This window comes from Pteronotus mesoamericanus, unplaced genomic scaffold (assembly GCF_021234165.1).
Source record: "Pteronotus mesoamericanus isolate MK-2021 breed Mesoamerican mustached bat unplaced genomic scaffold, CSHL_Meso_final contig_502, whole genome shotgun sequence".
NCBI classification, from domain to species: domain Eukaryota; kingdom Metazoa; phylum Chordata; class Mammalia; order Chiroptera; family Mormoopidae; genus Pteronotus; species Pteronotus mesoamericanus.
The window spans coordinates 3,001,072-3,073,160 of record NW_026555187.1 but is presented as its reverse complement, the minus strand read 5'-3'; the positions used below and the strand labels follow the sequence as shown (position 1 = coordinate 3,073,160).

Below are 72,089 nucleotides of genomic sequence, written 5' to 3'. Positions count from 1 at the left end.
AATCAGTTGCCTCCTGCAACCTAGGTACATGCCCTGACCAGGGATCAAACCCACAACCTTCTGGTGTATGGAACAACACTCCAACCAACTGAGCCACCCAGCCAGGGCAAAAGCTTTTTAGTTTGATGTAGTCCCATTTGTTTATTCTTTTTCTTTTATTTCCCTTGCCTGACAAGACACATCAGAAAAATATTGCTATCAGAAATGTCTGAGATTTTATTGCCTGTGTTTCCTTCTGTAATTTTTATGGTTTTGAGTCTAACAATTAAGTCTTTAATCCATTTTGAGTTTGTTCTTCTGTGTGGTGTAAAAAGGTGGTTTAGCTTTGGGGTTTTTTGTTTGTTTGTTCATTCTTTGTTTCTCTTTTGGGTTTTTTTCTCCCAACACCATTTCCCCACCACCATTTATTGAATAGACTATCTTTATCCATTTTATATTCTTGCATCCTTTGTCGAATAGTAATTGACCATATAGGTGTGCGTTTATTTCTGGGCTCTCTACTCTGTTCCATTGATATATATCTCTGGGGTTTTTTTTAAAGATTTTATTTATTTATTTTTAGAGATAGGGGAAGGGAGGGAGAACGAGAGAGAGAGAAACATCGATGTGTGGTTGCCTATCTTGCACCCCTTACTGGGGACCTTCCCCGCAACCCAGACACGTGCCTTGACTGGGAATCAAACCAGCAACCCTTTGGTTTGCATGCTGGCACTCAATCCACTGAGCCACACCAGCCAGGAGTATATCTCTGTTTTATGCCAATACCATGCTGTTTTGATTACTGTTGCCTTGTAGTATAGTTTGATATCAGGTAGTGTGAATTCCTCCAACTTTGTTCTTCTCAAAATTGCTGTAGCTATTTAAGGTCTTTTGTGGTTCCATATAAGTTTTAGGAACATTTTTTCTACTTCTGTGAAATACACCACTGGCATCTTCATAGGAATTGCATTTAATCCGTAGATTTCTCTGGGTAGTATGGACATTTTAGTGATGTTAATTCTTTCTATCCATGAACATGGTATATGCTCTCACTTATTTGTATCTTCTATAATTTCTCTCTTCTGTGTCTTATAATATTCTGAGTACAGGTCTTTTACATGCTTGGTGCTTGGCTAAATTTATTCCTATATATTTAATTTTTTTGATGTAATTGTAAATGGGAATGTTTTCTTAGTTTCCCTTTCTGATAGTTCATTATTGGTGTATAGAAATGCATTAATTTTGGATGACTTTCATTTTTTATTCTGTCAGATTGCTATGGCTAGGACTTCCAGTACTATATTAAATAAGAGCAATGAAAATGGATATCCCTGTCTTGTTCCTGGTTTAAAGGAAATGCTTTTTGGTTTCTCATTTGTCCACTGAGACTGATGTTAACTCTGTGTTTGTCATATATGGCCTTTATCACATTGAAATATGTTCCCTCTAGTCCCACTTTGCTGAGAGTTTTTATCATAAATAAGTGCTGGATTTTATCAAATTTTTTTGCGTCTATTGATATGAACATGTGATTTTTATTCTTCATTTTGCTTATGCGGTATGTCACAGGTATTGATTTGTGAATATTGTACCAACCTTGCATCCCAAGAATAAATCCCACTTTGTTCATGTTCATCAGGTATATTGGCCTAGAATTTTTTTCTTTGTAGTGTGTTTATCTGGTTTTGAAATTAGGATATCTGTTATACTAGTTGTAATCTGTCCATTCAGATTCTCTAATTATTCATGATTTGGTTTTAGAAGATTGTATGTTTCTCAAAATTTGTTCATTTCATCCAGATTGTCCAATTTTTTGGCGTGTAGTTGTTTATAATATTTTCTAACGATCCCTTGTATTTCTGTGGAGTTGCTACTTCTCTTTCATTTCTGATTTCATTTATTTTGGTCCTCTCCTTTTTTCTTGATAAGTCTCTTTAAAGGTTTGTCAGTCTTGTTTATTTTTTCAAAGAATAAGCTCTTGGTTTCGTTGATCTCTTATAATGTTTTTTAGACTCTATTTCATTAATTTGGCTCTGATCTTAATTATTTCCTTTCTTCTACTTACTTTGGATTTTATTAGGTTTTTCTTCTTCTATTTCCTTTAAATGTAAAATTAGATTAATTATTTGAGATTTTCCTTGTTTCTCTAGGGAGGCCTGTAATAATATAAATTTCCCTCTTAGGACTGCTTTCAGTGTGTCCCATAGATTTGGGGTGGTTTTGTTCTCATTTTTATTTGTTTCAGGTTTTTTTCCGAGGTGACTTTTTATTTCTTCCTTGATATCTGTGTTAACCCATTCATTGTCTAGTAACGTTATTTAGCCCTCATATCTTAGTGTGTTTTTCAGTTTTTTTCTTGGTCAGAGAAAATGCTTCATATGATTTTAATCTTCTTAAATTAACTGAGGCCTGTTTTGTGTCCTAACATGTGGTCTATGCTAGAAAAGAATGTGTATTCTGCTGCTTTGGAATGAAATGTTCTGAAGATATCAATTAAATCCATCTGACCTAGTGTGTTTTTTTAAAACTGCTGTTTACTTGTTGATTTCCTTCCTTCACTGGGGTGTTAAAGTTTCCTACTATGACTGTATTACTGTTAACTCTCTATCTCTATAAAGATTTGCTTTTTATATTTAGGTGCTCCTAGGTTGGGTGCATAAATTTTTTAGAAGGGTTTCATCCTCTTGTTAGATTGCTCCCTTTATCATCATGTAATGTCCTGCTTTGTCTCTTACTATAAGCTTTGCTTTAAAGTCTGTTTTGTCAGCTATAAGTATCAGTACTCCAGCTTTTATTTTCTTTCCATTTGCATGAAATATCTTTTCCATCCCTTTACTTTAAGTGTTTGTGTATCTTTTGTCCTGAGGTGGGTCTCCTGTACACAGCATATAGATGGGTCTTGTTTTCTTATCCATTCAGCTACCTATGTCTTTTTTTAAATTATTTTTTAATCTTCATCCAAGGACACGTTCCCAATCTTTTTAGAGAGGGAGGAAGAGAGAAAGAGAAACATCAGTGTGAGAAACACCGATTGATTGCTTCCTGTAGGCACCCAGACCAGGGATCATAAACACTCAGACTGAGATCACACCCAGAATCTAGGTATGCACCCAGCCAGGGATCAAATCCTCAGCCTTTTGGTTATGGGATGATGTTCCTTTCAAGTGAACTACACAGGCCAGGGTTACCTGTTCCTACGTTCTTCTTTTTCAAAGTTGTTTTGGTTATTTTTTTGTCCTTTGCATTTTCAAATAAATTTTACATAAGCTCATCAATTTCTAAATTTGAAGAATCCTGCTGGGATTTTGAGTGGGATTGCCTTGAATCTATAGGTCATTATGAATATAATTGACATCTATACAATACTTAATATTCTGATCTACGGACATGATATATATTTAGGACTTACTCATTTTCTGCCATTATTGGTTTATAGCTTTCAGTATACAATCTTGTTCATTTTTTGTCACATTTATCTTAAGTATCTCATATTTTTGATGCTATTACTAATGATCTTGTTTTTAATTTTCAGATATCGATTTTCTAATTCTAATTTTCTGAATGTCCATCAGGAATAGATGTTGTCATTTTTTAAATGCCTTTTCTGCATATACTATTTTCTTTATCAGCTGGTTAAAATGATGAATTACATTGATTGATTTTCTAATGTTAAACCAATCTTGCATTCCTGTGTTAAAGCCCACTGGGTCCATTACAAAAACCCACTGGATACATTACAAATTTTATATAATGTTGAATTCAAACTGCTAAAATTTTGTTAATTCTTACATTTATATTTATGAGAGATATTAACATGTAATTATCTTGTTTTATAATGTGTTTGGTTCTTTTTTAAAGATTTTATTTATTTATTTATTTTTAGAGAGGGGGAGGGAAGAAGAAAGAAAGGGAAAGAAACATTGATATGAAAGAAAAGCATTGATCTGATCGTTGTTTCTCATATGCACCCCAACTGGGGACCAAACCAGCAACCCAGGCATGTCCCCTGACCAGGAATCGAACCAAAATGTTCACTTCGCAGGACAACACCCAACCAACTGAGCCACACCGGTCAGGGGTATGTTTGGTTCTTACTAGAATAATGCAGGCCTCATGAAGTGAGATAAGAAATAACTCTTCCACTTCAATTTTAATGAAGGACTTGCATAAAATTTATATTATTTTTTTTCTTAAAGTTTTTAGAGACTGGTCATTTTCTTCATCCTTGTACAGAGAGGGAGATAGCCTTATAAATGGAAATTTTCTTTATAAATGTAAATATCTGTTGCAAAAAGGTAACTTTTACTTGGTTTTCAGAGCTTCTCCTGTGTCTACAGATTTTAAAATATAATCAGCTCAAAATAATCTTTATGCCAAAGAGGCATATTTGGGGGTGGCAAATTCTGCTTTCCTTTGTAGCCATTTGGAGGTAGTGAATATGTTCATTATATTGATTATGCAGATAGTTCCTTAAGATATAAGTAGTAATTAGTAGGAAATTTATAGAATTAAATACTATATTAGAAGAGAAGTTACAAATCAGTGATCTTACTTTACTTTCTGCCTTAAGAAAATAGAAAAAGAAGAGCAGATTAATCCAAAATAAATGTGTGTATCTATTTGTCTAAATCCATTTTAAAATTTGTATGCTCCAACCATGTAAAGCTTATTTTTTTTTTCAGTTATAACTGAAATAGTGTTAAAAAGGAGATAGCTGTCAAATACGGTAGCCCTGAGCCCATTTACTGCTGACAAAAGTCTCCTGACACCTTTTGCTTTTCATTGCCATGTTTTCACTGAGGAACTGAGTGAAGAAAAAAAATGGAGTCACTATAGTCAAGCTTCTAAACCACTAGCACCAAGCAGGCTGAACTATGTGGAAACAATTTTATTCTTGTTTAACCGGTCTGGGAACTTAAACTTTTGAACTTTCTAGTCCTGCATCAATGCCTGGATATACATCAGACCTTCAGACAACCCTCTCATTCCCTCGGAAGGACTCCCATACCCAAACCACCTGACATCCAGCTGGCGTCTGTTATCCAGCCCCCCGGCTGTGACCGGGCCACCTGGCATCCATCACTCAGACTCTGACATCTGACTGCCAACCATCCTGGACCAATCCTAGGGCTAAGAATATAGGACTGATTATCCTCAAGAATTCACCTTTTGACACCAAAAGAAAGGTATACACGAGGAAATTCCTATCTGCCCATTGTCTTTTTTTTTTTTTTTTTTTTACTTTTCTTACATTGTATTTTTCAATTACAGTTTACATTAAATATTACTTTGTGTTAGTTTCAGGGGTACAGCATAGTGGTCAGACAATCAATCATACCCTTCACAAATTGCTCCCCCCTATATTTTCAGGACATTGTCTTTTTTTTAATGTATCTTTTGAGTGTATCAATCCATTTGATACAGTCAGGAGTAAATGTGGTCAAGGGAAGAGATTTTAACAGTCCTTCCTTTTATCAGCCAACATATTTGTGTAACAGTTTTGATAATAATGCACTTGGATAATTGGTCTCAGGGGACTATTGCTTTTTTTGTGTTCCTTCCCACTTTCCAAACAATACTTTGAGAAGGAAAACTTGAAGAAAAAAATATTTACCATTGATTAAAAAACTTTTATAGAAATGTCAGAAAAAAAGAATACACTTTTTACCGTAAGAACTCTTTTCCCTCTTTTTTGGAATCCTTCTGAGGTTTTGCCTAACTGTGTTTGCAGGCTGCAAACCCTAAGACCCTTGAATAAATCTTTATCACTCCTTTCTAGTTGAAGCCTCCAGAACCTCTTTGAGTTTGTTTAATATTACTTAAGAAAATGTACACACTTTTTTTTTAACCCTGAAGATAAATATCTCAGCTTGTAGTCCAGTTTTATTCTGTGAGCTAACTAAACCTGAGGCAACTTCATTTATATTTGTCCGTTAGGCAACTGGTATTTCTTGAACACCTGTAATTCATTTTGAAGGGGATTCCCAAGAAGTGTCACACTCCGTTCTCCCACAGCATTAGCGCCTGAGCAAACAAGATACTCAAGCAAATGGTATGAGACAATGCAAAGCAGTTATGCTCAGGGCCAAATGAGTGGTGGAAGAGTAACATCAGAGTTCAGGGAAAGCAAGAATCTGGCCTCGTTCAGCCTGAGAGGAGCAATGTGCATTAAATAAGGCCTTACATGCTGGGTAGACTTTGTTTGGCTGGAGAAGCTGAGAAAGCAAAACATTCCCACTCAGGGGAGATTTGAAAACTGGAATAAGTAGCTGGCCAAACAGAGAATTTCATGTTTGGGAATAATGTTCAGACTATTCAAGTTACTGCGTAAATTCTCTCTCTCTTTCCAGCATTGTTAACACACACGGCAGGCGTTGGGGGGGCGGGGGGGCGTCGGGGAGGCCGGGCAGGGGGTGGGAGGGAGAAACCAAGAGGGAGAGGGAGAGGAGACAGAGACAGGGAAATGCCATTTCAAGTTATTTAGTCTATTTATTAGCTATATTCTCAGTGAACACAATCTCTTTCATCCAGAAGAAGTAAAAGGAAATCATGACATTTATTTGTTTATCTACAAGCTCCTTTCAGTACATTCTGGAAACCTAATAACATGAACACAAAAACTTAGGTCAATTTTACCTCAATTCAGTGCTGCCTCACCTTCAAAAAGGAACAGATACCGTATTTACTGCTGTTATGTCCCTTCTTTGTGCACTACCTGGCAGATGCCAAATTTAAGAGGAAAAAGAACATGCGTGTTTTTAACCTCTTTCACTTCACTTTCCACTGGCGGCAGCTAGTGTGGCCTCGGCCAGGCCTGACCACTGTTTCCTGAAAGTGAAGACAGCAGAGGCCCGCTGCTGTCGAATCAGAAGAAAATCAAGCTCAGAATTAAGCATGTAGGGGCCACTTTCCCCACAAGACAAATCAAAACTAGCATGAGCAAATAGATTTTGAGTAATTATTTATTGTCAGTGATCTTGAAACTAATCAGGTACTCTGGGCTGAATTATGTAGATTCCTGAGAAGAAAGAACAAAATCCAAAGTTGACTATCTTTTCTCATCTCTCTCCACCTGTCTCCTCCATCTTTCTCCTTTCTCCGTGAGTTTTCAAGACGGTAGATTTGGGGGAAATTCCTTACTGTTGGACATTTGCAAAACTATGTAGTGGTTTCCATCGATCTTCGGATGACGTCTAAATGGCGCCCAAGTTCTGCATGGCTTTGCCCCTGCTCTGTGCGCCGCTCTCTTCTTGTGCCTCTTGGGCTCCTGCAACAATGGCTTCCTCTTTGATCTTCATTCTCCCAACTCCTTCTTGTCTCAGACCTTTAATCATGCCGTGCCCACCACCCAGATGGTCTCTTGTCCTTTTTTATTGTACTTTTTGCCTGAATAATGTCTATTTATTTTTCAAATCTCAGTTTAAATCCACTTTCCTCTGGGAGGCCTTTCCTATTCCCGAAACAAGGCCGGCCTCCTTGTTAAACACTGTGGAAGCTCCCTGTTTTGTCATGTTTGGCATAGTCACCATTGCGTCTTCGTCCGGCACAGAGGTTGGCTCATAGTAGACACTCAAATACCTGTTACCTCGTGACTGAATACATAACTGAATGCATAAAACTCAGTATGCGTTTCAGCAGAAACACAAATAGCAATTTCTCTTTATAATTTATTTGTTAATCATAGTTGATATATAATATCATATTAATTTCAGGTGTACAACATAGTGGTTAGAGATTTATATACAGCTTGTGAAGCGATCAGTCGTATAGTCTAGCACCTGTCTGACACCGTACAGTTATTACAATGTTATTGACTATACCCCTATTTCTCATTAACAAAAGGTTGAGAGGGTACAGTAAAACAGTTGCTTTCCTAGTCACACTGTAACAGGGCACATCCAGGGCCCCTCCAAAGGGTATTTGTAACAGGTTCCAGAAATTGGAGTGTCCAAGAAAAATATATTCTCCCCACCCCAAGACAGGCTGCCATGGGGGATGGGAGACCTGGAGCTGGGCCATTGAGAGTTACTTTGTCTATCAGCAACGGGCCAGCTTCCTACCTGAAGTGGAGCAGGGCCACTGAGAGTCATTTTCCTGTCCTGAATAACAGGATAGTGTCATTCCTCATATGCAAAGAGCGTTATTTTACATTTCAACAAGGCTAACAAGGAAGGTCTGAAAAAATTACAATGCAGAATGTAACTGGGAGAGGGAGGGAGGGGCCTGCAGGAGAGACAAAGGGACACAGACTCTGGGGAACAGTGTGAAGACCAGGCAGGTAGAAAAAGGGGAGAAAGGACTCTTGCTGGTCGGCCCTGAGAAGGTGGCATGTGGTTTCGGATTAAGAGCCGGAGATCGCGCCGGCGCAGCGGATGGTGCTGGGAACAGTGAGAGGCCTGCCTAGCCGAGCCCCGGACCTCTGTTCTTTTCCTTCTAAAGGACAATACCCGTGACTGGCCTGCCTGGGCAAAGTGGGGAAGGCAGGACTGTGTGTGTTGGTGGGTGTTGTAAAGAGATTTTGAGATTTAAGAGCAACATTTAGCCGTTAATCAAACCTGTATAACTTTTGAATAAATAGTTCCTTTCCTTTTCACCAAACTCTGCCATTCAGAGCCATAATTCCAAGGGCGGCAGGCAAAGGACCTACAACCGAGGGACCCCAGGGAAGGGGGGGGTTATTGTTTTAGTAATAGCATCTGGGCAACGCCCCCCTCCCCGGCACAGGTCCATTTGTTCGGTAACAGCACTTTGCATTCCTTATCACTTAACAGTGTCTTTCAGATTGAAAAAGAAGTTTTAGTAGTCAGCGGTCAGAAATGGTATGTGCTACCACTAAGCCCTACAAAAGTTCTGGGTTTTGGATTCTAGACCTTTCTAGGGTGAGTTACTTTATGAATTAGCTAGCCTAATATTTCGTAAGCAGCTGTTATAAAAAGCAAGCACTGTTTGTGATTGGTCCACAATCCAACTTCCTGCGTATGTCAGGTGGGGAGACTCTAGTGCCACCCTACCTTTGGGACTAGTGCAACTGCCTCAAACCACTCCTTGTTGGGTCCCTGCCTCCTCTCACCCCACAGCCTCGGAAGCTGCCCCAGGCAAAGGCAGCTGACCTGACCAATCTGTGAAGTAGGAGAAGGAAGAAGCTGTGATGAGGTTATTCTAGGGCTTTGAGATCCTTCATTGCTAGGAAACAGGTGGCAGCACCAGGTTCAAACTAGCGCGAAAGTCAAAGAAAGTCAGCTTTAGGGACGGACGTACCCCTCGGCCCTGCCACGCCCTTTTGCACTTCTGATGTGTGTCTTTCCTTCATAAAGCCTCTCTTCCGGGGTCGCTGTAACCAGGGGTCTCTCGGAAAAAGCGTGTAAGGAGAAGTCCACTGTTGTCATCTGCTGGAAGGATCTGATCTAACAGTGATGCTTTGTCTTGGGACAACCGCTATAAGTCACACACGCTTCTCCCGTTTTTCAGCTCTTAAGAGCCAGCATTTGCCACCAGCCTCTGGCCTCTCTGTTCCCCTCTTGGGAGAGTCCGGGACAGTCCTCCCCTCCACTCTCATCCGTGCAGGTGGGCCACCCTCATCAGCCCCCTGCCCTTCGGCTCTGTCCTGGTCTCTGGGGAGGGAGCGTCCGTTTGACTTGCCCTGCAAGACGTGGAGCACATTTCAAACAATACGTGTGTTATTTTAAATGAGTCACGGCATTGAGTTATTTTAAATGAGCTTGTGATTTCATTTTGGACCGGGTTCCCAATGCCCTAACAAATAATTTGTATTATGATGAGGATGATGCAGTGCTTGGTGTACGCTACTATACCTTGTGTTTGATAAAAACGAACCGTCAATCCATTCATTAATCACGATCCTGATTAACCTTCTGTTATGAAAGACATTCATTTGTTTTACCCAGAATGTTGGACTTTTATTTTTTCATGGTAAATCACTTAATACATAAGAGCAAATAATAAAGAACATAAAATACATAAAATAAAATAATTTTAGGAAAGATGATAAACTTACTATATTCATATTTATACTACTTAGTATGTTCCTAATCATTGACTTATGAATTCAGAAAATAGTGGGTTTTTAACATTTTTTTTTTATTGTTGTGCAATGACAGTTGTTCCCATTTTCCTCCCATTACTCTCCCCCACCCTGCCTACCCGCGCCTCCCACATTCAATCCTCCCCGCCACAGCCATTGTCTTTGTTCATCGGTCCTTTATACGTGTTCCTCCCCCTTCTTGGCCCCATTATCCCCCTTCCCCTTCCCCTCTGGTTACTGGCAGTTTGTCCTTTATTTCCACGTCTCTGGTTCTATTTTGCGCACTTGTTGTGCTGATGAGATTCCACTTAAAGGCGAGCTCATGTGGCATTTGTCTTTCACTGCCTGGCTTATTTCACTCGGCACAATGCTCTCCAGCTCCATCCCTGCTGTCATGAAGGGCAGCAGTTCCTCCTTCCTTTCCACTGCGTAGTATTCCATTGTGTGAACGGACCACAGTTTTTTTATCCCCTCATTTACTGATGGTGTGGCACTTAGGTTGTTTCCAGCACTTGGCTATCGTAAATTGTGCCGCTATGAACATTGGGGTGCATAGGTTCTTTTGAATTGGTGTTTCAGGATTCTTAGGGTATAATTCCAGAAGTGGAATTGCTGAGTCAAAGGGCGGTTCCATTTTTAGCTTTTTGAGGAAATTCCATACTGCTTTCCACAGTGGCTGCACCAGTCTGCATTCCCACCAGAGGTGCACTAGGATTCCCTTTTCTCCACAACCTCACCCAGCGCTTGTTTGTTGATTTATTTATGATGGCCATTCTGACCATGTGAAGTGGTATCACCGTGGTTTTAATTTGCATCTCTCTGATGGCTAGTGATGCTGAGCCTCCTTTCATATGTCTCTGGACCCTCTGTATGTCCTCCTTGGAGAAGTGCCTGTTCAGGTCCTTTGTCCATTTTTTAATTGGATTTTTTTGTCTTCTTGGTGTAGAGTCATGTAAGTTCTTTACATATTTTGGAGATCAAACCCTTGTCCGAGGTATCATTGGCAGATATATTTTCCCATACAACTGGCTCCCTTTTCATTTTGCTGTTTTCTTTAGCTGTGCAGAAGCTGTGATGAAAGCATAGAGAGATAATGAAAATAAGATTGGATATTTGTGTTTATATTTCTTTTTTATGTTTTATTTACTTTATAAATAGGTAGCCTAGTAAAATAGCTTAAAAAAATAAACAGCATCAAGAAGATATAGTAGAGGATCATTCTTATTCTGTAGAATCAGTTCTTTAATACTTCCCACCATGAGGAACCACATTTCCTAGCTTTTTCTGTATCCTTCCAGAGCATCTTTATGTTCATAATTTTGTTCATCCAGCATCCTGTATGGGTTTCATAACAGAGGCAAAGACTCGGGCCATGCCTTATAAACTAACCTCTTTAATCAAAGCCACAGGCTTACGTTAAAATAATGAATGATTATCCTTCACAAAAGAAATTCATCAATAAGTGTTAAGTGATATGATTTATTCCTTCTTCTCTTGTTTTTAATGGAACTAGTATTCACTTTTCAGCTACAAAATAGATATTCACACTCACACATAAAGAGAAACACACTGTCTCTTTCATTGGCATTTATTTTGTCACTTGAAGGTAAAATGAAAGCCAGTCAAAGGTAGCGACGCTGTTCCATGTTCTAAAAACATTTAATAAAAATGAAATAACTGACCAATAGGGACCAGATCTGTCTGAATAAACACAAGTAACCATGGGTATTCTTGGCTTTAGATGGAATTTGAGCAGATGTTTCCAGCTATATTTGTAGGTATGACAGGAACAAAAAGAATACTTGTGTCCTTTTAAAGATTATTTGGTGGAAGCCAAGTACGTGTGTGTGTTACAGCGTCGCTCCAGAAACCTAAATAAAATCTGTAGGTATTGTCAAAATAAAATCTGCATACAGTCTCCATACTTCTGTGTCACCCAGGTCCCTAATCTTCAAGGTTCTATCAATTCTTCCCATGTTTTCTCTGAAATCAGTCTCTTTCCCTCCTCTAATGCATAGGCCTAAAACCATGCTTAAATTTCTCTTTCTTAAAATAGAGCAGAAATCTCAGGGTCTACCCCTTGGATTATCCGTTCCTCCCCCTCTTTGAGTTCCCAGCAAACTTCTCTTAACGCCATTGGTCGCCTTTATGAAAATCTCATCTATTCTTTGGCCTTCACAGTCTGGTTTTTGTCTTTGCCACTCTAGGATTTATATGCTCACCAGTCATCTGGTGATTCCCCATTGCCAGATCGAGGAGCTTTCTTCGACATTGGTTAACTGGCTTCCCTTGTTTGTAGAACATTCTGTATACCTGACATCGATTAATTTCTACCTATCTTTGCGGCTCTTTCACTGAGCTCTCCTTCACCTCCTCAAACTTAGGTAACCACAAAGTTCCATTGTTGCTCTGTGTTTCTCTCTCACTGCTTTTCCTTGGTTATCTTATCGCATGAGCTCTCATCTCTATGGGCTCAGCTCTGCAATCCATGCCTCCCAAGCTCCCTCCATACAGACGGGCCTCCATCCTATCACGGTCAGTGTGTTGAAACTAAGCTCACCATCTTGCATGAAACTGAATTTCCTCCAGTATTTTCTAATGTTTTTTTTTAATAGATTTGAGAGAGAGAGAGAGAGAGAGAAACATCACTTTGTTCCTCTTGTTTATGCATTTATTCATTGCTTTTTATATGTGCCCTAACCAGCGATTGAACCTACAACCTTGGTGTATTGGGGCAACGCTCTAACCAACCGAGCTGGCCCCCCAGGGCCTATTTTCTAGTTGTATTAATGTGTAATTATCCTGTCACTCAGGCTTGAAATCTGCTTATTTCCTTCTCCCTTGTCTCTTCGTTCCCGTCACTAACCTTGTTGATTCACTTGCTTTTTCTTATCTGAACTACTATTGTTTTCTCTGCTTGAAGCACCTGTTTCTTCTCCCCGAATTACTTACTGTAAGATTGACCATTCTCTCAGTCTCAGCCCTGTTCTCATTCCACACTCTCTGAGTCAGTCCTTCCAGAGAAATCTTCCTCAACACAGCTTTTGAACCAGAATATTTTTAATGTTTTCCCAATGGTTACCAAATAAAGTCCAAAATCTTTATTAGTGGTTTTGCATTAATGCATTTGTTTATTCATTAATTGAGCAAGCATTTTCTGAGCCTCTATTATTGAGTAGAAACCATGTGAGGCATTGGATGCAGGCAGGGCTAGTTCCTGCCTTCATGTCTAGTTGGAAAGACCATCAAAGAAGCATTTACAAAGGAGTGAGTCACGCTGTATGAAAAAAGTAGGGGTGCTCTATAAATCTATGAGGGGCCCTAACTCAGGGTCAAAGAGGCTACCTGAAAGGAATGACAATTACAGGGGTAGGTTAACACTATGTAGAATCTAGATACCCAGGGAAGGGGAAAATGAGTTTACAGGTAGAGGCAACAGCATACCTTTTGAGGGCTTGCTGGGATCTGGCCTTATCCCACTTTTTCAGCCAAATTCCTCACCGAGCCCTTTCGTCGCCTTGCACACATTCCAGTCCAGCCAGGGAACTCTAGGTGTTTCTCCACCTCCCGGTGTTCCCTCCAGCCACGCTGAATACCTTCTGTTTCTCTGCCTGTTTTTATCCCGCCCATCCTTTAAGACTCAGCTCAACCAACTTCGCCTATGAAAGCTTTCATGTTTCCTAGAATGGTAGAAGTCTTTTCATTCTCTGTGCTTTTAAAATATTTTCTTTGCTAATTTCTTATAGCACATATGCCTCATATTATATTAATATTCCCTCACTTTTTCTTATTCCCTTTTTAGTGTCTGCAAGTTACTCAAGAACAGGGACAATGTCTTCTGTCTTGTTCACTTCCAGATCTTGGAGAAGCTCAGGGTTTCAGGCACTGAAGCCCCAAAGGTTTCCAGGACCAGAGAGAAGCAGACATCTTCAAAGGACAGGCAGGGCAGGGCAGCCTGAAATCCAACACGGGGTCACATTGAGGAATAAGGGAGGGGTGTTATTCACATACACCCCCTCCCCTAAAGCACACACCCATCTTCAGTAGGAAGTACTGTTATGCCCACTACGTAGGTGAGTCCAAGGAGATACAGAAACTTGACTATTTCCATACAAGCCTTACGTGGCAGATCCAGGATTTCAGCTCAGTAGGGAGCTCTGATGATTCCATACTCCGTGCCTTTTCCCTATGCCTTCTTTGTCCGGAGGGCCAGGAAATGCGACCCAGAAATGCAGAACGCACTGAGGCCAGCAGAGAAATCTAGTCACTTTCATCAGTACCAGTGACAGACGCCAAAAGAAGGGAGGAGGGCCCAGGGCTGGGACTAGGCTCAGAGGGACAACCCAGGCCCAAAATTTAAGGAGGCTCCTTCTCAGATGAGCGTGCTAGGCCTCAGTCTCGCACAGACCTAGAGGCCCACTGGGAGCTCAATAAAATGCTTTTGATATTAAAGTGATGTGACCCCTGGACAATGCTCCATTTGCTTGTTTGGCTTATGTAGACAGGACATTTGTCAAGTGTGGATGACGCTTGCATTTGCCCGGCCCTGAGAGCGGCACTTCCTTAAGTTTTGTGTCCTAGGTGACTCTGTGGACATACCCTTCTTGCAACAGACTGAAGTTTGTGTCCCCCCAAAGTTAATATGTTGAAGTCACAATGCCCATGTGACAGTAATAGGAGCTGAAGCCTCTGGCTTAGGTCGTGAGGGTGGAGTCCCCATGAATGGGATCAGGGCTCTCATGAAAGAGGCCCAGAGAGCTCCCGCCCCTCCCACTGTGTAAGGACACAGCAAGGAGATGCGGCCAGGAAGGAAGCCATCACCGGACACCAAGCCTGCTGGCGCCTTGATCTTGGACTTCCCAGCCTCCAGAACTGTGGAAATAATTTTTCCACATTTTCCACAGCAGAACTGTTGCATAAGCCACCCAGTCTATGGTATTTTTGTTATAGTAGCCAGAACAAGCTAACACCCTAGTCCTGGCTCCACAGCACTGTCTCAGACTACAAACAGGAACAGTTTGGTCTACTATTCATTTCTTCTCAAGGGAATAAATTAGGTAATAAAAAGGAAAATTTATTAACTACCTTGCAGGACATTTCCAGTCAAGTCAGACCAGTCAGACTGTGTTTTAGGAAGAGTAAAAAAAAATCTATATCTATAAAGTTATTCATGTCCAACTTGTATATTTTTCTCTCCTACATTCTCAGGGAAAATATGTTTAAAATTTCTCTCTGTAGCCCTGGCTGGATGGCTTTCAGTTGGGGTGTCATCCTGTGCACCAGAAGGTTGCAGGTTCAATTCACAATTAGGGCACATACCTAGGTTGAGGGTTCGATCCCTGGTCAGGGCGCATATGGGAGGCAACCAATCATTGTTTCTCTCTCTCATAGATGTCTCTCCCCCCTCTCCCCTCTCTCTAAAATCACTTTTAAAATATCCTCAGGCGGTGAGGTAAGAAGGAACAAGTGACTGGCATTGGCAGAGCTAATAACTAAGAGATTGGCATCTTGGGTAACTGGGGAGTGGGACACTCAGAAGGGAAGAACCAAGATTCTCGTGTTAGTGAGCAAGGATACAGATTTCATCCTCCTGTGCCACTTCCTGTCGTGTAAGATATTACAATCACGTTAATAATATTTAGTACCATAGAGCGCTTTATAGCATATTTTTTTCTCCAAGTAGAAATCATTTATATATTGAATGTCTACTATGTAGAAAACTATTTTTAAAGCTCTGTGAATAAAGAGAAGTCAGGTATGGTCTTTACCCTCAGAAAGTTTAAAATATAGCCATGGAGATAAATATTTTAAAACTATAATAAATAAAATTATTAAATTAACATAGTTACTAATCGTTATATATTAATACAGATGAAGTAATACATAATATAATATAACAAATATGATAATTAATATACATTTGAATGAAAACTTAAGTAGAGGGATCAACAAAGAAAAAGGTATTCCTTAAAATGGTGTGGTAGTGTGGACAGAGTAGAATACCGTGGAGTAGAATACTTTCACGTTGAATTTGCTTATCCTCACTGTTCACCCCTGACGAGGTAGATATACACAATGGAATACTATTGGGCCATAAAAAAAGGAAGAAACTTTTACCCTTTGTGACGGTATGGATGGAACTGGAGGATATTGTGCTAAGTGAAATAAGCCAGTGAGAGAAAGATAATTACCATATGATTTCACTGACATGCAGAATCTAATGAGCAAGCTAACTAACAAGCAAAATAGAGACAGATTCATAGATGGAGAGCCAGTGGACAGCTGTGGGGAGAGGTGAGGGGACAGAGGGATGAGCAAAAAAGAAAAAAAAAGACTCATAAACACAGACCACAGTGTGGTGATTGCGGGGGTAAGGGGATGGGCGGAGGTGGAGGCGGACGAGAGTATAGAGGGATAAGTGGCAACGGAAAAAGTACAATAAAAATGAATTATATAATGCCTATCTAGTATGCATGGCTCCTTTTGGTAAGGATTGGAGAGGCAGCGTGCCCTTTTATGCAGAGCTGGGGGCCTCTGTGGACTCCAGAGGAGAGGGGGAGGAGAGTAGAGGAAAGTGAGGGGAGGGCTTTTCTGAAGCCTAGAGAACCAAATCTTACAGGGCAGATAGGATTTCCTTAGTCAGGGGGCGACCCGTGCGAGACGGTGCCATCCGTTGCCTGTCTAGTTGGTTGCCACACCCTATTTATTAAGTCCAGAATAATGTTACTCAGAAACTATTTTTCTGGCTCTGCCATATGCCAAGTTGTTTTCCAACATCCTATTTTTATACCAGGTGGCTTATTAATATTAATCTATTAATAATGATAACAATAAGCTACTACTTCTTCAGCAAATGAACTAAGCTCTTTGCTGTTACCACAAATCTTTGGGATAATTGTATGAGGCAATTAGTATTATATCCCTTTAAATGCCTTAGCATGTCCAGATAACTTACAGCCAGACAACACTGTTCTCTCTGTATTTTTGGACTTAGCTTGTTGACATTCTGCCCACCTGCTCATGTTCACTGCAGCCATAAACAGCATCAAAGCTGGGCTGATGTAATCTATTCTCAACATATGTTCTACCTACAGAAGCTGGAGAGACAACATGGAACGTGGTCCACGTTCACGAGGGGCCAAATCAGTTTAACTCAGCAAGCATCTCCTGGGTGTCTAGGTGTATGCCAGGTTCGGTGCTACAGGGAACACAGAAACGAATAAGGCATATTGCTGGCCCTCTGAGGGCTCCCAAGGTAGCAGGGTAGAGACACACAACTTAGTGCAAGGTAAGTCAGATAGTGATATATGCTGACAGAGACAAAATTTAAATGCGCTGTAAGATAGGCTTTCAATGCCTTTGGAGACATCATTAGAGATGCTACACTTATGGAGAATTTGGTTGCTGCTTGTTTTATGTCTTTGAAATATACAAACATTTTGAAACTAAGGTCAATTCCCAGTTAACAGTCAAGATTTATAAAACTATAATTTATTGATTTTTTTCTAATGTTATTTCATAGGCTAAATAATTTTTAGTAGAATAATTACATTTTACCTCTTTCAAATTTATTTTTCAGTTATCGTTAACATACGATATTATATTAGTTTCCGATGTACAATATAGTAATTAGACGTGTATAGCTGACTGAGTGACTGTCCCAGTGAGTCTAGCACCCATCTGGCACCACGCGCAGCTCTTGCAGTGTCACTGACCGTAGTCCCTACGCCGCCCCTTACATCCTGCGACTGTCTTTGTAACTAGCAATCTGTACTTCTTAATCCCTTCCACCTTTCTTGCCCTCTCACCAGACACTGAATCTGCTGGTGTCCCCTCCCGTGTGGTGACCCGTTTGTTCTATCTATGAGTTTGTTTCTGTTTTGTTCATTCATTTATTTTTGTGTTTTAGATTCCACCTAGAAGTGAGATCATATGCTTGCTTTCCCTGACTTATTTCCCTCAGCAGAATGCCCTCTCGATCCATCCATGTTGTCACAAATGGCAACATCTCATTTTTTATAGCCAAGTAATATTCCATGGTATGTATGTGTCGCGTCTTCTTTATTCATTTGTCTCTCAGAGGCCAAAGGAAGAGCCAAATTCTGTTTCCTGTTAAAATGCTTTCCAATAAGAGCATACTTCACAGAATTTAGATCTAGAAAGTCAGTGTTCCTCAGAAGACTTGGAAAAAGAAAGCAGAATCATACATTAGGCCAAGGAAAGATTACCATGCTGCATTTAGTCCGTCTCCCTTTATGACTCTCCTCATTCCTGGCCTGGGCCCGACCTCTGTCCCAGTGTGTGCACTGGCATTCCACAGTGTCTTCACTCCCAGCCAGGACTCCTCTATGCTCATATCTACCTAGTGCCGAGGAAGCTCAGCCAGGTGGACTCCACCTACTTAAGAAGTTCACAAAATCTTCCATTGATCTATGTCGAGAAGCCAAATCACCTAGAAGGTCAAGGACTTGGGTTTTTGCCTCTGTGCCCTTTGCTACCCTCTATAGCAAGACCAGCCAGCCTCTTCTTTCTCCTTTAGCCAACTCTGTGGGATAAGTGTAACTTTTTTTCCCAAGGATCTATAGACCAGACAGCCAATAGGAGCACCCACACTTGCTGGTACTGCGTAGCTTTTCCTAAGGCTGTAATCATAACCTCACTTAAAACTCAAGTTCTCATCAAACCTTGTCCTTGGGGCACCGAAAGTATTAGCCCCGTAAAGCAGGTCTGGAACAGACACCGTTGATTTCACTTACATGTGGAGTACAAAAAAAAAACCCCAAAATACAAGAATATTTACAAACAAAACAAAAACTCAAACACAGACAACAGACTGGTGGTTAGCAGAGGGGAAGGGGTTTGGGGGAGTGTGAAATGGGTAAAAATGGTTCAATTGCAGGGTAAAGAATGGAAACGAGCCTGTGGCGGTGAGCATGCTGCAGCATACACAGATGTTGAATTATAATGTTGCATGCCTGAAACTTATATAAACCAACGTTATAAACCAACGTGACCTCAAATTTAAAAAGAAGTAAGAAGGGTTGAGAATAATAGAAGGATGTCAGGCATTGATTGACTGGCCCCTTCAGTGAGGACCAGAAATGAAAGGGCTTATTTTCACTTGCCTTTATGAGGTTCTACACAGGAACATGACTTTGTTTACCAGGCAATATCTTGTGAGACTGAAGTTGTGAGAAAATCTTTCACTCCCTCTCCCCTTAGAGCCCAGCCCCACTCCAGGCACACAAAAAAGAACGGGTCTTAGGAATGTGGTATTTTTTTATGTTTATGGCAAATTTCACCAGCAGCCTCTGCAAGGCAGCTCCTCCAAGTATCTTCAGGCCTCGGTCAGCCAGGAATTGGAGAGGGAGCAGCCCCGTGATGGAAGCCTCCCGCGTACATTGGAGTTACGGCTATTTAATCCAGCATTTCCCAAATGACCTTGACAAGGAACATTTTTTTAAAACAAAGTCCACATTAGGACCACAAAGTACAGTTTGGGGAAAGCTAGTTATCAGACAGTTACTGGTAACTAGTAATTATCTACCTGAGCCAAAACACAAATTCCCTGAACCTCAGGGCCCACAGGTGGCCGGTGAGTTTGTGAAGGATTTCTCTCCAGTTGTCTGCCCCAGTCAGTGGGCCAAGAGCCTTTGTGAGCCTTGCAGCTGCTCTTCTGTTCATTGCAGGACCCTTCAAGGCTATTGGAAGATATTTCCATTTTTGCAATAATGGTTGCTTCATCAGCCACCATCCGGGGAGAGGCTCAATGTCAGGCACCAGGCCAAGCAAGGGCTGGGTGCCCTACGGAGCTGACATATTTCATGGCATATTTTTTTGGAGGACTTTAAGTTGCTTCTCCTTTAGAAAGGACAGAGACGATTGCCAATGACCTTCAGTGTAACGTGTTCATCTACATCAGCACTTGATCTGGAAGTTAAGTTTTTTGCCAACACTGATAATGCATGATATGTTCTCAACATGATTATAAGAATGGCACACAGAATTGTAAACATATTTCTCATTGATTCACTTTCATTCAGACTGCCATTTTGTATTTATTCCTTTTCTAGTAAGTTCTTTTCATGTTTATATGAACACACCAAGCCTTAAGCAAAAACAAATGCCCCTGATTATTGTCCTGTTCATCCCAATCCGTGATGAACACCGTCCTCCCATCCTTACTGTTTTAAAAAAAAAAAAAAGATAAAATGAACCAGTTTCTACAAATGAGGGCTCTCCAGGGATGTTCCTGATTGTCAGACATCCAGCGCCTCCTCCAAGCGGACCGGATGCCTGTCTGCCGGCGGCGGCGAACGGCCTGCTCCCTGAGCACAAATGTTGGCACCCTCACTCGCCCTGGACACAGAGCCAAGACCACTCGACTGTGTGCGTGGACTCCGTTTGTGCAGTTCCTGTCTTCATGAGCATAACTCTGTTCTTCTAGGAGCCTCTTGCCCAGGCAATCCAAGTGTTCATTACAGAAACTTTCCAAAAGTTTCCTCGGTTCTGCAGTGGAAACCATCCACAGTCAATATATATCACAAATTCCCCATCTTGCTGTTTCCAGGCCGGGGCTGCTGGATTGTGAATGTAGGAGGAAACAAAGTTTTCCTCGATCCTCTTAAGGTCCCGGGCTGGGTCTGAAACTTAAACTGACAGAGTTAAATTAACAGGAGAATAACGTGTACATTTATTAACTCCATTTGACAAGACATAGGAGGATTCGTAAGGACGTGAAGACACAGAGAAACCCCTGAGTACTTTTCTGCGAAGTCTGACGAAGAGTGGGCAGTGGTGGAAAATACAGGATAGGTCAGGAATATGAGGCGAGCGTAATAAACTGGGGGAAGCTGAGCCAGGCCTGTTGGGAGGACTCTTCTCAGCGTCCCTTTGTCTTTCTCCAGAGATCAGGACGCCCCCTTTCCTCCAGGGGCCGGGGGGAGAGGGCACGTCTCGCAGGAAGGTTTCATGACCTGTTTCAGGGGATAAAGCAGGGGAGATCGTCCCAGTGCGCTTCCTGCTTCTGCCATTTTCTCACACTCGTCTGGCTTAAAATACTTGTATGTCAAGGGGCCTTCGCAGTCCTTACTCGGGCCTCTGCTTTTAAAGTCCCACCTTCAGTGAGACTGATAATTCTTCATAAATTCTCCGACCCCGGGTAGAGCAAGCTTTGCCAGCAAGTGTTAAAAAATGAACTACCTGCCACCTACGTTTCCCTTTTTGAAATTTCCTTTCTTTCTGGAATGTGGAAAACCTTTTTTATTACTTTATTATAGAAGAGGGTGACACAAAGGTATTATTTTAGTAGGTTAGTTTAACTAACAATTATTCAGTACCTACTAAATGCTGGGGACTATGCATTTGGCTATAAACAGTTGTTGTTTTTTTTCGGACACCCGTACCACACTGTGCATCTCCCAAGCCTCTGGGCTTCAGCATCACAGATGGGAGATGCCTTCTTTACGTGGCAAGGGGTGGGGGGGTGGTTAAGGGCACAGATGGATTTAAGGTTGCTAACTGGCTGACTTTAAAATGCAATGATCTTGGATTAATTTTATGGATGGGCCCAACGTAATCACAAAGGTCCTTAAATGAAGAAGGAGACAGAAGAGTTAGGATCAGAGAGATGCACTGTAAGAAAGAATCCGCCAGCCATGACCGGCTTTGAAGATGGACGACGGCAATGAGCCATGCTATCTCTACATCCCAGCCCTCGGGTCTGTCCCTGGCACCCAGTCTGCTTTGGGAACTGCTGATGGCTTAGTCTGCATTTCCCCGTGTGTCTGGAATCAGCCCACGGTCCCCATTCTCTGAGGTCGGCTGGCTTAGTCTTTTTCCCAGTTTCCAGTTCTTTGGTTACTGCTGGTGTCCATGTTCCATTTCCTCAGTAACTGCTGGTTTCTGTTAATAGGCACAGGAGGTAAAGACCGTGCCTAAAAGGAATCTTAAAGCCCAGAGACTTAGGTACTCGTCTGGCTCCCAGAAACCCAAAGGCCTAGCCAAAAGGAATGGGATCCTTTATAACCAAGGAGTTGGGTGTGCCACCTTCAAGCATACCTGCTTATTTTATGTGTAAGAACTATAGTCCCAGAAGCTGCAGACAGCTAGAAACCTGGCAACATTTTACTAAAAATAACCTAGAATTACAATGGCTGTTTTGAGCAGCACTCCAACTAGACAAGCTCTTGCACTGAAGAAGCGCACTCACAGCACGGGCTCCCAAATGGGACACAGAGAAGGGAGCATCTATTTAATTGGCGTGAAGGAGCTTACAGAAGGCTTCAAGGTTCCAAAACGGCTTCGCTAAAGGACTCGTTACAGAAGGTTAGTGAAAAATTACAGACACAAGAGGTACCAAAAGCTAAAGGCTACGTGACGGACGTGACCCCCACGGCTCACCCACCCCGTCAGTTTTCGCCTGAGCGCTCTGGTCTCACCAATTCTCTAAACTGCCTTCTCACTCTGCAGAAACAACGCGACAGCTACCTTTTAAAATAAACCTCCCCAAGGTTAGAGACAAACCTCCTCAGGTAAACAATTTCTTAAATCCAGGAAGGATCCTCAAAAGTTTTTCTAAATGGATTACTCTTGAGCCCAGGGAGAGAAGGAAATAAAACTTCACACTGTCTCTCCTTTTCCAAACCCAGACAAATTGGTTAGTGAGTCTTTCTCTTCCAGGTGGAGCTGTTGCCTTTTTCTTGTCCCTTTTACATCCAGAGAACCTGCTTCGGCCCCCTGCCTGCCTAGGACCCGCGGGCTGTCTGATCTCCCTTTTGGCTTGTTATCTTTGGGACTCTCTCTGGATCCTGGAAGGTAGTAAACTTTGCACCTTCTTGGGTTTATGGGGTTGTTTCATACTGTCAGGAATATTTACTGTGTGCCCCAGCTGAAACCCGACAAGATATTTTAAAGGATTTAATAAGTCTGTGATCAGAAATTTGGCTAAATTGGAAGCTGGTATTGAAAGCCTGGTGATATTTTTGTATGCCTTTCACCTAAGTTACATGTAGCCAGAAGGAGGAAACAGGCTAATGTAGGTAGACGCGTGTATCAGTCCTTTGAAAGAATTTAGGCAGAAACTAAATCTTTGCAGGAGTTGAAAACAGCTGTCTTTTTTTTTTTTTTATAAATCTAGTCTTTACAGGACCAGAAATCTGTCTGCTGGTCTGGTGCATTCTGTGGTACACCAGTGATTTGCACATTTTTTGGCTTATCATATTCTTTGAGAATCTGTTAAGTGCTATGGGCTCTCTCCCAGAAAAGTATGCTATGTGCCTCCCATGTGTTAAATATAACTTAAGCCCTGGCTGGGGTGGCTCAGTTGGTTGGAGCATTGTCCCATAACCAAAGGATTGTGGGTTCAGTTCCTGATCGGGGCACATACCTAGGCTGTGGGTTGATCCCGGGTCCGTGTATAATCCCTGGCCCGGGTGTGTACAGGAGGCAACCAGCTGATGCTTCTCTCTCGAATCAATGTTTTTCTCTCTCCTTCCTCTCTCTAAAAGCAAAGGGAAAATGTTCTCAGGTGAGAATAAAAAAATTAAATATAATTTAATAGGTATTCCAAACTTCATCCATGAGCAAAGACCCCCTGGAAGGAGGTTTGCAGACTCTAGGCTAGGACCAGTATCATGCTGTTAAATGTGTAACAACCTCCTCTTCCCATTACGTCTGCTATAAATGTTGGTTAATAATTGTATTTATCCTAACAAGACAAAAGTAAAATAATGATGTGTGTTAATAATTTTCCTTGTTTCTCTAATGTCACTAGTGATTCCTTGCTAAATCAGATAACATTTTCAAAATATTGAAAAAATATTTCTCAATTTTTTGTTATTACCATGTAAAGGCAACAGTGACACCTACTTTTTTAAGATTTTATTTTTTGTTTGTTTGTTTAGAGAGAGGGAAATGGAGGTAGAAAGAGAGGGAGAGAAACATTGGTGTGTGAGAGAAACGCCCATGGGCTGCCTTCCGTCTGCGCCCCAACCAGGGACCAGGGATTGAACCGGCGACCTGTCACTTTGCAGGATGACGCCCAGTCCACTGAGCCACACAGCTCGGGACCACACCTTCCTTTAAGTTTAATCTGCATTATGAACATCTTTCCATCACTTTCTTATGCCCAGACAATCAACAAAACAGTAACTCGAGCTCTGATTTGTAGCGTTGGCTGATTTCGGTGGCACAAGCACTCCCACCAGAGCACGGATTTCAGAGAACCGGGAGGACGTTACCGCATGCGAAGCGGGGACCGTCGTGCGGGAACTCGCCCCTGTGTAGTATTTAGCTACAATAGACACAACTCACTTCAAGAACACAGATAATCATAAAACATAGCGGTTAGAAATTGAGAAGTTTTGTATATGTATTAGTTTTTTTAAATGTACAATTTATTTAATAAGCTAATATAATTTGATTTTTAATAATGGCTGCCTTTAACCACCTGATTACGAAATCCCTGACATTTTAACAATGGGTTCTCCAGGGCCAGGTGCGAGCTGGCTGCGGCCTGTGAGGAGCCTCTGCGCGGGGCCGCTGGGCCGCGTACCCATGCCACCCGCTGAGACTTGCTCAGCTGCCTGCGGCCTTGGAACCGGCTCCTGCGATTCTCAGGCCTACTCTCTTCTTCGTCTTCCCCAAAACTACCTAATTAACAGGGGGCAAGGTTGCAGGGCCACTTCTCTCTACCTGTGATATCGGGGTGCCTAAACTCTGTTTTTCCGTCTCTCCACCCACTTTCTGCTGGGCTCCACTCGTCACTTTATGGTCGAGATTCCCTGAGTTTCTGGTGAGTGTCGTTTGCTTGTTCTACGGGCCTGCTCTCTGGGGCCGGGCCGGGCTGGCGGCGCTGTAAGTAGGCCTAAATGTTACGTACTTGGAGGGAATAGTTCGAGAAAAAAAGAACACAGAAAACAAATTCAAATAAGGTGCAGGGCTTTGGGAATTTCTGTCCCAGGATTCACTTGCTTTCATGATAAGTCTTCCTCTCCAGCTCCTAGGTTATGTAAACCAAAACTAATATTAGACTGTAATAAAGAATTTTTTTAAAGCCTTTATTTAAGCAAAAGAGCTGCAGCCTGGGAGGCACAGATTCAGTTCTCAACCTAAATTGTGCTCCTAGAGACAAAGGGGAGGTCGCCCTTTACAGCAAAACGCCTGCCCAGGTTCCCAATTAGGTCCATTTTATATAAATGAGATATTTTGATTGGCCCAAGTTGCACAGTCTTGACTGGTTAGCATTATGTCTCCTCATTGGTCAGCATAGAACAGTTCTCATTGGACAGGGCAGGTCTTAGTCCGTTGATCAGAAGACAAAACGCGGAGCTCCCTTCGGAGAGCTGACTCTGCTGTGCCGTGCAGGACGCTCAGTCTGAGCTTCCTCTGGGGATACAGAGTATATGACAAACACCTATCAGCAAAAGGCTGCTAGGCTCTTATTATTTATAAACTTCAGGCCCGTGGTTGACCATGGTCTAAGCAGATAAATTCTTTCTTGGGTTCACATCAAATGCATCTTCCTGGGGCTCACAGTTATTTCTCAAAAATAGGAGGATAGTTGGAGGTAGAGATGTATGTGTGTGTGTGTGTGTGTGTGTAAATTCATATCAGCCTCATGTGGACACCCAGAGGAGAGTGTGGGCACTGGGACGCTGTTTGGTAGAGCTGGGACCAGGCTACCTTCACATTTATCTGGACTCCTGCTGATTTACTGTGTGACCAAGAGCAAGTTATTTTACATCTGGAAGCCTCAGTTTTCTCATTTGTAAAATGGATTATACTGCAGCCCTGTCAGTTTTAAAGTGTCTGTTGGTGTGATTTATTTTGAAGGTGTATGCATGCGGGGAAGAAACACCACAATACAATGTTTACAGAACGAATGTAGGGTCTAGTCATACTCGTCACAATATGGTAGTCACAATATGGTAAGCAAACTCCCAGTTCTGTTTCGGTTGTGATGGGAGGGAGCAGCCTGCCAGGAAAATAGAGGGAGGGCTGAGCGAGAGATGAAGCCTTTCTTGGCTCCGTCTCAATAATTGACCTCCTCCAATTATTTTTTTTACAACAGCTCTCCGGCTTCAATTACCCCCCCACGCCGACCCCCCAACTCCCTGGCAGCAGTACGGTTATTATGTTAACTTATTTTTCTCCAGTAAAGGGTGTGTGTCCTTCTCAGGAGAAGAAGCATTCTGGGGTCATCCTTGGATTACATTCTCCACCACCTCCCCGCCCCCGCCCCAGGCCTCCCTCTCCAGCCCCAAATCTCCTTTTTAGAAAATTCCCTTTGCTGTATTAAAAAAAGGTTTCACAGATCTTCCAACCTCACTCTCATTGGCTGCTATTTCTCATCCCACCTCCTGATCTTATTTTTTATGAGAGCTCTCTGAGGCCATCTATTGCTGGCACACTCCCAGCTGGCCCTCACTTCCGCCCTAGAGCCCCACCCGCACCTTCAGTAATGACCCCTGGGCCTCACCGCGGGGCGGGGGGCGGAGGCCCCAGGGTGAGACTGGAGTCCGGACTCCACCACTTACCCAACACACTCCCTCGACTGGTTATTTATTTAATCAGGTACTTAATTCATATGTTTATTGTGAAGATTAAATTGGTTAATGTGCATAAAAGGCTTAGCACAGTCCTGGCAGACAGTAGAGAATCAGTAGATGAGAGATGTTATTATTATATGTTTATACTATCATATATATTCTGTGCACAGTCCAAAGGCAGGATTTGCAAGCAATGCAAGTACTTCTATTCCAGCTACACAGCTGACGAAATTTACTGAAAGGTTAAGATTTTTGCTAAAGCCAATTACTTTGCATTGTGTAAAAATTCCTTTCCTATTTCCCTTCAACAATAATTTTGTAAATTTATATATGCATTTCTATAACATTTTATGATTGAACATATCCTTGGTTATCTCTAAACATTAAATGCCATGTTGAAAAAGACTCTGTCCCTGACTAAACTTTAGTGAGTCGCCTCTGAGCCCTCTTGACCAGGCCTGGACCTTGACCCCTTTCTTGCTGAGCCTGCATATTCCAGTTGTAGCAAGAATCCTGCTAAATCAGCTTCGACAAAATTCTTCCTCACCTCAGTATCGGATCCGCCTTGATGGCTAACCAAATTCTACATGCCCCACTCTTGATACCTGATTACTCTGGCCTGCCCTCAGCAATAATCTTATTAATCAGATTAGCAAGAAAGCCCCCCTTCCCTTAATGTCTCCTTTTAGTAATTTTTTATTTGCCGACCGTCCCCCTCAACTCTGCTCCTCAGCTGTAAATCCCCAGCTATCTTTGCCCTACATGGAGTTGACCTTGACCTTTCCTCTGTTGTGATAGTCTTGAGGCCTCTCTGGAGAGTCTTAAATAAAGTCTTCCTTACCGTTTGGCAAGTGTCTGCATAATTTTTTTTTTTTAATAATATATCCTACCTAACTGAAGAAAGTGGAGGTGGAATTGATTATTCTGAAAGCAGGCAAATGTATTTTAAAATGTAAAATTCAAGCAAGGATTGGGTTTCTAAAATAGTCAGTTGGATTGGGTTGAAATCACACAAATAATCTGCTTTGCAGAGGAGTTATTCTGCTTTAAAAAGTTATTCTGTTTTAAATTTAAGCGTCCTGCCCTGGCGGGTGTGGCTCAGGGGACTGAGCACTGGGCGGCCGACTGAAAAGTCGCTCCTTCCCTTCCAGTCAGAGCGCGTGCCTGGGTCGCGGCCGTGGTTCCTGGCTGCGGGCACGCGAGGGACAACCGATGGATGTTTCTCTCTCACATTGATGTGTCTCTCTCCCCCTCTTTCTCCCTCCTTTCCCCTCTCTCTCTAAAAATAAATAAATAAAATCTTTTTTTAAAAAAATTAAACACCCTGCCCCAGCCGGTGTGGCTGAGTTGGTGGAGTGTTGCCCTGCCAAGTGAGGACACAGGGGCACGTAAGAGAGACAATCAATCACTGTTTCTCTCTCATGTCAATTTCTCTCTCACTCTCTCAAATCAATAAACATACTTAAAAGATACATTCTGTGTATATATCTGGCTGGTTTATCACTTTGGAGAGCAGTATCATCTATGATCTTCTGTGCACATGTACTAAATTGGGTTTTCTCCTGTTGGTTTGGTCTTTGTGTCCATTTTGTTACAGTGCAGCCATAAGAATTCCAGCAGGGTAGAGGGGGGACCTCTCCGCCTCCCCATCACCTCCCTGCCTCAGGCATGTCTGTGTACGAAGACTGGGTAAGAGCCCTGGCTGGGTGGCTCAGTTGGCTGGAGCATTGCCCCATACACCATAAGAAGACTGAGTAAGAGGGTGGTGTTCAGGTCTTAGATCTTGTTTCTATTGTATTGGATGTACTACAATTTGTATAACCATTCAGCAGTTGATGTGGTATCTTCTTTGTTTCCAGTTTTTAGCAAATGTAGATAAAGGTAAGCAAAATAACACTCTCCTCCAGAGATAGCTGGGTCTTAATCCCCAGATGTTGTGAATATATTCATGGCAAAGAATTTTTGCAGGTGTGTTTAAATTAAGACGTTGTATATGTAAAAAGAGATTATTTTGATTATCTGGGTTGACTCAGTACAATCAAAGGGTCCTTATAAGGCGAAGAAGCAAGCAGGAGAGTCAGAGAAGATGTGGCAGCTGCAGCAGAGGGGAGAGACAGAGACAGGGAGCAGGTGGAGGGAGAGTGAGAGGCAGATTTGAAGATGCTTCACTGCGGCTTTGAAGAGGGAGGGAGGGGATGAATCAAGTTGTCCTCTTACATGGAGATAGGCAAGAAAATGGATTCTCACTCAGAGCCTGCAGAATGAACAGAGCCCTTTAGAAACCTGGAGTTTAGCCTAGTGGGAGTGATCTTGGACTTCTTATCGCAGAACTGTAATAAAACAATACAAGTTTGTATTGTTTTAAGCCACTAGGTTTGTGGTAATTTGCTATAGCAGTAATAGAAAGCTAATTCAGCTGTTATAAACATTCACTACAGGTCTTTGTGTAGATATATATTTTTATTTCTCTTGGTCAAATTCCAGGGAGTGAAAAGCCAGGCCCCAAGATATGTGTAAGTTTGACTTTATAAGAAACTGCCAAACTGTTCTCAAAAGTGGCTGAACCATTCTGCACTCCCACCAACAATGCATGAAAGTTCTAGTTCTACACTTTTGTCAGCATTTAATAAAAGGCAGTCTTTCTCTATTTTAATAGGACTAACGATGTCGATCATCTTTTCATGTGCTTATTTCCCAACCACATTTTTTTCTTCAGTGAAATGTCCAAATATTATGCTGATTTTTAAAACACTTTTACTGAGATAGTCACAGATCATACCATTTACCTTATTCAAAGTGTACATCTAAATGGTTGTTAGTATATTCACATATACTTGCAATTATTATCACAGTCAATATTAGAACACTTTTTTATCACTTCAAATAAAAATCCCATGCCTGCTCTCACTTCTTATTCCCCATCCCTACCACCCCCCCCAACCTTACTCTACTTTCTGTTGCTACGGATTACCCATCCTCGGCATTCAGGTCAATGGAATCACATAGTATGTGATCTTTCGTGACCGGCTACTTTCACTTAACATGTTTTCAAGTTTTCTCCATGTTGAAGCATGTATTTGTACTTGGTTCCTTTTTGTGGCTCAACAATGTTCCACTGCATGGATGTACAATATTTTGTTTATCCATAAATTAATGAGTATTTTTGTGTTATTATTAATAAAGCTGCTATAGGTATCTGTGCAGTTTATGTGGACACATGTTTGCATTTCTTCAATCTATACGCACAGAGTAGAATTGCTGGGTCACTGGGTAACTCTGTTTAATCATGGGAGCAAATTGTCAGTCTCTTTTCCAAGGCGGCTAAACCATCGTACTTTCCCACCGGCAATGTCTGAGGGTTGTTCTATCACTGCATCCTTGCCCACGCTTGTTATTTATCATTCTGGCCATCCAGTGAGTGTTAAAGGCTCTCTCGTTGTGGTTTTGATTTGTATTTCCCTAATGACTAAGCGTGTCAAGCATTTTTTTAATGTGTTTATTGATCACTTGTTTATCTTTTTGGAGAGCCACGTGTTCAGATATGTTGCCCATATTTTTAATTGACTTCTTTGTCTTTTTTATTATCGAGTTGTTAAGTATTATTTGAACTCTAGATATAATTCTCATATCAGATGATTTGCAAACATTTTTTCTCATTGTGTTGTATTTATACTTTCTTGATAACTTTGAAGCACAAAAGTTTTAATTTTGATGAAGTTCAATTTATTTATTTATTCTTTTTGTTATTATACTTTGGGTTCTACCTAATAACCCATTGCCAAATCCAAGATCATGAAGATTTATTCCTATGTTGTCTTCTAAGAGTTTCATAGTTTCAGCTCTTACATTTAGATCTTTGATCCATTTTGAGTTAATTTTAGTATATGATGTGAGGTAGATGTCCAGCTTCATTCTTTTGCATGTGGCTACCTAGTTTTTCCAGCTCCATTTCTTGATGCGAATATTCTTGACATGCCTTTTGAAAATTAGTTGACTCTAGATGTATGGGTTTATTTGTGGACTCTTAATTTTATTCCATTTATCTATATTTCTGTCTTGTGCCAATACCACGCTGACTTGACTACCATTTTTTTGTTGAAAGTTTTGAAATGTGAGACTCCCTACTTTGTTCTTTTTCAAGATTATTTGACTATTCTGAGGCTTTTGCAATTTCAGATGAATTTTAGAATCAGTGTCCACTTCTACAAAGAAGATAACTGGGGATCTGAGAAGGAGTGCATTGAATCTGCAGATCAGTTTAGGAAGTATTGTCATCTTAGTAATGTTAAATTGTCTGATCCTCAAACATGAGATGTTTTTCCATTTACTTAGATTCTGTTTAATTTCAACAACGGTTTGTAGTTTTCAGAGTATAAGTCTTACATTTCTTTTGTTGAGTTTATTTTTAAGTATTTTGTTTTTATGCTATTGTAAATGGTTTTGTTTTCTTAATTTTATTTTTATATTGTTCATTACGTGTATAAAATACAACTGATTTTTTAAAATTGATATTGCATTCTGTAACTTTGCTGAACTTGTTTATTATAATAGTTTTTTAGTGGATTCTTTAGTATTTTTTATATGTAAGATCATGTCACCTATAAATTGAGATAGTTTTGCTTCTTCCTTTCCAATCTGAATGCCTTTTGTTGAGTGTTTTTGTCATGAAATAATGTTGGATTTTGTCGAATGCTTTTTCTGTATCTATTGAGATGATCATGTGATATTTATTTTCTATACTATTGATAATGTAATGATATATTACATTAATCAGTTTTTGGAATGTAGAACCAGCCCTGCATTCCTCAGATAAATTCCACTCGGCCGTTACGTACGTGGCTATCCAGTTGTCCCAGCTTCATTTGTTGAAATGGAGCTGGAACAACTCCATTCTGTTTCTATGTTGCAGGATTTGATTTGCTAGCAAAAGTTGAGGATTTTTGTGTTCATATTCATAAAAGATTTTGGTATATAGTTTTCTTTCCTTCTGATGTTTGTCTTATTTTAGTGTCAGGGTAACATTGGCCTCATAAAATTAATTGAGGAGTGTTCCCTCCTCTTTTACTTTTTGGAAGATTTGGGAAGATTGGTATTAATTCTTCTAAAATGCTTGGTAGAATTCAGCCATAAAACATCTCTGGCTGGTATGGTTCAGTGGATTGAGTGTTGGCCTGTGAACCAATGGGTCGTAGGTTTGATTCCCAGTCAGGGCACATGCCTGGGTTGCAGGCCAGGTCCCCAGTAGGGGGTGTATGAGAGGCACCCACACATTGTTTTTCTCCCTCTCTTTCTCCCTCCCTTCCCCTTTCTCTAAAAACAAATAAATAAAAACTTTAAGAAAAAAGACTATCGGAGCTGGTTTTTATTTGTAGATTTTTTTAAAATTACAAATTCAATCTCTTGTTACAGGTTATTCAGATTGTCTATTCTTTAGTCAGTTTTAGTAGTTTATGTTTTTTTGGTAATTTGTCCACCCACCTATCTATTTTCTTACTGTATAATTGTGATGATATTCTTTTATAGTCTTTTTTATTTCTGGAAAATTATTTCTGGTAGTAATGTACCTTTGATTTTTGGTTCTAAAATTCTGAGTCTTCTCTTTTTTTCTCGGTCAGTCTAGCGAAAATTTTGTCAATTGTGTTGATTGTTTTAAAAAGCAGCAGCTTTTGGGTTCATTGATTTTTCTGCATTGTTTTTCTGTTCTCTGTTTTTATTAAATTAATAAATTGTGCTCTAATCTTTATTATTTCATCCTTTTGCTTGCTTTAGGTTTAGTTTTTTTCTTCTTTTCCCGTGTCTTAAGATGGAAGTTCAGATTATTGATTTGATCTGAGATTCTTGTTCTTTTTTTTTGTTTGTTTCAGTGTCTCAAAAATGGACTTTTTATTATGTTTTGGCATCTAGGCTTAAGCCGTTTAAGGCTGCTTCCTCAAGATGGGAGCTCACTGGTCCTGCACAAAATCTAAAGAAAGTCTTGATAAGCAAGTTTCTCTTTGGTAAGTTGGCTATTTGCTCAAGTGAACAGACTCTAATCTTCAATAAATTTTTCTGTAGGAATTTTCTAAAATAATTGGTGGAATTATTTTTTGTTTTTCAGTTTTATTTTTCTCTGGAACAAAGAACTGTGTCATGTTGACATAGGTGGTCCATAGCCTTGTCTAAGTCATGTGGACACAGACGGTTTCAGTTCTCACCCCCCTAAACCAAGTCCTTCTAAGATGTTTCCTGCCTGAGTCACTGGTAACACCCACACCCTCCTACTCCCCCAGGGGGAAGCACTTGGTGTTATTTTTTACTTCCCCATTCTCTAATGCGGTCTCTCGCCCTCCACTCCCATACTTTGCAATTGCTTCCCAAATGCTCTTTCAGCATCTGTCTCCTCTCTTTATTTCACATAAAGTTTTATTTCTGAAATAAATAGTCACTTTTCCCCAAAATGACTTCCAATAGTTCCAAAATGTTTACATGGTAGAGGATGGTGGGGGTGGGGTGGAGGGGGAGTATATTATATTTACAGTTGTGAGTACACAACACACAGTTTGTTGTATTATTATTTATTAATCATTATGTTATTTTCCATATAAACAACTATAAACCTACTTTTGCCCCACCCTGTACATTAAACTATCATGTGCACAACTTAAATGTATACAATTTTAATTTGTCAACTATGCCTCAATTAGCCTCTTGGGAAAAAGTTTTCCAGTGCTAAAAAATAAAACTTGAACTTAATAGTACTAACCATGATCCTCCCTGAGCTGGTCCAACTTCTTAATTCACTTCACATTACATATATTTTATTCAATTTATTTAAACGAAAAATAAAAAGACAAAAACAGTTTACCCATTTATCCCCATTATTTAATATAGGCATTCACAGCTAAAAATTTTCATCTGAACACCACTTTAGCTGCATCTCAGAAGTTTGGTATGTTGTTTCTTTATTTCTATTCATCTCTAATTATTTTCTAAAATTCCTTTGGATGTCTTCTTTGATCTTTTGGTTATTTATGAATATGGTGTTTAATTTCCACATATTGTGTTTCCCAATTTTTTTCTGCTGTTGGTTTCTAATTTCATTCCACTGCAGTTGGAGAACATGCTTTGCATCATTTATAACCTTGTGATTTTATTGAGGTGTTTTTTTGACCTGCCATACTATCTATCTTGGACACTGTTCCATGTGCGCTTGAGAAGAATGTATGTTCTGTTGTTGAGTGCAATGTACTGTGGGCACATGTTATCTACACTTCTTCTTGATCTTCTGTCTCACTTTGTGTTCATTATTGAAAGTGGGGTATTGACTATTGTTGTTTAATTGTCTTGTTTTCATTTCTGACAGTTTCTGCTTCATGTATGTTGGTTCTCTGTAATTAGTTGTATATATGTTTATAATTGCATTATTTTCCTGATTAATTGGCACTTTTATTATTAGAAAATGTAACTCTCTGTCTTTAGTAGCATTTTTTTTGTTTTAAAGTATATTATGTCTGATAGTTGTATAGCCATATCAGCTTTCTTAAGGTTGCTCTTTGCATGATATATTTTTTCATTATTTTACTTTCAATTTATTTGTGCCTTTAACTATCCATTCAAAAACTCTAATTTTAATCTAATTTAAAAAATATTTTAGATGTTGGGCTGTTTGTTTTCTGAACATTGAGTTGTGAGAATTTTGAATACATTTTGAATACAAATCCTTCATCAGACTTGTTTTGCAAATATTTTTCCTAGTCTGTCTTGTCTTTTTGGACCCTGTTACAAATACCCTTTGGGGGGCCCTGGATGTGCCCTGTTATACACTCAAGTATTAATTGCCTGAAAAAATAACTCTGCTCACATAAGAAAGTAATTGACAGAACATCACTAACAACTGCCAAATGTTTGTTAAGCATTTGCTATGTGCCAGGTCCTTGCTATATTCTTTCTCCCTGTGGTTTTCTGCCCCAGTCAGCTAACCTGAAACCTCAAGCTCTTCATTAGCAAACATGTTTTATGGCAGGCAGCAAGTCTTTTTTCTTTTACTTTTTTTCTGTAACTGAGCATTATTTCTATTTCAAGCTTCCACTTGGCTGCAGTGACAATTGTCTTATCAATGGGGTTTACCCCCTTCCTCAGGGCTGTGTCCAGACTCAAAAATTTCTGAAGAGCCACGATGAGAATTGGAAGGCACCAGGTCTTTGTATCACTGGTCCCACAGTGATTCTAAGATGCTCCTTGTCCACTCTGGTGAGGGCTTTCAGTCTGGCACCTCCAATCATGGTGGCTGCCTGGCTTGAGTGTGGAGGCATTTGTGGCTTCCCTGCCCTGTGATGTGGCATAAGTCTCTGTGAGGTAGACTTGCTGCCTGCCACAAAACATGTTTGCTAATGAACAGCTTGAGGTTTCAGGTTAGCTGGCTGGTGCAGAAAACCACAGGGAGAAAGAATACAGCAAGGACCTGGCATATAGCAAATGCTTAACAAACATTTGGCAGTTGTTAGTGATGTTCTGTCAAATACTTTCTTATGTGAGCAGAGTTATTTTTTCAGGCAACTAATACTTGAGTGTGTAACAGGGCACATCCAGGGCCCCCCCAAAGGGTATTTGTAACAGGGTCCAAAAAAATGGGGTGTCCAAGAAAAATATATTCTCCCCACCCCAGGGCAGGCTGCCATGGGGGATGGGAGCCTTGAGCAGGGCCAAAGAGAGTCATTTTGCATGTCAATAACAGGATAGCTTCATTCCTCATATGCAAAGAGGGTTATTTTGCATATCACCAAAGCTAATCAGGAAGGTTTAAAAGACTTAATACAGAATGTAACTGGGAGAGGAAAAAGGAGAGACAGGGGCCTGCAGGAGAGACAAAGAAACACAGACTCTGGGGAACAGTGTGAAGACCATGTGGGAAGAAAGAAGGGAGAAAGGACTCTTGCTAGCGGGCCATGAGAAGGTGCCACATGGTTATGGATTAAGAGCTGGAGACCGTGGCGATGCAGCGGATGGTGCTGAAACCACGAGAGGCCTGCCCAGCCGAGCCCCAGACTTCTGTTCTTTTTCTTCTGAAGGACGGTATCCCTGACAGGCCTGACGGGCCTAACTGGGCAAAAGGGGGAAAGGCAGGACTGTGCATGTGCTGGTGAGTGTTTTAAAGGGATTTTGAGGTTTAAGGGCGACATTTAGCCATTACTCAAACCTGTATAACTTTTGAATAAATAGTTCCTTTCCTTTTCACCAAACTGCCATTCAGAGCCATAATTCCAAGGGCGGCAGGCAAAGGACCTACAACCGAGGGACCCCAGGGAAGGAGGGTGTCATTGTTTTGGTAATAGCATCTGGGCACCACCCCCCACCCCGGGTCCATTTGTTCAGTAACAAGTGCCTACTATGTGCAAAGCACTGGGAATTAATGTCCCTGGCCTTAAATCATATTAAAGGATGTTTAGGAAACAAACAATAAACAGGTTAAAGAAAGAAAACCTAGACAGTTTCAGACATAACAACAGCTATATTTAGTGTAACATCTTGTCTTTTTTTATTATTATATTTTATTGATTATGCTATTACAGTTGTCCTGATTTTTCCCCCTTTACCCTCCCCTACCTAGTGCCCCCTACTCCCTCAGGCAATCCCCCCACCATTGTTCATGTCCATGGGTGATGCATGTAAGTTCTTTGGCTGCTCCATTTCCTATATTGTACTGTACATGCCCATGGCTACTCTGTAACTACTTATTTGTACTTCTTGTTCCCCTCACCTCTTCACCCATTCTTCACTTCCCCCTCCCATCTGGCATCCATCTGGTAACTAACTTCTTTTCTCTTGCTACTTTTAAGTCTCTCTTTATCTTTAATCTTTGACCTTTTAATTATGTGTCTTGAAGTGGGCCTCTTTGCATCCATCGTAATTTGGACTCTGCTTCCTGCACTTGCATGTCTATTTCCTTTACCAAATTGGGGAAGTTTTCTTTCACTATTTTTTCAAATAGATTTTCAATTTCTTGCTCTTTTCTTCTTCTGGCACCCGTATGATGTGAATGTTGGACCTCTTGAAGTTGTCCCAAAGGTTGTATACACTATCCTCATTTTTTTTGTATTCTTTTTTCTTCTTGTTGTTCTGCATGATTGTTTTTTGCTTCCTTATGTTCCAAATCATTGATTTGATTCTTGGTTTCATCCACTCTACTGTTGTTTCCAGTAAATTATTCTTTATTTCAATTAGTGTATCTTTGTTTCTGATTGGATCTTTTGTATGCTGTTAAGGTCCTCACTAAGTTCCTTGAGCATCCTTATACCCAGTGCTTTGACCCTTGCATCTGATGGATTGTTTATCTCCATTTCATTTAGCTTTTTCTCAAGTTTTGATCTGTTCTTTCATTTGGCCCATATTTTTTTGTTTCCTTTTTTTGGCAGCCTCCCTGTGTTTGTTTCTATGTATTAGGTAGAGCTATTTTGACTGTGGGTCTTGGTAGTTTGGCCTAATGTAGTAGGTATCCTGTAGGGTCCAGTAGCACAGCCTCCCCTATGACCCAAGCTGGGTACTCAAGGTGTGACCTTCATGTGGGCTGAGTACACCCTCCTCTTGTAGTTGAGCCTTGGTTGCTGTTGGCAGGTCAATGAGAGGGATTTGCCCAGGCCAGTCAGCTGCAAGGACTGGCTGTGACCACTGACCACCAACCTCCGCCCTCTGGAGGATTAGCTGTGCAGGGGCAGGGTGATAGTGCTCCAGCGTGGTCTATAGTTGTCCACTGGGTGTGCTGGTCCTGGGGTTTCCTGGGTGGTGCAGGCCAAGGTCAGCCCCTACCTTTGTTCTGCCTGGGACCACCCTACCTGAGCTAGCTGTAAAGTAATCTAAGATGGCTGCTACTTGAGCTAGGCTTGGAGATTCCCAGGTGAAGCCAAGCTGTGAATCTAACCTGACTGCTGCTAGGGCTCACTGAAGCCAGCTGTTGCTTTTTGGATAGGATTTAGGAGCCAAGACCAGCCATTCTTATGGAAAAGAAGTTTGGGCGGGCCTGTAAATTGGGTGGGGCAGAGCCTCTAGAGATCTCCAAGGCAGGTCAAACAGTGTTAGCCAGGTTGATGGAGTCTCAAGTATGGCACCAGCTAGCTGGCTCTTTGCGGAGAAGGTTTAGCCTTGGTGCCAGACACTTCCGTTTCTCCCTGTATACAACTGGTGCCTTTCAAGCTGCTACCCCCATGCTGGGGCTCAGAGAGAATGAGTCTGAGTAGGTGAGTTTGTGTGTGAGTTCTTTAAGAGGAACTGCTTGGGGCTCCAGAAGTCTCTTCCACCAACTCAATCCCCGCTTGTTTTGCAGCCAAAAGTTGTGGGGACTTAACTTCCTGGCACTGGAATCCTGGGCTTAGGGCCTGGTGTGGGTCTGGGACTCCTCGCCCCTGAGATATCTCTTCTGAATTTTTATCCACATGGGTGTGGGACCAGTCCATTCCACATCTGCACCCCTCCTACCAGTCGGTATGGATGTGGTTTCTTTAATTCCGTAGTTGTCAGACATCCGTTCAACTTGATTTCGTTGTCAGACTTCCATTCAACTCAGTTTCTGACATTCCTGAGTGATGGTTGTTCTATATTTTCATTGTAATTTTGATATGGTTGTGTGAAGAGGCAGGGCATGTCTGCCTACACTGCCATCTTGACTGGAAGTCTGTCTTTTCATTTCCTTATTTTTTTATTGTTTGAGGTCACACTGGTTATTAAAATTATATAGGTTTCAGGTGTACGGTTCTATAATATATTATATGTATACTGGATTTTGTGTTCACCAACCCAAGCCAAGTTCCTTCCATCATTATTTATCCCCCCTTTACTCTCCTAACTCTCCCCACTCATCTTCCCCTCTGGTAATCATCTTATTGTTGCCTGTCTATGAGGTTTTCTTTTTTGCTTAATCCCTTCACCTTTTTCACCCAGTCCCCCTCCCATCTCACAACTATGAGTGTGTCCTCTGTATCTATGAGTCGGTTTCTATCTTTGTTTATTTATTTTGTTCATTAGATTCCACGTGTACGTGAAATCATATGGTATTTGTCTTTCTCTGATTGGCTTGTTTCACTTAGCGTAATACTCTCCAGGTCTATCCATGCTGTCACAAAAGGTAAGATTTCGTTCTTTTTTACAGATAAGTAAGTATTCCATTGTGTAAATGTACCACAGCTTTTTTTTTAATCCACTTACCTACCAATGAGCACTTGAGCTCCTTCCAAATATTGGCTATTGTAAATAATGCTTCAAAGAACATGTGGCTGCATATGTAATTTTGAATCAGTGTTTCAAAGTTCTTGATATCCAGAAATGAAATCAATTTATCTTTAATTTTTTGAGATAACTTCATACTGCTTTCCATACTGCTTCATTTGGCTGCACCAGTCTGCATTCCCGCCAACAGTGCACAAGGATTTCCTTTTCTCCACATTCTCACCAGCACTTGTTTGTTCATTTATTGATGATAGCCATTCTGACAGGTGTGAGGTGATATCTCATTGTGGTTTTCACTTACACTTCTCTAATTATTATTGACATTGAGGATCTTTTCATATGTCTGTTGGCCATCTGTATGTCCTCTTTGGAGAAGTGTCTATTCAGGTCCTTAGCCCATTTTTTAATTGGATTATTTGTTTGTTTTTTGGTGTTGAGTTATGTAAGTTTTCTATGTTTTGGATATAAACCCCTTATCAGATATATCATTGGAGAATATGTTCTCCCATTCAATGGCTTATCTTTTCATATTGTTGATGGTTTCCTTTGCTATGCAAAAATTTTTTAGTTTGATTTGCTTATTTTTTCTTTAATTTCCATTGACCAAGAAGATATATCAGAAAGAATACTGGTAAAAGAAATGTCTGAGATTTTACTGCCTGTTGTTATTCTCCCTAAGGATTTTATGGTTTTGAGTCTAACATTTAATCCATTTTGAGTTTATTCTTGTATATATATATATATAAGAAGGTGGCTAGTTTCATTTTTTGCATATATCTGTCCAATTTTCCCAACACCATTTATTTAATCTTTACTCCATTGCATGTTCTGCCTTCCTTTGTCCAATACTAATTGACTATATTGGCATGGGTTTATTTCTTCGCTCTCTATTCTGTTCCATTGATTTATATTTTTTGATTTTATGTTATTGCCATGCTGTTTGATTACTATGGACTTGTAATATAGTTCGGTATCAGGTAGCATGATTCCTCCAACTTTGTCCTTTTTTCTCAAGATTGTTGTAGCTATTTAGGGTCTTTTGTGGTTCCATATAAATTTTTGGAATATTTGTTCTATTTATGTGAAATATGCCGTTGGTATTTTGATTGGAGTTGCTTTGAATCTATAGCTTTCTTTGAGAAGTATGGACATTTTAATTATGTTAATTCTTCCTCTCCATGAACAGCATATATGCTTTCACTTATCTGTATCTTTTGTAATTTCTTTCTGCAGTATCTGATAATTTTCCAAGTACAGGTCTTTTACATCCTTGATTAAATTTATTTCTAGGGTTTTTAATGCAATTGTAAATGGGATTGTTTTGTTAGTTTCCCTTTCTAATAGCTCATTTTTGGTATATAGAAATGCAAATTATTTCTGGATATTTATTTTGTATCCTGCCATGTTGCTGAATTTGTTTATCAGTTCTAGTAGTTTCTTGGTGGAATCTTTAGAGTTCTCTACATACAGTATCATGTCATCTCCAAATAATGGCAATTTTTCTTCTTTTCCAGTTTGAATGCTTTTTATTTCTTCTTGTCTGATTGCTGTGGCTAGGACTTCTAGTACTATGTTGAATAAGTGTGGTGAAAGCAGACATCCCTGTCTTGTTTCTGATTTTAAGGGAAATACTTCTAGTTTTTGCCTGTTGAGTATGATGTTGGCTGTGGGTTTGTCATATATGACCTTTATTGTGTTGAGGTATGTTCCTTCTGTTCTCACTTTGCTGAGAGTTTTTATCACAGATGGGTGCTGGGTTTTATATAGTGCTTTTTTCTGCGTATATTGATATGATAATGTGATTTTTATCCTTCATTTTGTTTATGTGATATATAATATTTATTGATTTGTAGATATCATACCAACCCTGCATCTCAGAAATAAATCCCATTTGACCATGGTGCACGATCTTCTTAATGTATTGCTGGATCCAGTTTGCTAATATTTTTTTAGGATTTTAGCGTCTATGTTTAGCATCTATTGACCGGGGATATTGGCCTATAATCTTCTTCCTTTGTAGTGTCTTTATCTGGCTTTGGAATTATGATAATGCTGGCCTCCTAAAATAAGCTTGGGAGTCTTCCCCGTTCTTGAATATTCTGGTGTAATTTGAGAATAATCAGTGTTAGTTCTTCTTTGAATGTTTGGTAAAATTCTCCTGTGAAGCCATCTGGTCCAGGACTTTTGTTTCTTGGGAGTTTTTTTATTACTACTTCAATTTCACTAGGTGTAGTCAGTCTATTCACATTCTCTGATTCTTCCTGATTCAGTTTTGGAAGATTGCATGTTTCTAGAAAGGTATCCATTTTGTCCAGATTGCCCAAGTTATTGGCATATAGTTGTTTGTAATATTTTCTTAAAATCCTTTGTATTTCTTTGGTGTAAGTTGTTATTTCTCCTCTTTCATTTCTGATTTTTATTTATCTGGGTCCTCTCTCTTTTTCTCTTGATGACTCCAGTTAAAGGTTTGTCGGTCTTGTTTGTCTTTTCAAAGAATGAACTCTTGGATTCATTGATCTTTTGTAATGTTTTAGACAATATTTTGTTTATTTCTGCTCTGATATTATTTCTTTTCTTTTTTTAAAGAAATATTTGAGTTTACTTAAACTGTTAAATAGAATATGGAACTGAATTTGTAGCTAGTATCAGAATGGACTGAACTGTTTGCTATTTAATGAGAACAACTTCTACACAGAATCCCAGGAGACCTATAGAATAGGGGCCAAAGCCCTAATATTAAGCAAATAAAACTCATCTTTCAAACAGGTTATACAAAAATTTATTGATACTCCATTACCTTTTTTTTTTTTTGATGTTTAGAAAGTGTAGATTTAACCAAAGGTAGCCAAATCCTTTCCCTGTACAGTGCCGATTATAATTATGCAAACGAAACTGTCAGTCTGTTATCCAAAATTCCAACGTTGAGTTCTCAAAACGTAAGTCAGTGACTAAATTGAATATGATTAAGGTTAAAAATAAAAAAGCTACTGGCACATTACAGATAAAGGAAAGCAACAAACACATCAAATTAATTTAACAACGGTAGGTTTAACCTAAAACTTATCAAGAAGCCTAGCATCATTTCATTTTATTTTTTAGTGGAAAATTAAGGATTTTTTGGCAATGTTGCTTTTCCTCGAAGTAAACAATTATAAAGTGAAGTTGATGGAGGCAGGGGGTACCTAAGAGCAACCACCAGTGAAGCATATAAAATTGGTTTTAGGGCACTATCTGAAAAATTCGTGATTGCTCATAGCAGATTTGTCCCTGCATTGCCTCTGTGAACTAAGAGGGCATTAAAATGTCCCAGACACGGAAAGACTCTTCAATGGAAGCTGCTGCCCTAAACTCAGGCTTTGCCAGAAGTGAATCATGCTATTCACAGTTATTTCAACAAAGACGTCGTCTCAGGATGCTAGCAGTATAGCAAACTTAACTTCCCCTATCCTGGTGATAAGCAATGAAACAAAACTAGAAAAATTAATTGAAGAAAAGGACAGTGTTAGACATAGCAAGAGATCTTACCTTTACTTGGAAAACCTTTTGTTGTCCTTTTTCTGAATCCATGTAATACAAGTTTTCCAAATGAATGTGAAAAGAGGACTTAAAATGAATAATACGCTGAAGTATTTCTAAATCTTAAGGTAAAGATAACAACACTGAAAAGATATTCTTTGGGGGTCAAATCTCATAGTTGTCAAACATGCTAATGAATTTCACTCCTCTTTCCCACCTACTTTAAAACAACCTTTACTGGGCTACCAAACTGCTCTAGAAGTTGCCAAAACAGGCTCTCAGTTGGCCCTGGCCAGAGAAGAGGAGGTGCAAGTGTCCCTTCAGCTGGCAGCAGTAGCGGTAGCACAGGTATTGGCGGCTGTTCATTACCAAGAGAGCACAGTGAACATATGCCTAATGTTGATAGATGCAGACAGTAGTTCAAGAAGAATTTTCCAAATGAGTTTGCAAAACTTACCATAGAAAATTCACTCAAACAAGAAGCTGGAATTAATGAAGGCCAAGGAATAGCAGGGGAAGAGGAAGAGAAGAAAAAATAAAACAGGGGGAAAGGTTCAAATAAAACAAAAAAAGCAGACTGTACCTCAAAAGGTTACGATAACCACAATTCCCAGGGCAAAGAGGAAATATGAAACAAGAGTGTGTGGTCTTGCAACGTGTGAAATTGATCTTAAGGAAGCACAAAGATTTTTTGCTCCAAAATTCTCCTGTGGTGCCGCAGTGACAAGGGAGGGTGAGAGCGTCATTCTGGGAGACTTGACAGAAGACATCGCTGATGTCACTCAGGAGGAGTGGGCTACAGTGGACGATGATAACATCAAAGATCTTGGAGCAGTGAAGTGATTTTGAAAATTTGTCTGTATTTAATGGTCTGAGCTGAGAGTTGATATAGCCAAAGAGAGAGAGGCCTTTTGAAAAATATATATATATCTATCCTATAGTAAAACTGTAGGCTACCCTTGCCCTTGCCAATTTCACTGTTCAGTACAAGGCTGCTTCTTGTTGTTTTTTTAATTGGTAATAAACAAGGGAGACAGTCATGCTTATGCATGAAATAGAATTTAGTCAAGGAAAAAGTTTTAGCCACTTGGTACTGACTCTTCTCTTTTTCTCTTTTAAACTTTTTATTTTTTGGAAAAACACCATAGACCCTTTGTGGAAAGTTTATCTGTCATTTTTTAAGTGGTCATGATTTCATCAAATCATGATTTAACACTGAGTAATGTGTTTTATTATTATTTGAGTAATGATTTAAAAAATTTTAATTTGGCGTCATCACCTCTCTCCTCGCCTCTTTGGTGTGATAGTTTGAGATGTGTGAGCATCTAATGGATCTGTGGTTGAATTGGCTTTTTTGTCACCAACCAAGTCCATTTTCTGGGGGCACCAATATCCTATTAGCAGGAGTTATTCGAGCTATTCTGGATATTTTTTTGGTGAAGTATAGTAAAAGCCTTGAGACCCTCTGCACTGTTTGACCCAGTAAGCCACTTCCTTGACATTATCCTAAAGATATGTCTTGTGTTCATCATGATGTTACTCATAATATCAAAAAATTGTAAATGATATAAAATTGGGAGATGGTTAAAGAAATGGTGCATTGTATGAAAGTGAACATTACACGTATATTTTAAAATACTTTCCAAGAATACCTGCCTGGAAACATGTTTAATAATGCTGAGTAGAGGGCACACCCCAAATCCTTTTTATACATTATCATTTTTGTCTTGAGTGGAAGGCCATTCACAGAGGCTGAGAGTTCTTGTTCTGGCTTTACATTATGAGTGTAAAATTCTGCTAACCAGTTGCAGATATTATAAACCCATGTTCAAGATATTGTCTGGGAAATAGCAATTGAAACGTGTTTTACTCACAAGAACTGACTATTTTAATGAATGCACTAAATGAATTTAAACTTTGTTTTTATAAAGGTCTTAAATCAGGTGCTACACGTTGAAAAGAAGACTCATGGTATTCTCATTGCTATGGACACCTTCAAGAAATTTAGTTTCTGTTAATAGGTTTCTAATAAACCTATTGTTTATTGCCAAGCAAATTGCAATCTTGAATAAATGTTTTTTAATAATTAAAACCTTAGCCCTAGCTGCTGTGGTTCAGTGGACTGAGCATCCGCCTGCAAACCAAAGGGTCGCTGGTTCAATTCCCAGTGTAAGACACATACCTGGGTTGCAGGCTAGGTCCCCAGTAGGGGGCATGTGAGATGCAACCACACACTGATGTTTCTCTCCCTCCCCCTTCTCTAAAAATAAATAAATAAAAATCTTTTAAAATCTTAGAATGTGTAGTAAAGATGTAAATTTAAAAAAAGAAATTCTACATTAACTGTAAATTTTACTAAATACAACTATTTAATGAAGCAAATGTATCCATCAAGATCATTTGGTATGCATTATGTATGTATTCTGTCGGTGCTGGAACATGTCTGTTTGCCCCTATCAACACATGTGACTTCATGTAAAAAATCTTAGTGTTCACAGTTCTTGGAAAATGCAGTTTCAATCCCTATATTGGGCAGCGGATGTTAATGCAGGAAAACGCAAAGTTAAAATTGTCCTTGTGTGTGTGTGTGTGTGTGTGTGTGTGTGTGTGTGTGTGTGTGTTTAAAGTTGCCAAAATGGCGTCTACTCAAATTTAGGTTGAAGATTGATTCTAGGAAAGTGAATAGGCTACACATCTAATTAGAAAGGCAAACCACAACATCCGTCAAACACTAGTGCATGCAGTTAACTCCTGCACTTCATAAAGTCAGTGGTTAAGATGGAAAGGGAACAAAGAGGAAGGAGAAGAGGAACATGAAGTGAAACAGCAAATGAGGGAATCTGGGGCAGAAGTTTGAGGGGAGAGACGCAATGGGGGAAAACACAATTAACTGACATCTGGATAGGAGGCAGTTAGAATGTTTTTCTGCTTACTTAGCAAGTTAAATCAGTGCTTTATGTTAAACTTGACAGACCTACTAGTTTGCCCCTTTTATTTTTAAACAACTCATACCACGAGGTGGTGGGGAAGGAGGTCAAACAAGGCAACATGCAGGAAGACAAACACGAGAAAGTGGCCAAGGAGAACCAGTGGCAGGAACAGTTTTGAACATCAAGGCCACTTAAAATGAGACTCAGCAAACCAAAGCTATCACTTCTGCATTTCCTTTGTCCTCAGTTAACTACTTTGAAAAGTACAGGCAAGCAAACCACAAACGTTGTAATGGTTCATGTTTGGGTGATGTCCCCTGCACATGCTTCCATCAAAAAATTTTAAAAAGGAAAGGAAAAAACTAATAAGCCCCTTCCACATAAGACATAGGACAAAATTAACCACATTTATACACTGAAGATGAAAATGAGTGTTTTCTGGGCTTTTGTTTGTTTCTTTGGCTATTGTATGTCTATAGATTAAAGGGACTCAAGCACATTCTCCATGACAGAAAATTCTACTGTTGTACAAAATAGGATTGTTCATTCTAACTTTTATTCTTATGCAATTTAAAGAATAGAGTTGAAATGGTTGCTGTAAATTTCAATGTTGATAAGAACTAGACTGCAATGCAACGCAATGCAGTGGTGAGCTGAACAAGTACATTTGAAAATGAACTCACAGATACGATTTTTCTATATATTTTTCATCTGTTTGAAGAAAATTATAAAGTGAGCAAGCAGTCACAGATGAAAGAACAAATAAAACAGTAGATTGGATAGCTAAGATGAGGATTATGCCTGCCGGGTGACTCCGCTGGTTGGAGCACCGTCCGGTACCAAAACTTTGTGGGTCCAATCCCGGGGGAACCCCCACTAAGAGCATATTCAGGAGGCAACCTGTGTCTCCCCCCCCCGCCCCCTCCCATGCGTGCAAATCAATAAACATATCCTCAGGTGAGGATTTTTTTTAAAAATAAGGAAGAAAACTATCTGTTCAGAGTTAAAGATGAACGAAATGGTTTATTTTGCAGTAAGAAGAGAAAACGGTGGGGGATGGCAACGGCCGGAACAGGAAAACAATCAACGACATTCTCTAGTCCCGCCTGTCCTGCCCCATCCGCTGCTGTGTCTACATTTTCACTCTTGGGCTCATTCACAGGGGTCTTTTGAAGGACACCTTCAGCTAAAGTGAGAAAGACCTTTTCAATGTTTATATTTGCTTTTGCACTCATCTCAAAAAAATCTAATACCATGCTCCCTTGCACTCTATTCTCCTTTTCCCTCAGGTACAACTCTTTTGTCATCCATATCACACTTGTTTCCTAATACGTTCTTTTCACGTCCTCACTGGCATGCTCATCTATGTCTCTAAGCCAGTTGCTGACATTTTCAAATGCTTACCATTGGTGAAGTGAAGTCATATACTAGCATGATACCCATTGCTCCTCTGTAATAGGAGGCTGTGATGGTATGAAATCCCTCCTGGCCTGCAATATCCCCTATCTGTAGATTGATCTTCCCTTGTAATTTGACTGCTCTGTTCTTAAATTCTGTTCCTTTGATGAAAATAAAGGTGATATTAAAGACATCATCCAGTAACATAAAAGGACACCAGCCTTCCCCTCTCCAGAGTCCTGGATCAGGAGCAGCTGGGGCCCCAAGGGGTAGGTAGGTCCCTCTCTCTATGGCCAACCCCTCACTTCTTGGGTTCTCAGGCCAGAGAACCCAAGAAATGAGGGGAAAAGGAGGGCTCAAGAGGGTGCAAGCAACCTACTGATGGCCTCTTCCAGGAAGCACCAACTAGAGGGGTGTCCAGTGGTCCCAAGGTGGCTTCTCCCAGCCCTCAGGGCTCCCCTCCCACATGAGGGTTACTCACTCCCACCTGCTGAGTGAGCAAGCTCTGCCATGGAGGGAGCGCCGCAGGCAGGAGTGAGGGCAGTCTCTCCTGAGCAGAAACTCCGCACTAGGACACGTGATGGCAGAGAAGGAGGGCTCCAGGCTGGGAGCTCAGGTTCACGGCCACAGGAAACAGCCCCACCTCCCCAGAGCCACTTTTCCGCTTGCTCCCTCCTACCAGGGTGCCTACTACCTTTCTTCTCTCTACTTCGGGCTTCATTGTTCTTTTCCTAGTTCCTTTAAGTGTAAAATTAGATCTTTAAAAATATTTTTCTGGTTTCTTGAGATAGGCCTGTAATGCTATGAATTTCCCTCTAAAGACTGCTTTTGCTGGTTCCCGTAGGTTAACTCTATATCTGGTAAATTGCTTGCCTCCGTCTCATTTCGTGCTTTTTCTGGGGAGTTCTGTTCTTTCATTTGAGGCATGTTTCTTTGTCTCCCCATTTTGGCTGCTTCTTTGTGTTTATTTCTAAACACAAAGGCAGGGAAAACGCCACAGGGTGAGGCCGTCTTTCCCTTTTCTTCACATTGTCTTTGGAAGAGCAGAAATTTTAAATTTTGATTAAATCTTAGTCATCAATATTTTCTTGTATGGTTTGTGCTTTTGGTGTCTTAGCTACGAAGGCTTTCCCTAACCCACTGTTACAAAGATTTTCTTCTGTGTTTTATTACAGAGGTTTTACAGTTTTAGATTTTACATTTAGGCCCTTTTCTAGATAATTCTGCTTTATGGTGCAATGTGTGGATAGAGGTGAGTTTTGTTTTTGTTTGTTTTTTATTACATAGGGATGTCTAATTCTAGCACCATTTGTTGAAAAGAGTATTCTTTCTCCATTCAATTATGTGGAAACTATAGATCTTATTTTGTAGATTCCATTGGATTATTGACATAGTTGGTCATGTTATCTGCCAATAAACACAGTTTTACCTCTTTCTTTCCAATCTGGATGACTTTTACGCCTTTTTCTTGTCTCTTGCACTGAATGGGACCCCCAGTATAATGTTGGAGAGGAGTGGTGAGAAGACTGTCCTTGAATTGTTCCTGATCATAAAGGAAAATAATTCAATATTTCACCATTAAATATGCTATTAGCTGTACATTTTTTAATGCCTGTGATAATTAATTTTATGTGTCAGCTTGAGTGTCTTAAGGGTGTACAGATAGCCGGTAAAACTTTACTTCTGGCTATTTCTGGGAGTGTCTCCAGAAGAGATTAACATTTGAATTGGTGGACAAGTAAAGAAGATCACCCTTGCCAAGGCCGATGGGCATGATCCAACCCGTCAAGTCTCCGAATAGAACAAACATGCAAGCCTGCCTGCCTGACCTGAGACACCCATCTTCTGCCCCCAGACACTGACAGCCCTGGTGTGGGGGCTTTGTGATTCAAGCCAGAACTCACCATTGATCCCGCCAGGTTCCAGGTCTTTGGACTAGACTAAATTACACCTCCTGTTTTCTGGGTTATCCAGCTTGCAGACAGCAAGCTGTCAGACTTCTCAGCCTCCCTAACTGTGTGGAGCCAATTCCTAATATACATAATCTTCCATTGGTTCTGTTACTCTTGGGAAACCCTGACTAATACAATACCTTTCATCGGATTGAGGATGTACTCTTCTATCCCTAATTTTCTGAGAGTTTTTCTCTTGAATAGATATCAAATTTTGACAAATGTTTTATCATCTTCAATTTTTTATGGTTACAAAATAATCCTAATTGATAAACATATGTGTTATTCACAAATTTGCTATTACAAACAAAATTGTGATGAGTGGCACTATACTGATATCTTTTTGATGGCTATTTCAAGATAAATTTCCAGGAGCAGGAGTATAGGAAAAAACAATGTGTACTTATAATTTTGTTAAATATTAGCAATTGCCTTCCATGGGGATTGTACTGATGACCATTCCCACTACCAAGGTAGGGAGTTCTTGTTTCCTTTCAGGGTTGCTCTCAAAGTGTATTTTTAAACTGTAGGGGTTTTCCAATCTAAACTGGTAAAAAATTGCTTTAAATTTTATCTTTTATTATGAGTGACAATGACTATATTTTGATCTGTTTAAGAGCCTTTTATATTTACTTTCTTATTCCCATCTTTTGCCCCTTTTATACTATGTGTGTGATTTTTTTCAGTAATTTTTAGGAACTTTTTTTCGATGAATTTGTCATCTTTTGACCTTGCTTTTTGTGTGTCTATAAAAGTTATCTGTCAGCTTATCTTTAAAAAGTCACATTCTTTCCATTATTTTTTCTATGAGCATTTGGGAATGTGACCTAAGAGAAACACTGTAATTTTATCAATTTATTTGACAAATCATTTTGTGAAAAGCAATGAACCTTATAATAATAGTGTGCTGATTCCTGCTAATTTCTTTTCCAGAAAGCAATCAGTATAACTTAAATATTTCTTCTCTCACTACTCACATCATACCTTTAGGATTAGAAGAACAGTAAAGGTCAAGGGACAAGAGCGACACTCTTTGGTGCACATGGAGTTAAAATATACCCTTCGATGCACAGTCCTCTTAAGATCATTGGTGGCCCAGTTTCAGAGGGAATACTCCATAGCTCTGAGAGTACACTCACTGTTGGCATCTTAGCCCAACCACATGTGATAGTAGAGAATTCCTAGGGCCTTATTTTACAACTCAGACTCTCCAAAAGACTAATTTAACCTGTACTGTCATTGCTCTCAGTATATGACACTGTCTCACATGCTGTTGGCACATGCAATGGTAAAAGAAAGTTTTTTATGATTAATATTTACAGTATAATGTTAGGACATAAATATCTTCCTTCCTTCTTTCTAACTTCTCTTTCCTACTGCTTTTTTTAAAACCCCCAACTCAACTCACCCCCTCTTTCCTTTGCTTTTTTGGGTCAATATCTTGGTTCCTTTTTATTTGCTTCTTCTTAAGACATATAGGACAATTTCTTCCTAGAGATAATTATGTTCCTGTTTGTTACAGTCTTGAGAAGTTTAGTTCAATGAATCACAGACTGTATTTTTAGAACATCCTAAATGTCCTGTTCCCCTTGGCTGCTCAAACTTGCCAATGACACCATGACCCTAGCACCTTAGAAAATGCCTTCCTTTAGTAGGTGCCTAATAAAAATTATCAGTTTGGATGGACCCTACACTTTTCCTCCTCTGTCCCTCCAGCTATTAATAATATTGTTTGTTACAACCCACCACCAGTGCCCAAGATCCCAAGGTTTCCTGGCTGAGTCCCCCAGAAGCCAGTACAGCTTATAAAAAGCACCAGAAACCCCAATGCATTAAGACCTTGCTGGGGAAATGTTAGGCCTAAGGTCCCACCAGACCCCACACCATAGATCCCAAATCTAACCATCCACAGGTAAGTCCTTTCTCCAGAACTCTCAGGCATACTTCCAGAGCAGCTGACCTGCAAGACAGTAGGAAAAGCAGACACATGGCAGAACTCGAAATTGTCTCTCTTCTCTCTCCTGGCCCCCTGTCCATGATTTGCTCTGTGTATCCCAGTTCTCTTTTGCCTTAGGAAAATTGTTTCCTGTCAATATTTTTTGGGTGGACCACCCCCAAGTGCCCTGATATGTCAAACAGCCTTCAAACTTAGAGGAAAAAACATCACTATAAAGTCAGACCCAGGTTTGAATACCAACTCTTCCACTTACTACCTCTGAGTCTTTTTCATTTCTAAGTTTATTAATTTCTCTACATCTCAATTTATTCACCAGTAAAAGGAAGATAAAAATACTTTTTTTGAGGGGCTGTTGTGGGACCAAAACAAATGTAAACAAAGTGCCTAGTACAGTGCCGGTGCTTAGTGGCTCCAGAGACAGTAGTAGCTACTATTTCAGCAAAGAAACATCTGAGCAAATGTATGCTGACACTCGTCACACTTGCGCTGACAGATCCTGCCGTGATAGAAGAAAAGGTTGAGAGAGGGAGGTCAGAAAAGTAAATGTAGTCATTAAAGGTACAGGGAAGATAGGGTGATTATTATAGACAGGAGGGCCACATGAACAGAAATCTTGAGGCCAGACTAAGAGACCTTGTTTGGGGAAAGAATGAGAGACCATGCCATCCAGGGCCGAGCTTCCGTGTCAGATGAATGAAGAGTAACTTGGTTCAGTTGGAGAAGTATAGGGAGTACAACCATTTATTGTCTCTTCACTTAGCCACTCTTCTTGACTTGTGGTTTGGACCACCAGGTCACCATTAAGGGGTTTAAAGAACTCCCAGTTTTGATTTAGCTCAGCCTGACTCAGGAGATGGTCTTGGAATTGCATCTCCTGGCAGCCCCATTCTAGAGACGTGAGCCTGGACTTTGCACACAGCCTTTTCTCGTCAACAATGGGACAATGTCAACAACTTCATAGGATTATCACAAGAATCAGAAAAGAAGATGCAGGCGAGGGCCTAGAACTGTAGCCCAGTGGGACCTCAGGTACAGACCAGGTGCCAACCCTCAGTGTTTCACCCATGGCACGATTTCTGCTGCCACACGATTCTCTTAGAATGCAAGACTGTAAAGAGAATTTCACCATCCTTGGCTAGTGAGGCCAAATTTTGCAAATATCATTGATTTTTATCCCCTTTAGGAATTCCTCCAGTTGTGTCATAAGAATGAGTTTCATTTAGATTGTGAAATCTTTGTCTTTCACCTTTGGCTAAAGACTCGTCTCAGCTCAGCAATTAATGGCTTTCTAAGCCTGAGAAAGACCAATGACATTAGAACTCAGTCAGAGGGATGAGAGAAGCCGGAGAAGCACCTTCGGTCCGGGGACTTCCCTTAATCGCACTCTAGGCAAAGTTCCAGTCTAGGCCAGAAGTCCAGGACGAGAAAGTAAAGAACTTGAGCCATGATGAAACAGGGAGGTCCCCATACTGGAGCTTCAGTGCAGGCTTTCTGAGTTGTCTTTTTAGAGCCCAAATTGGCTGAAAAATCCATCATTATGAGTAACTGATTTCTGAGAATGGGAGTTGCCAATGTTATTCTGTGGAGAAAGGACTGTCTTTTCAACAAATAATGCTGGGACAATCTGACTATGTAAAATAAGCAGTTACTACCACCACGCCTTGACAACAACAACAACAAAACACATCTACCCGTAGCTTGCACTGTATAAAATAATTAACTAAAAATGGGCTAAATGTAAAACAGTGAATAAGAATGCATGCACACACACACACACACACACATACACACACACACACGTAGCTGCACACACATGCTCACATATACAAATGATAATTTACAGTTTTGTTGTTAGCCAGAGAAACTAAGTTTTGAGTAAGATGAAGGAGATGTTATGTTTTATTCTAGAAAGTGTACTTGGCTGTTATATTATTAATAGACTAATGGGTAGCTAGGGCAAGCAAAGAGACCAGGAAAAGATTATTGCAATAATCCAGGTAAGAGCTGAGGGTGGTGGCACTAAAAAGAGTAAAAATGTGGTCAGATTCAGGATATATTTTGAAGCAGAGCTGTTAAGATTTCTTGACTAACTATGCCTTGAGGAAAAAAAGAAAGAATTCAAGGATAGATACCAAGTTTTCCTTCCTGAACAACTAGAAGAAAGAAATTGCCATATACTGGGTGAAGAAAACTGAGGAATTAGTAGGTTTTATGTTAGATTGCTGCTGGAGTCAGCAACCTCTCCCAGCCTTGGTACCAGGAAACATGCTGTGACTTGTTTAGCGGCGTGGCGGCCAGAGCTACGGAAAGTCACGTGCAAGCATGTGCACGGACATGGGAAGAACCCACCCAGCCGATACACCCATTTTTTAGTTCATCTCCTCGTTCCTTTTTTTTAAAAATAAATTTTATTTAATTATTTTTAGAGAGGGGGAGGGAGGGAGAAAGAGGGAGAGAAACATCGATGTGTGGTTGCTTCTCACACGCCTTGTACTGGGGACCTGGCCTGCAACCCAGGCATGTGCCCTGGACTGGGAGTCAAACCTGTGACTCTCGGGTTCGCAGTCTGGTCGCTCCTTTTTTTTTTACATCCCAAGTCTTCAGGTTCCTGGCCAGCTAAGAGCCCGAGGCCCACTCAGCTTTCTTCTAGGTTGTCCCCTGTCTCTGGGACAACAAGGCTTTCAGTGAAACAAAATAGTTACCACATGGAGCATAGTGCCTGGAACTCAAGAAGATATTGAATGGACGTGGTTAGCCTCTGTGAGGCAAATGCTGACTGGCTATTTGGTCCCTTCACCTTGATTTGCTTGGAGAGATCTCGACAAGGACTTAGCATGTCTCTTCAGAAAGCTCCCAGTCCCTGGACTGAAGGGTGTAATAGCAGAAGGGAGACTGCGTACCCACTTGCACTCACACTACTGGGTAAAGATTAGTCTGGTTGGGGGAGACAGCTAACTCCAACACAAAGAATTTCTAAGTCACAGGTTTCTCCTAAGATTTTGTGAAACAAGTTTCTGAAAGAATTTAGTTGGTAAGTTAGTGGGTTGGTTACTCTTAGCCTCAAATCTCACTGGACATGACCCTAAATAACCCTATTATGTGGAGGAACTGTATTATTTTGTAAAAACAAAAATAAAATGCAACAGAAACAGAAATCAAAGGGCTGATTATTCATTACCTTTTGCCTTACCAAAGAAAGGCAAGAGGAAGGAAAAGAGGGTTCTTTCAAAACATAGTTTTCTAAATATTCAATTTATAAATAACGATTGGAGGGTCACCTACCAGGTAAGTGAACCGTATGTATTTGTCATCTGTTGCTACATAACAAAACAGCCCCATATTTAGCAGCTTCAAATGTTATTTCATTTTGAAACGTTATTTCATGATAGACGTTATTTCAGTGTTTGTGGCCGAGGATTTGGGAGTGCCTTGCGGGGTCCCCCGAGGCTGCATCGGGCTCCTGGTAGGCTGCTCCCTCCAGTGCCCGCTGGATTTTGTGGAGCCGCTGCTGAGCCTGCCCTGTGGTTGTTGATGGGAGGCATTTCCTCTTCGCTGAGTGGGCCTTTCCATGGAATTGGTCACAAAACGGCTTCCCCCTGAGCGAGTGACCCGAGAGAGAGAAATGGCACAAGACAACGACCAAAATGGAAGGCACGGTCCTGTTACAGCCTTATTTTGGAAGCAACATGCCATCACTTCTGCTGTACAGTGCAGTGTGGGAAGAAGCTGCCCAAGCACGCCAATACCAGGAAGAGGGGATCCTTGAGACCGACTTGATGGCTGGTTCCCACACTATTCCAGTTGTTCTGCACACAGTTGGTCTTCAGCCCAGTAGCTCCCCGACCTAGAACACTGAGATCACAAATAAATGTTTGGGGTGTGATGAATTTAGCTGGTGTCCACGTGCAGAGTGCCCTCAGAGGGGAGGCTCCTCACCACACACATACTGTGTTGCTGGTCACACAGACGTGTGAGGCTTTTAGTGCAAACTCATTTATTCTGTTAGAAGTCCCAGGCATGTGCCTTCTAATGGGAAATGTATGGTGCTATGTTTGTATGTGAAACAAACGCAAAATGAAGCATATAGTTTACAAGGTATTTAGGAGACAGAACAATGTAAACAAATGTGGATGCGCAGAGTCCTAATCAGCAAGGGCCAGTTCTAGGCCCATGTGTGTTACTAACTAGAACTACAACCTCAGGCAAGTCATTCAGCCTCTCTGGGCTTATTATACAACCAAAAATGAGTGTGTTGTCTTAGGTGACTTCTAATAATGCTGCTATGTCTAAAGATGATTATTTAATGATACTCTAATTATGGAAAATTCCCAATGAGATGTATTTCAGAGTACAATTTTCTACACATCAGCATTTCTACAGTAAGAGAAATATATCACAAATGGGCTTACAATCTTACTGAATCAGGGCATTTTAAAATAAGACATTTTTCATGGGACGAGGGTATTGATAGCATTCACTTATGGCAAACCCTGCCTTATGCTGGCCCTTGGGCTATTCAAGGCGTGTGTCAGAGGGTGGAGGGTAGGCCCTGCAGAGTTCCTCATACAGGGGCCAGAGAGGTGTGTCCCCAAAGTATAGTTTCCATGGGTCACATATGCAGCGTGTGGTCATGTCTGTCCCCGTAGGTCTAGGTGTATACATTTTTAAGACATTTATTGAGGCAGAACTTCCATGCCATAAAATTCACCTATTTTAGGTGCATAATTCCATGATTTTGAGCAAATCACAGTTGTGCTTTTCTAACCACAATCTGATTTCCATCACTCCCCCAAATCCCCTTATATCCATTTGTAGTCAATTGTCCTTTCAACTTGCATCCCCAGGCAACCACTAAATCTACGGTCCCTTTGAATTGCCTTTTCTAAAAATTTTGTATAAGTGGAATCATACAGTATGTAGCCTTTAGCATCTGGTCCTTTCATATAGCAAAATGTGTTCAAGGTGCATCCATGTTGTAGCCTGTATCAGCAGTTTGTTCTTTTAATTTTGGAATAGTATTCATTTGTATGGACATTTTGTTTATCTCTTCACCAATGTATCGATGCTTGGGTTGCTTCCACTTTGGGGCTGTTATGAATGATGCTGCTATGAACACTTCCATCAAATCTTTGTGAACATATGTTTGCATTTCTCTTAGGTATATAACCAAGAGATGGAATTGCTGGATCATATGGGTTAAAATCTATAATTAAATTTTCAAAAAATTGCCAAACTATTCTCCAGAGTGACTACACCATTTCACATTGCCATTAGCAACATATGCAAGTTCATGTTTCTCTACATCCTTGCCAAATCTTCTATTGCCTGTCTTTTATATTATCGCAACAGGCATTGATTGGCAGTGAGGAAAGCGTAAACTGGGGAGTCTCTTCCTGTCCAGGGGACTCTAGGTCCAGAAGACTTTATGCCTACAATGGCAATGAAGTGTTGGGTCAGTGACCACTGAAACAATTGTTTTGTGTACTAAATTCTTCCTGTTTGTACTAAGAAGCAATCCTGACTTAGCTGCGTGGGTGCTCTTGTATGTTCTTTTTCACCATGAAGATCTAAAGTTCTAAAAAATGCACCTCCCATCCCAATAGTTCGTTTTATTTCATAAATGCCAATCTCTTTGTAGCTAACATCTAGACCTCAGTAAAGAGGCAATGTATTCCAGAAAACAGTCAAAGATGTTTTTCTATTAATCTAACATTTTGCGAAAAAGTATCCTGCAGGCAAGAAAAGTTCTGTGTATTTTATTTAGGAAAATTCTGTGTCATTTGCCTCTCTAGTTATATTTAAAGGATCTCCATCCAAGACATGGACAGACCTGGAGGGTAATATGCTAAGGGAAGTAAGTCAGGCATAGAAAGACAAATACCACATGATTTCACTTATGTGTGGAACTAAAAAACAAAATAAATCAACAACAAAAAAAACAAACTCATAGGTACAGAGAATATTGTGATGGTTGCCAGATGGGAGGGGGATTGGAGGAATGGGTAAACAGGGCAATGGGATTAAAATGTACAAATTGGTGGTTATAAAAATAGACAGAGGGATGTAAAGTAAAACATAGAGAATATAGTCAATAATACTGTACGAGCTAGATATGTACAGTAGATATGACAGGTGGGTACTAAAAATGTCAGGGCGATCACTTCAAAAGTTATATAACATCTATTCATTATGTTGTAACACCTGATACTAATATTGTATGTCAACTGTAATTGAAAAATAAAAAATTATCTTAAAAAAATTCTTAGTTTGTGGGCCATGTAAATATAGAACACAGTGGATTTCTTTGGCCCGTGGCCTATCATTTGTTGACAAATAAATAAGGAATCTCTAAGGCCCTGTACCAAAGCAAATATAAAAAATACACATAATGTGCCCTGTTATTTTTAGAAGCCATATTTTTTGCGAAGTGTAGCAGTTACTCAGTAAAAATTTGCTGAATGAACCTGCCCTAAGAATACATTTCTATTTTAGGGGACTAAAATGATACAAAATAATGACTTAATGTTGTAATAAAGTTTTGTCAATTTTATTAGAACTTCACATAATTAAGTAAGTTTGTTTTTTCTGAAAGCCCATTTTATCGTATTACTTCATCAGAATAAGTCGGCTCAGTGAGACCGTCACTGATAGACACGTACAGAGTTAGCACCACACATCTAGAAATGCAGACCACATGACCGCCTTCCCCATATGTACAACCCCTTTGACACATACACACAAGTATTTACAGCTAATAAATAACACTTAAAGCCAAAGCACTGCTAATATATAATATATAGTGAAATCTATAGAAGCCAGTGTTCCCAGGGCCATATATTGATTTGATTCATATGTTCTTAAGCTTATGCATCCTTGCTCGAAAAACCCAAATCCAGAAGATTAATGATTTAGCAATAAAGGGGGAACACCAAACGCTAATCGCACAACATTTTATTTTTACAGAGAATTCATGCCAGACTGGCTGATACCGATCCCAGCATTCATCCTGCTCTACATGGGCACAACCATGTCTCCCAGAGGAAGGGCCAACAAATTCCCATACATCTGTTGATCTTTCACCTTCCAGGGCGCTGAGTAATTAATGCACAGGCGGGGCTTCTTCTGTAAGTGAGTGTGTGCGTGGGTGTCCACAACGTGTTCACAGTTTGGGTTCCCAACAATAGCCTCTGACATATTTGACTTCTTTATCATTTTATATTAATATATAGAAAAGCATTCTGAACACAGAAGATCTAGTTTATAAATAATTGCTCTCTCACTCCTGACTAGTTGTTAAAAACAACAACTCTCATGACATTTTGAGTGGCTGTGGCAACTGAGCATTCTTCCCGTCGCCCACAAGGGTTTTAAGTGCTGTTTACAAATATGTCCCAGTGGTTTTTCCATCACTCTACTTGGTAAAAATGGTCCTTGTCTAAAATTTGTAGGTCTTTGAGTGACACAAAATTTGACTTCAAAGATGTTATCAAAACCAGGGAAGAAAGACATGCTCAAAGTATGACTGAAGCGTGACCCAGATAAGCCTAGGACTGAATAGAAACCATTGGATGGTAAAAACTTCAAAATGAAGTTTTGATGAAGTAATGATGAACATAGTTTTGAAACTCTGATACTAAATTATGGGATCACTTTCTTTCTCCATAGTTAAAATTGCGTGTCAGCTGAGTAAGACAGGCTCCTTTTAACACCTACCCAGGGAGCATTGTTAAAATATAACTGAGACAAAGCAAGAAAAGGAAGGAAGAGATTAAGCAGTAAACTGTAAAGTCCATTAAGATTTAATTGTTCTAAATTTTTTATCTCCTTTAATTTGTAACTCAGTTATGATGCAACCAACCACAGGGAGTGTTTAAAGGTTCAGTTCAACTCTATTCTCCCTTCCGCGCGCCAAGCCACTGGTTCCTGGTTAACTCCTGGACCACATCCAATGACAAGAGGGAAACTGCTCCAGAAAGGTGGGTGTTTAGACCAGTAAAGAAATGGGTCAAACTCAGGCCAGAAAAAAAATATTTTCTGTTCTCAGACTTGGAGAATACTTTGAGAATGTATCGATCCAGAGACTGCAGAATTCCAGTTAAAATAGGAGGTTATAATCAATTGTAGGCTATGGCTAAACTCACTACATAAAGAAGCTTTATTATTTTACCACTGTCCAAACAATTCTTAGTTCTTTCTCAAAGGACAAAATGCAGTGCTTTTCATACCTGCTGTTTTTTAATGTTGGAAAATGTGCTATTTGGCCACTATACTCCTCAAGTTGAATTAGCTACTTCTTAATATTTGAGACTGTCCCTTAAAACAACTAACAAGGATAGCTGGGATTAATACTCAGGAAAATTCACTTTTAACCACCCAAAGCTCTGGGCATCTTTTGTAAAAGTTACTTCCTTCTTCACAGAATTCATGTGCTGTTCTTTCTTCTGTAGGTTTGCCCAGTTTCTGAGAAAAGAGGGAGAAAAGGAAGGGCAATTTATTATCTGCTTCGTGTTTTACAACCCTCTCCCCTCCCCCACCACATCAGGAGGAAGAGGATTTCAACTGAAAGTTCAGAACGAAATGGTGAGAATAAACCCAGGGGAGGCGTGGACAATGGGTCAGAGAAAGTGGCAGGTTTCTGGAAAGGGAAGGCCCCCTAACATCTACTTAGCCATGTCCCAGTAAAGAGTATCATTTTCAGAAGACGAAAGCAAAGGATTTCAAAATTTAGGAAGATATATTTCTTCTAAAACTTGCCAAATGAAATGCCTGTGTGTTTTTTGTGGTGACATGAGGCTTTATGAGTTGTATCAGAAGGTAAGAGAAAGAGAAGCTTTTCCTTGATCAATTAACTTAATCACAAGAAAACTGCAGGAGGTTATTAATCTGATTCACAATGACCTCTTAGATAAAATCCAGATGCATTTTTTAAAAAGCTGCCTAAGTATCTACCGTCTCAGTAATCCTATAATCAGATGAAGAATGTATCATTAGACTTTTTCAAGTAAGTTCTTGTAATGTATAAGTAATACGACCAGAAATACCTTATAAATAAATGGAGTTATTTCCTAGTTTGGGGTTGCTGGGGTTGTTTTTGTTTTGTTTTTACATTCACATATACATTTAAAGTTGTGAATAATTTTGGGAGAATGTGCATGTATACGTGCATTTGTGTATGGTTTTTTTGTGACATAAATTCAAGTATAAAACTTAGACCCTTTCTACAACTTAAAGCAAATGTGAAATTGCCCCGAATTTGTGATGAGGAAAAACAAAGCAAAGAACCTCTTTAAAAAAACAGTCTCCACTTAAATAAGAACTCGGTTACTCTGCAGGCTCAATGCCGGTAACTACTCTCCATTGCGAGTTTCTCTTGAGTGTCTTACATGAATATTGTTAATCCAGATGGCTTCACCTTGCTACGCAAAGTATAGATGCCATAATTCCATTTTTGTAAAATAATAAAAATATATAAATATTATCTCTGCATAGAGAAAATTGGGAAATAGAGACGGGCGTATCTCAGAGATACTGCAGTCTGGGTCCCAGGCCACTGCAGTAAAGCAAGTGTCACATTAAAGTGAGTCACATGAATTTTTTCGTTTCTCGGTGCATAGAAAATTTACAGTATACTGTAGTCTATTAAGTGTGCAATAGTATTATGCCTGGAAAAATGATGCACATACCTTAATTAAAAATACTTGATTGCTAAAAACTGCTAACCATCATCTGAATCTGTTGGGAAAATAGAGCCAATAGACTTGCTTGATGCAGCGTGGCCACAAACCTTCAATTTGTTAAAAACACAATACCTAGAAAGTTCAATACAACAAGATCTGCCTGTATATTAAATGTTAATTAAGGGTTGTCCCTGGGCCATAGAGTCATACTGATTTTATTTTCTTTTTGCCTCTTTTTTTCTAATTGATCCATAATCCATAATTATCTATGGATAAATTACATTATAAAATAGAAATGAAAAATAGTAGAGATATTGCATGTACAGTCTTTAATGTGTTTTTTTCTGATCAGGCAACTCTTATTCTGTACTTTCGTCCACAAGTGTAACTGAGAGAAAGCAAACCAAAAGCGATTGTTTTTTCTGTGACCAGATAGTGTTGTGACCAGCCTTTCCCATTGCTTCTTGCGCCCCTGGCTTGTGGGACACAGTGTAAACTTTCTCCTTTCTACCTGCCTCTAATGAGCCCTTGGCACCTGGCAGGGGAATGAGGGGAGGAATGAAAGTGGCCTAGAGCAGCAAGTCAGGAAGGGATGGGGAAAATCACATGCTTAGTCCCCCCTTAGTACTGACGTTCTGGAAAAATTTAGCTGACAGCTGCCGCATGGATTAGCCTTAAAGGTCAGGTGGGAAAGAGCCAGGGAGTCATTGTGAGACGGAGAAGAGAATGAGAACCATATCCTACACTCTAACTCCACTAACTGCCCGCCTCCGGGGTTTTGACATGGATGCTCAGAGGCTGCCCCTTTGGCCCTCTGTCCCCCTGTCCCCGAGTCAGCTGGCACTTAGAACATCATAGAAGGACTACGTGGCTGCAGCTGCTGCTTCGCTCTCCTGGATACATCCCAGGAGGAGCTGCACCCATAGCCACACAACTCCTAACGTGCGCCAAGTGCTCTGCGCACAGGATTGTCAAGGTAGCAGGAATGCTGTGCAAGGGAAAGCACAAGGGAAGACTGTGTGGCTGTTCAAGAAGTAAAATAAAATCTAAAAAGTGTGCCAGGGATGAAGGTCTGAGCTGGCAGAAAGAACAGAAAGAGACAGGAAAAAAGAGCAAGTACTGCCCAAAGCAAACGGACCGGTCTGCGGTCTGTACAGAAGGGCTAGGAAGACTCCCGGAAGGCCCTGCTCACAGGAACTGGAGCGGGCCTGCAGCTCGGGGTGCAGAGCCCGGCGCGCAGCGGCACCCCTCGGCACACCAGCCCACGGTCCCCCGGGGAGCTTGGCCCCTGATGCTCACCAGCCAGAGCTTTTACTCAGGGACTTCTCGTGGCATTTCACGAATACCACAGATGACTTCCCTTTCTGCAGATGAGACGCTTTGTCCCGGGCACAGAAGGTCACCCTGTGAGGAAAAAAATGGATGTGAATGTGCCATATGGAACAATGAAAAAGACGGTTCAAAAATGGGTGCTTGGGTCAGAGCTGTTAAAATCCCACATGATCCATCCAATTAATTGTTTTGATATTTTCAGTAATTGACTGTTTATACTCAAGCCATTCTGGTCAGCAACATATCTGAATCCAAGGGCTATTGGAGGGCCCAACGCATTGTTCAGCAATAAAGCCAACTAATCAATCTAAATTGCATCCTGACAGCCTGGAACAGCCTTAAAATCACAAGGCTTTCACCAAGAGATGACACCAGATCAGTTTCACCACGTCTGAGTATGTGCCTCCAGCTGGCTTTGCTAGAGAGACAAGCGCCCTGCTTCTCCAGCCACAACCTCTCCTTTTTCTTTTTCTTTTTTTTAGTTGTATAAGAAAATGAGCAGAGAAATAATAACTTATCAACCTTAATGTAAAATACCATATTTTTATTAACAATACTGTAGTAACACTGTAGTTGCAAAATCCCTGTCCATTTAGTTGATATTTTTTCAATCCTATGGGGTTCTCTACACATTTCATTTTATAGATGTGTGTGGGGTGGGCCTGGGGAGACGGGGTGAGATTCTCTTGGCATCTCATCCTTCTTCAAGAGGTTGGCTCTAGTCTTTGAAAATCAAAGTAACATCTCTGAGGTTCCTTCCATAACTATTTTGTGCTTGCAAAGAGCCGTGCAAAATGAGAAGCTGAGATTCCCGACCTCTCATCTCAGCTGTCACTCATAACTGCGATCAACAGGGCATCATGTCGTCTTTCCATGAAATTCAGAAATACTATTACTTCCCTAGTATGATGGTTAAAGAACACTCCCGCAAAAAAATATATAGGTGTAATTATCTGGCTGATAGAGTTTTCTTAAATTTTTAGATTACAGTTGACATTCAACTTTATATGAGTTTCAGGTGTACAGCATAGTGGATAAACATTTATATAATTTATGAAGTGATTCCCCCGATAAATCTAGTACCCACCTGGCACCATATAGTTATTAACTAAATTCCCTAAGCTATACCCCTGTGACTATTTTGTGACCGCTAATTTGTACTTCTTAATCCCTTCCCCTTTTTCACTCAGCCCTCCAGACCTCCTCCCATCTGTCAACCATCCGTTTGTTCTCTGTATCTGTGAATCGGATTGTTTTCTTTGTTTGCTTATTTTGTTTTTTTAGATCCCACCTATAAGTGAAGTCACAAGGTATTCTTCTTTCTCTGTCTGACTCAGCTCACTTACTAGCCGATACAGGTTTAAAGACAAAGCTTATTAGAGTTTTGCCTGAGTGTCGAAGGCTCCAGAAACACTCTCTCTAGGTAATGACATTAGAGTGAAGTCTAAGGGGAAGGGAGAAAAACAAATGCAATTACTTCTTTTGTGTCTCTCCTGCTTTCACTCTGATCCTCTCTACAGCAAAGCCGGGGCTGCTCCACCAATCAGACCAGCTGAAGTATGAGTCGCTGTTCCACTTGAGTTTCAGCATGAGCAGCTCTCCGATGTCCACCTCCGTGTAAATGAGGAAGGAGTATGTCTTGTTTGTGGAAACTTCGGGCCTGAATACAGAAATCAACAAAATTGGTTAGTTCTGGGAACCAAGAGGGGTTTTTTTTCCCCTTTTATTCTTCCAAAAATGTAAGGCATTCTATTGTTTGGGAGGTATTTTAAAAATGCAAAAAATATCCAACAAAACACTCAAGATGAATGTCAATGGCATTTAGTGTATTTCAAAAGATAGCTCCACCCCTTTAATCAATTCTAAATTTTATCCTAACAATATGAACTATTTAATACAATTTTAAGAGAAAAAATCCATGAGCCAATTATTCAGAGACACTATTTTCATATATTCTCTCAATTTGTATTGATATGTGAACATGTTTCTTTTGTAATAATCATAGTATACATACAATTCTCTATTCTTTCTTTACTTCATCTTTTATCTTCCACTTTTGCCACATTTTACATAATTATAGTTTTTAGAGGCTAGATTGGTTTTGTTGATTTATTAAATCCCAACTCACTTAACCATAGCCTCAGTATTGGATGGACATTGACCTTGTTTCTAATCTATGCTATCACATGTACCACGACAATGAACATCTTTTGCCATATAGCTTTTTAAAATTCTTTTGCATATTTTTCTCAGTGGCTTACTCCTCTTCCATTCCTCAGACCAGTGGTTATGGTAGGTGGCCGTGCACAACAAGCCCACGGGCAGGAGCTACTCACAGGGTGAAAGGGATGTTCTCGCTCTCAGCCACAGTGCCATACAGAGAGATCTCGAAGGCCTGGTTGGTCTGTGTGTCAGTATCGGTGCCAGAAAAGTGGATCTTTACTTGGTAATGGAAGACTGCAGGGAAAAAATCGAAGCAAGCGCTGATCAGTCTGTATGGAAACACCACAGCCCCCCAACAAGCAGGCAACTCACAACCACAGACCGGATTTTGTGAGGGGTCAAGCAGGAAGAGCTCACACAGGACAGTCAGTGTGGCTTAAAAAGATTTCTTTGCGTCTGTACAGTGTTCGCTACTAGGCAATTCAAACCTTGCGTTCCACCCCCTTTCAGAAAAGTGTGGTTGAGGTGGATCGGGAAAGTCCCAGTGAATCGAAATTGCGAAGCAACCCTAGAAAGGAGCCATCTCTGATGGGGTCCAAGGGAAGTGGAATCAAGAGGCCCCACTTCCCATGATGCCTTCTCCATGAACTCTACCTCTTTCTTGGCCAGCTGGTCCCTTAGCCTCTATACTGAGCATATTTGGCATTTGTTACTGTGTCAGTGTATGTGACTACGTTCCTTCATGTTTCATGGGTATGTCTGGCCTCCCTAGCCTGTGTTTAAGCTCCTTCGGTTCAGGGGGTCATATTGATCCTCTGTCCCCTCATCGTCTAGCAGAGAGTCTCACACTAAAACTTGCTTCATCATATCACCAGCAAAGCTGTGCAGACCATCAGCTCCCTCCCAGGAATAGTCATTTTTCAAAATACAGGTGGTCTTGCCTCCACTTATAGCAAGCTTAAGGAGCTGGCAAACCTCTTCTGTAAAGGGCCAGATAGTAAATATTTTCGGCTTTGCAGGCCATACAGTCTCTGTCCCAAGAAAGCAGCCTTAAGCAAAACAGAAACAAATGCATGTGACTTTATGCTAATAAAACTTTATTTACAAAAGCAGGTGGTGAGCTCCATGCAGCTCATGGGCCACAGTGCGCTGACCCTGGATGGATGGTTTCAAATGAGCTCTGAGCCTGGTGCTCACGGGCTGCGCACGCCAACGGCCACGATTATGGAGGAGGGTGGCCGGCAGGGCTATGACACAGGGTCGTGCCGGCTGCGACCCGGGCCTTGCTGGCAATGGGAATTTGGAGCTTCAGTAAAGTGGATCAGTGCACCTCCCTCTCTACCCACAAACACACAAGTGAGGGCTCAGTGTTTGGTAACATCATTTTATCACCTCTGGGTGATAAATGAACAAATTAGTACGTGTGATGCAATGAGCATGACCAAAAAGAAGAAGAAAACCAGGTCAGATTGGTTTTCCTGTTGATAGCAGCCCCGAACTTACCTTTGTAAGGCATCTGAGAACGAGTCTTCAGGTACATTTTGCTGCTTCTTTTGGCTCTGACCTTATTGACCTCATAGCCCACGTTGTTGCAACGGTTCTTTCTGCAACTCAGGCAGAGCCCTTTCTCAAAGGCTTCCTTTGAATTGCACCGGTAGGCCTTGCTGGGATTTTCTTCATTCAACAGAGAGTCGATGAAGAGGTGAATGGAGCGCTCATGAGAGCACTTCACGAGCTGATCCACATCTGGGGAAAAGGGGAAGCAGAGAAAATTTCAACTCTGTAGAAATTTTCAATGAGTGCCTCATCCAGCACATCTAAAATGGCTTAGGTGTGGTGGTAAGAATAAAATGACCGCAGGACCTAGTCCTATGCCTTTTCGATGGTATATCCTATGTAAGGAGATATTCTTGGTGCCCGCCTCTTACCCACCTCCAGTAATGTCAAAGTTGCAAATGTACAGGGAACTTTTGGCTTTACCGCTGTCTTATACTTGTATGTTTAAGATGCTATAATAAGAGATATCCAAGGCAGAAGTTGATTTTGCCCAATTTATCATATCTTTCTCTTATATAAAGCAGATGCTTCTAGAAACATAATTCTAGAAACCACATTAAAAGCGCATAATTATTAAATAAATATGATTTTATCATAGATGCTACATAAAACTCTAGGTTTTTTTATTACTAATGATTTTTATATTAAATGAATCATAGAAATAATCATCAATGTTATAAGGATGTACCTATTACCATAAACTTTTATAATTACTGAAAATAGTAACATTATGCTGCAAGTTTTAAAATGTGCACAAAAGTCTTGAGCATATTATCTACAGGTGCATCCCAACGTCCACCAAGTATGCAAAGTTCCCTTAAAACAAATAATACATTAAACACAAACTACCACAATTATTAAAGCAACTATTAAGCCAACATTAAATTTTCTTCTTAAAATTTTGGAACATTTGTTGTTAAAGAATGGTGATTTGTTTATGATTTGTGCATCTCTTTAAAATGCCAATTAAAGAAATGTGGACTAGTTACCATGTCCTTTACTTTCTGTAAAATCCAAAATAACTCTACTGGTTTTTCAACTGCGTTCAAAGTAGGATAACATGTGGCCAGGTAGCATTTTATGCTGCTATTTTCAAAGGCAGTGGGGTTCCCTTGTCTAAACCACACCTGTCTTGTCTTTTGTCACTGTGAGTGCAGCACTCAATGTAGCCTGGACTGTGGTCAGTCAAGACTAGATAAGAAGCCAGACTGCCCACAGCAGGGGGGCCATGCTGAACCTGACACTTCGTCTGAACCATAACTTGGCTGAACATGTATATTAAAACCACATCTTGTGGAGAATGGTTTAACTCTGAGCCAATAAGCATTAAGAACACAATTACGTCTCATTAACTTCTAAATCATATTTACCTCCAAGGCCTCTCTCGGCAATCACGCGGATAGCTTCCCCAATGTTACAGCCTGGTTGAAAAGTGCCTCCATTAGGATAAATGTCAACATGCCCCACTGGTTTCTGGATACCAATACTCCGGCCAGGTGACCCTCTGGTGAATGTGTGTAGGACATCTACAAAATCCGCATCATCGGGAGAAAGGCGACTTGGAGCTTCTGCGTACTCAAAGTTGGGTCCAGCTGGATCTAGGCCTTAATGGGGGGGAAAGAAGGCCTCAGAGACTTTTAAATTCCTATTGCTTTTAGTCTCCATCAGTATCACCTTAGCATTCCATTGCTCAGCACTTGAATAGAATTGGTAGCCACACAGGTTCTTACTAGTTCCTGTTCAGTAGTGACTGAATCTTTAAATTACTGGGAGTCAGAAAAGTAGTCTTAGCTCCTCCTAAAATGGATTTTGAGTCTCTTAAGCAAGCCATGAATTAGTAATTTTCACAGGACGACTTGATTTCCTTTTGTAAATTATTTTTGAAGCTGGTGAGAGGCCCTTCCACAGCGGCAAGCTCTTCCTTCCTCTCTACATGTGCCAAACCATCTACTACCACTGGCCCAAGGTGAATGTTTTCCTGTTTCCAAATGGTGTAGGTTCTTCATCATTCTCCCAGTCCTGATGGGAGGGGCGACATGTGGGCAGCACACTGGCACAGGCCAGGGCGAAGGGAGGAGGGACACCAGCAGGCTCTCTGAGCTTAACTCTGCTCTTTCTCTTCTGCCAGCACATCTGCCCACGAGAGTAAGGGCCTGCATTCTGTCTCACTGCAGAAAAAGAGCCCTGCTGTGACGTGACCAAGTGGCTGGGCATACCCAGAAGAACACACACACATATGGGCATTTGACAAACACCCTCATTCCCTTTCAGAATGACAGGCATCTCAACTCTTGTTACAAGACCAATGGCACTGATTTCTTACCAGTGATTCTATTGACCTTCTTATTGGTCAAACTTCCTGCAACCCCTGCCGCGTGGGCTCCAAGGCTGTACCCCAAGAGATGCACATTGTCCAGAGGATAGTTAAATTCCTCCTTTGGAAGAGAGAAAGAAAAAAAAAGGGTTCTTACAAATTCATTGCAAGAGATCAAAGCTAAAAGAAATAAAATGAATATAAATATTGTTTTCAACATATGGGCAATTCTGAAAACTAATTCCACTTACTTTAATTTTGTGTTACAGATAAGAAAGACATACTGTAGTGCTGAGATTTTTTCCTCAACAAAGTATTTGATTTAGAAAGTGTTTCAATTCATCTGAAATTGAAATGTATGGAAATCTTAATCTCCATACATCTGAAAATATGTGTATGCATATATATGCATGTGTAGATTTATATATAGATCTATACACACACATAGATTTAACTTTAACCCATTAGTTCCTACTCTAAACGCCCTGCATCACTTTATTCTTTAAGGTTAGGCAAACAATGACTAAAAATCAGAAAATATTACAGGGGAAGGGACTGCAGACACGTATGGTCCGGCCTCCTCATTCAACAGATGGGATGAGAGGCCAGGGAGGTGGCCTGATTTGCCTAAGTTCACACTCCTGATTAGCAAAAGAGTCAGTGGTCAACCTTTTAAGGGTAGTCCAATAACCATAACTTACTGTTTACCTCCAAGCATCTGGTTTAAGTAACTTGGCCCTCTCAGAGAATTAGCTTCCTTTCAACCCCAAGAAACTTTCCAAAGGTAGTTTTCAGAGGATGGCCTCAGGGAGTCGTGTGGGTAAAACTGGCAGCTAAGTTGGAACTTTGGACCCTGAGCCACCTCACATCCTAAAGACTGTCCCTGCCATGTTCTTCCTAGCCCAACTCCATCCCTCCTATAACCCTCAAAAAAACAGGGGCCTTTAATCCACACTAAGGAATAAGTGTACTATTAATATTTTCATCAAGGAGATCAGTATCCTAAGGGGTCAGAGCCAGGATAAAATTCCACGGGCCAGCCCACTGGTAGGGAAGGAACCTTTCCTATGCCCAGAAATAACAAGCTCTTCTCTGTTCTGCCCACTTAGTTTTTGTTCTCAGCAAATCCATTCACTATGAGAATATCAAAGGACGGAGTAGGGCAGACCATGTCTTGACTCTATAGTTTTATCATTCTTATCATAATGCTGCTTTTGGATAAAAATAATGCCAGTGTCCATCCTGCAGATTTGAATTGCCCCAGAAAATACCTTTATCTAAGCAAAAAGGCACAAAGGCCAGCCACTTGTCCAGCTCTAGCCAAGGGATCTGTGTTGGATACACAAGGCCTCTCCCCTCAGTCTTACCTCCATCCAGTTGATAAACGTGGCCACATCCTTTCCCACCAGCTTGGTGTAGCCCGCGGACACCGGATAGTGCTGCTGGGCCCGCAACAGCCAGTCCACCACGATGACGTTGGAGTCGGGTTCCCTCTTGTACAGGGCAGCCACAAGTTTGGGCACCCAACTTTCATACATTCCTGTCACCTGAAGAGGACAATGCAAGCTTTCTTAAAATACCCACCTGCAACTTGTCACAGATGTGTCAGCCCAGTACACCTACATGAGGCAGGAAAAAACAAACCCACAAGGAAACCCGTGGGCTCAGACGGAAGAATCAAACCACACAAAAGACTGTGCCTGCCCCTCCCGAGAAACTTGAGGGGGCCGAGGAAGGCTGGCTGAGCTCAGGGACAGAGGCCTGCAGCTTCCCGCGCTCTCAGTTTTAACAGCACATTTTATGAATTCAGGAAAATGTCAATAATTCATGGTATTAAAAGAAAAGGTCAATCTGAACAAGTTAAAATTTTGCAGCAGAGTTACATACTATAAAAAAAAATCCATTTCAACACTATCAGTTAGGCTAATGAATGTTTCCCTACAGAATCATTTTGGCAGCTATAAATGCACTTCTTTTCTTAAAAAGGGTCACATGCAACATTTGATGCGGTAATGAAAAAAAGAATAGTTTTAAGCATGCGAATCTCTCCCAGCAGAAGGTAAGTTCGCTTAGCAATCTCTTGCTTAATACATAAGAAAATTATTAACCTTGGCTCAGGCTTTTTCTTAAGTCCCTCAAATTCTTCATTATCAGTGTGGAAATTAATGAAGTTTGATGCTCACATTTCCCTAATTATTAGATCAGTCCTGTTTGGAGGTAATTCCTTGCTTCTTGTTAACAAAGTCCTCAAAGAACTATTCTTTTCAAAGCCAAAAGAACTATGGGGTCCTCAGATTGACTCTAATAAAGTAGACATCAGACACCTACGCAAAGACACAAACTTTGAAACACTAGAAACACATTTAAAAAACTGCAGATTATAAACTCTACACCATCCTGCCATACGCTTGCACACAGCAACAACCTGATTTTAATTCCCCAATCTACCCACCTTTGATAATGGCCCCAGAGCAGATCATTGTGCAGCCTCAGTAAAGGCTAAGTCACCATGTACTCGGCAAAGAAGATTCTGAAATCCAGGTGGAAAGCAGCTTTTTCGGGGAGACCTGTACAACCTTTCATCTTCTAAGAGGAATTCGAATAAAAACTATAGGACCCTTGAGTTTCTGGACCCAGGGACATCTTTTGGAACTTCGATTCACGTGGCAGGTTCTTTCAGCCTTGCGCTTCCATTTTGCTTCATCTGTTTCCTAGACTAAACCAGCACCACGTGATGGCTTGCTCCAGTCCTGACACTAACACACTGAGCAAGCTTTCGCCACATCGCTGGGCTCTGGGGTACGAGAAAGCAGCCCGAGGCACAGAGGGTCCCAGTTCCAACTCCAGCCCTTCCACTCGCTACCGCTACGCACAGCCCAGGCGCTGCTTTCCCCTCACTAGCACCACAGAACAAAGGGTTGAACTCGGGGGACCTCAAAGTCACCCTCCACCGCCTAAACTTCTCCTTGGGTCCATCTGGTTTCCAATCTACTTGCAGTGATAAAATCCCAACTCTGTAGCTATTTTAAGTGGGAAGAGAAAACAGAGAAGAAAAAGGTACAGAAGTGATGTTAGCCCATTAGGAACTTCATTAAATAGTCTTTGAACACGTCCCAGCAAGTCTGCTTCAAGTCTGGGTGCAGCCTGGGTCTTTGGGGGAAACTGCTGGAACACCCGCCTCACATGAAACCCTGAGACATTGGTCCTGGCCTCCTTCTCCTCCATTGAGATTGGGGGCCACCCTGCACAGCTGCCTCTCAAGAGAGAAAACAATGTGAATCTCTCCTCTTTTCAGCCAGGGGTGAGGACCTCCTCCATCACAATGCAAACCCTGTGCTTAAAGCAGGTGGCAAAGCTCCAGCACAGCCGTGGCCAATCGCCTTCCTAGACTTGCCCTCCACCCCCTGCAGGCTCAGCATTCCTTCGGGGTTCTCACGAGGAAGGGGCAGAGCCTCCTCACTTCCCTTAGTCCTCAACCCTTGAGTCGCTGGGCAGTTTACCACAGACAAGGCAGGAAGCTCTTGTTTGCTCTTAGGCCTTATTATAAATTTTTCTGTACTATCAATGTTTCCAAAAGAGGCAACCTGTCAGCGAGCAAGTAACCCAACTTACTCCTGCTGTGACTGATCCTTGTATTAACTGCCTATCAGTCAGCCTAATCCGTCCTTTTGTAATTCAACGTATATACTGTAACTAACCGAAAGGAGTAGGAAACCCAAGTAAGTATGCCCCTTCCTCACCTCTGGGAAAGTATTATTTTCTAGGTTTTTCTTCTGAGGTTCCTTAAATCAATGCCAGTTTCTTAAATTTTTTATTGTCAGACACACAGCCAAACTGATGCCTCCCTTGCCTCCTGCACTGAACCAGCCAGGGAGGGAGCCTACTGAGGCGAGCTCCATCCAGCGTGGCTGGGCTGTGCAGAGTTGCCGGCTCCGCACGGTGAGACTCAGCCCCCAGCCGGCGGCCAAGCCCAGGCTCCCAAAAGGTCAGAACCACAAGGAGAAGAACACAAATGGGCCTAGCCTAGCGGACAGGACGACTGGTGAGAGCAACGGGCACCGTGAGCTGACATGGGGTCAGCGGTGTCATCTTAATATGGGGGCGGGTGACATGTTTTTCAAAAATCCCTGAAGTATAAAACTCTTGGGGATAAGTTGCGTGTGATATTCAATTTATTCCTGTCATATAAATGTTTATTAAGTTTAAACTTTCTTGAAAAGTATTAAAAGCGGAGTTCTACATACAATAAAAATGTCTCTAAAATCACCGATTGCTTTTTCCTACTTAAATCTCCTGATATATAAAAAAAGGTTTATGTTAGAAATTTGAATGTATATTTATCAAAAAGTATGTAATTTACTATATTAACTCTAGTAAATAGCTATATTTTTGTTAGAATAAACACCCATGTAAATTCTATTAGAAGTTGCCTTCCTCTCCATAAAAGTTTTAGCAATCGCCCTTCGCTGTCAGTAACAGTTGGGATTAGAAGCATATCAGTCATGAGCCAATTCATCGTATTAGAAT

General features: G+C 40.7%; 1 protein-coding gene and 2 pseudogenes across 2 annotated transcripts in view; 1 reads left to right on the top strand and 2 right to left on the bottom strand.

Annotated features, from left to right (window-relative positions):
* Positions 1-28,239: 28,239 nt before the first annotated feature.
* On the top strand, positions 28,240-43,125 carry LOC129074923 (density-regulated protein-like; annotated as a pseudogene).
* A 3,076-nt stretch (positions 43,126-46,201) lies between these two features.
* Positions 46,202-49,710, bottom strand: LOC129074922 (ras-related protein Rab-10-like; annotated as a pseudogene).
* Positions 49,711-57,044: 7,334 nt separating this feature from the next.
* The window catches only part of LPL (lipoprotein lipase), a 22,310-nt gene continuing 7,265 nt past the window's right edge, over positions 57,045-72,089 (bottom strand). The window contains exons 3-10 of one of the 2 annotated variants that reach the window (XM_054578950.1): positions 68,930-69,109; positions 67,572-67,683; positions 66,619-66,852; positions 65,195-65,437; positions 63,865-63,985; positions 63,006-63,188; positions 61,496-61,600; positions 57,045-58,979 (exon numbers count right to left, since the gene is read on the bottom strand). In XM_054578950.1, coding sequence (XP_054434925.1) covers position 58,979; positions 61,496-61,600; positions 63,006-63,188; positions 63,865-63,985; positions 65,195-65,437; positions 66,619-66,852; positions 67,572-67,683; positions 68,930-69,109 — 1,179 coding nt within the window. In that variant the 3' untranslated portion in view covers positions 57,045-58,978. Of the gene's footprint in view, positions 58,980-61,491; positions 61,601-63,005; positions 63,189-63,864; positions 63,986-65,194; positions 65,438-66,618; positions 66,853-67,571; positions 67,684-68,929; positions 69,110-72,089 lie in introns of those variants that run through there. The other variant, XM_054578949.1, reaches the window with a different exon arrangement.